Consider the following 72,089-nt stretch of genomic DNA (forward strand, 5'->3'; position numbering starts at 1 on the left):
AGAATAAACAAATGTTGTATTTTAATGACATATGGTGGCCTACATACATAATCTGCATTTCATTTTGAAGTACATATATTTTTCTTGGCAACGCACAAGACACCAATAAACAACATTACAAATATACATAATTAAATATCAATCTCTGCGTCCTCACGTGTCAGTGGAAATATTGATGGCTGACAGACAGTTGTCTTCTGTATGGAACTCGCCTCTGAATATGTATGTTTTTCTGTCAGGAGCGTGTTAAATTAAAACCTTTATTTACAATGTCATGAAATATGATAATATGTACACAGTACAGTATTTACAATATAATTATGCAATATACTACAATATTTACAATATAGCCTGATACAGTATCATTAAATGTTGAACAAAATGTAGAACCAAACGAAATTACATTTTCAATTAATGCTATGTTTTATTGATGAAACAATTATTCCTGCTGTGCCTTGTTATAATAAATTGTAAATATCATTTTCAAATTTTCAAAATACAACTTTACTCTGTTGCAAGGAAGGAAATTTTTTTAACATGGAAAAACTCCTCTCCACATCTGCAGAGACAATTGGAGAGTACTTGAAACAAGATACGTCAATTAAATTCACATGTTGAATGACGTCATTGGGACAAGTCCTTGTTAGTACATCTGAAATCCGACTAAGAATACCGTACCCATCATTTTTAACCAAACCTCTGTTCATTTTTTCACCAACACGTTTTCCTACTTCACCTTCTACTGCACTCAGTTTATTTACAATAGCCCTCATAATACTTATTTGTTCAACTAGTTCTACTCCTGAGTTTTCTAATTGAATAATGGCATCCGGTAAATATAACAAATTTTACTTAATATCCATGACTTCCTTTTCGATTGTTCTATCATTTAGCAGTTCCTGGCGTATTTGAATCGTATCCGCAACATCGGAATCGAAAGACTGGACCACTTTCTTCACAGATTGGAGGTGATGTGCGTAATAATTGCAAGCTTCTAACCATGATCCCCATCTCTTAAGAACTGGACATAGGGGAAGCAACAATTTAGGGAATTGTTTCCTGAATTTTGATACTCGATCTGGAGCTATATTCTTTCAATTTTGTATTGTTAGTTAGTTTCACTTTCGGCATTATACCTGCACTTCACTACTTTGAACTGCAAACCTGCATGTTGACGTTCTTATGCGACAACTGTCCTGTTCACCTGTTGTTGACGTGCAGAGATCTGCGAGTATGTCATGGAGAGGAGGACTTGGTATAAAGGGTTGTAAACAAATGGCTGTGTAGATGCCAATACTAGCTTTTACTGCTCCAAATTCCGTTCCCTAGTTATAATATAGCTATTATGAAAGTATGAATGGTTGTCTGCACATTAGTCCTATGATATGACTGAATTTCATTTTGGATTACGAAATAATAGTTTCCAGCGAAGTTGCATAACACAACAAGCTGGCATGGCTGTAGAAATGATTTCATATCACGTAGAAACTTACTTTGTTCAGATCTGTGCTTCAGTGGCTAGTCATGATATCTTTGAAAAATATTGGAGTGCAAGAGGTCAAATGACTTTATTGTCAAACGCGTGGCATTAGAAAACAACAACAACAACAACTTTGTTCAGATGATATAAATGAGTGAGTCAGTAAATCACCAAGTTTCTCCAAGAGACAGTCGAAAAATTTGTCTGTGGGTTTCATTATGGTCTCAAGCGTTGATCGGTCAGTCGTCATCCACTGCTTGTAGGTCACTGATTCACTGAAGTTTTATTCGAAACGTTTCTCTAAACGCTCTCTTATTTTGAATGGTTCAGGACATTCTGTACATTTCCTGAACAAGCAATTTATATGAGAAGGATTGCACACCATAGTAGCCAAGAAATGTTGATAATTTGGAAGGTAAAAACAAAAATTTTCTAGAAATCCACATAGACCTGAAACTTAAAAAAATTGCTTCCTGCATAAGTTTTACATTCTGATAAGGACACACTCACAGGCAGCATAGTTCCACTAACTCCAGCTAGAATACAATTTCTTGGTCTAAGAGCTGAAAACTTGGAGAATATTACCTTCATTTCAGGGTTAGAATTTTTAAACACTGCATATAATTTATTTCTGCTCATGTGATTTACTCCCTGATTCTTTAATCAAAACAAATATTTCTTACCAGGCATCATTCTGCTTATCTCGTCAGAACAACAGAATTCTTTAACTTTACCGGAAACAGCTGCGAGCAAGGGTTTTCCAAGTTTCGGTTTTGGTGAACACAAAATTCCCTTTCCCTTTGCCAGGACTTTGGCTTTCCGAATTATGTATTCGAAAGCTGAAAGAAACTCTTTTTTATATTATTTACGCTCCAGCTTTTAGGTAGTAGTGTTAAAATGGTGATTTTCTCACTTTTACCTGAATTTTGAAAAATTTCCTGCAACTGAGACAAAATTTCAGAATCAGAAAGATCCTGGTTCATCGGCGTCTTTAATATCGAAGACTTTATCTTTTACAATATTTTCAAATTTCTGTCTCTTATATTTCTCTTGTTGTAGCCTTTTTTGTTTAATAAGGAACACATCTTGGTCAAAAAGACTTGTATTTAATGACCTTACATTTGCTGTAGAATCGACGTATTCTTCATTACTAGAGTCATTCTGAGAATTCTGCGTAATAGCATCATATTATATTTTTATTTCTTTGCGACACATAGCGCACACCTTTTGTTCCTGTTTTAAATCAGGAAATACATTAAGCATCCACGATATAACACTTCTTAAATTTTTCCTCTTATTACAATGCCCTGATTTCTCGAAGGGATTGCAGCAAACATAGCCTATAACATAAAACGCGACTCCATTACATAGCACAAAACTACCATATACTACAAAAACTAACGACACTGCACTTGAAACAGATCACACATTTTGTATAAATTGAAGACTGTATAAACTGCCACTCATGACGGCCTGATAGATCGACAACGCAAATAATCAGACAAGTACGAACTCGCGCACATGCAGTGTTGGTGTAAGATGGGTTTAAGTACTACAAACCAATACATTGATATATTTTTTTACTGATATTCCTGAAATGTTTCCAAAATGAAACTTACACCAAGGGGAGAATACTCTTACCTCTATAACATACATTTTTCGCGAAATAATTTATGTCCCGCATTTATAGATATTCAATGTTAAAATGTGTTTCACATGACCATTCAATAAAGAATTCATTACTTTGATGCAAACCTATTTTTATTGAAACGTATGATCCCTTAGCTTTAAAATAAGCCCAAGTTTAAGATTCTACCTCGATTAGAAGAGATGTTATGAATTATTTTTGTTGACATAGTATGCGACATTCTTATATTTTTTCTCGTATTGACATAATTGCTGTATGGATATCGTGCATTATTGGGGGCTAAAATTTTACGTAATTAATTAACTTAAGGTTCTTTACCATCCCACCAAATTTAATGAAAATCTGAGGTGGTCGGGTTGAAAAGTCCACTTTTTTGTGTTGATTTGATATGGAATGGCCCCATAAGAAGTTGTATGTTAATGATTATGTATTATACTGTACATTAAACTGCAAGTTTATTTCAATTTAAGAACCTTCAATTAAATTTATAATACAATATGTCAGCTCCTTTTCTAACAATATCAGAATCATTTAGATTCTTCTAATCTGAGACACTTTGACAATGCTTTGAAATGAAGAGGATTCCTCATCTAGCTTAAAATATTTGTCATTTTTGGCCGTCTGGTTTTAAATAACAAGTACTTTAATATCTTTGTTTTCAACTTTGCCATTATATATAGCTAGTCAGTGCTGTTATGGTAATTTTTTCCTTGGCCATACGCCCCATCCCTTGTTTTTTTTTTCCTTGAAATATATTTTACTCTCCTCTCTTTATCTTTCCGACTGTCATTTAATGATTTTATTAGTATTAAAGAAGAAGTAAAGAAATTGTTTTGCTTTACATTTTAACTCTACAACAAGCTTGATTTAAAGAATACACCCTGTAGCACCACCGTAGATGCACACTTGTCTTGATGAATCTTGGAGTGTGTATTTGCAGCACTTCTTGTTTTTCGACCATTATTTTATATAATTCTGGATTCCTGTGCTGCAGAGGTGGACAATTTTTGTTTATGAACATCAAAATATATTAGGAACAGCAAGAGATGATCAAAGATCTGTACATGTACAGTTCTCCGCATACAAAGCTTAGGCACCCATATGCTGTATGTCTCTGTACAGACAAAATTTTCCTTTTCCCCATACAATTAATTAAAAAACAAAATTGTAGGTTCTCATATGATGTATGACCCCATATGACCTCCACCATGACACCACTGCATATAGTATGATATTTATGCTTTAGTCCCTTATCACTTGTCAATTCAACTTCAATAAACTTTCTAGGATTTAAATCTTCCAGATCCATGGGATGTTTTAGATTGTGTTGGCTGTGTTCTAGAGGAGACATATTTTCACATTCATCTGAAGACTTATATCTCTATCTATAGCGTCTGATTCTGAGTCATTTGCTGTAAGTGACGAATCAGAGTAAATCTCGTAATATAGGCTTCTTAGAGTGGTTAATGTGGTTAATTCTTTAATTATGCTGTGTCTACACATTCCTGAGCGGGCTGTTGTGGCAACAAGAACGCTTTCACAGTCATTGTAAAAAACAGTGACTTCGCTGAATTTTGGAAATCGCTGCTACTTTTTCCCATTGTTTATTCTTGAGCTCTTCATATAGACTATGAAACAAATCCAAATGTTCTACATAAAACACCAATAATCAACAATACAGCAACCTCGAGTTCTGTTTGAAATTGTCCCGTACAGAACCTTATTTCCTTCAAAAATACCTTATTAAAAACCTAATTAAAATTAGTGACGTTATGAGAGCGGTACTTACTTAACTTCTATAAAATATTGTGCCCCTATCTTCTTTCATTAACATGGGAAACAAACTTTTATATCTTTTCTAGTTCCGTTTGGGACAAGGAGATGGCTATCTTTATACATTGTCACAATAATTGCAGGAAATAACAAAACACAAAACCACACTGTTCACCATGTGCCTAATAGGTTCTACCAATAAGAAGTAGCAAGCATACCATCTTAAGGAAACTGATTTGGCTATATCAATAGTGAGAACAAAGGGATACAAATTTACATTTCAAGAACAAGATTACTACATTGTTTTGAGACCTTAAGAAATTAGAGTAAAAATACAAATAAATATATATATTTTTGGAATCTGGCAATTTACACTATTCAGAAGCTCTCTTCGTCAAAATAAATTTTATTATCACAAATTTAATTTTTACCACTTAGGCTCATTTATCTTGGAATGGCTGACTAATGAAACTTCTAAATCCTTCCATACCACCATGGGACTGTTATCTCATTTGCGTTGCATTAATTCATGATCAAATGAAAGTGAGGAATGTATTAATATTACAAAGGATAGCACTTTTTAGAAAGGAACTAAGTCAAAATTTGCTACATTTTAGGAGAGCAAAGAAACTTATTTTCATGAATATCCTAAATGCAAGTGTACCAGTGCCGTACCGGTACTATAAAATAATATCAACTTGATGTTAGAGATACAGGGGAAGGTTTGACTGATTAAGTTCCTTTCTTTGCAAATCAATACTTCATGGAATTATTAATCATTTCATCACAAAAAATGCAAATTTTGACTTAGTTCCTTCCTAAAACGTGCAATTCAAATATATATGTGGTATATATTAATTATAGGATAAGGTAGGCCTACACATATTTTATCACCTAACTATAAATTTGGGTTAGCCGCTGTAATGTCTACTTAAAATCAATTTGTTGCTCATGAAATACTACTTTTTACTAAATTTCATTATAATAATAATGAATTTAAATACTATTATAGTCACAATCATGCCATGGTATGAAAGAAAAATTTCACAACCTCGAGCGGGAATCGAACCTGCGACTTCCTGTTCTCCGGTGAGGCGCTCTACCACTGAGCTATCGAGTTCATCTCACGCCAAAGGCTTGGAATTATCCTTTCATACTGGCAACTCTGTTATAGAGTACTGTCCATAGCGTCTGATCTAGTCAGCACTGCTTATGGGTTGAAAGAAACTTTACAAATGTAATCTTCATCTTACGATGTTTGGTGACGTATACACGTCCGTTGATGTGACATATTAATGAATTTAAATACTATTATAGTCACAATCATGCCATGGTATGAAAGAAAAATTTCACAACCTCGAGCGGGAATCTAACCTGCGACTTAATAATAATAATAATAATAATAATAATAATAATAATAATAATAATTATTATTATTATTATTATTATTATTATATTAATATTTAATTACAAATGACTTTTAGAAAACCCAGTCGACCTTGTTGGCGAGTTGATATAGCGCTGGCCTTCTATGCCCAAGGTTGCGGGTTCGATCCTGGACCAGGTCGATGGCATTTAAGTGTGCTTAAATGCGACAGGCTCATGTCAATAGATTTACTGGCATGTAAAAGAAATCCTGCGGGACAAAATTCTGGCACATCCGGCGACGCTGATATAACCTCTGCAGTTGCGAGCGTTGCTAAATAAACCATAACATTTTTAGAGAACCCAGAGCTTCATTGCTGCCCTTACATCAGCCCGTATCGCATAGTGTGCGATTTTCTTAATCTAGCTGGACAAAATTAATAACTTCTCTCCTATTCAACTGATTTTCATGAAATTTTATGTAGAACTTTAAGGTAGCATATTTGATTTCAGTATAAACTCTGATTACGATTGTAAGGGGAACTACCTCTTTATATGGGATAAATTTAGGCAAAATTAATAACTTCATATCTAACATATTTTATGAGACTCTATGCAGAAATAAAAGGTACTGGTAGCTATTTGATCTGAGAACAAACTCTGATTACGTTTGTGTAAGGGAAACTACCCGTTTATAGGGAGTGAGTTTAAACAAAATTTATAATTTCTGTCCTACTTAATGTATTTTCATGAAACTTTATGCAGAACTTGAAGATAGCATATTCGATTTGTATACAAACTCTGATTACGTTTAAATAACAAAAACTATCTTTTTATAGAAGTGCATTTAGACAAAATTAGTACCTATCAAGAGAATTTAATTTATTAAAAATTTGACATAAAATATATTTCTTACCATTAAACATTACTTTCAATTAAAAAATGTTGAATTCATGGTAGCCTATATGTTGTGAACTGTTGAAGTGCATCCACATTTGCGTTAGATCCATATGATAATGTTTGCAGAATTGCTAGATGAGTTCATTTATTCTTGTTATGTTAGAGATTTGGGTGGTATTTAAAAAATTTCTTGCCATTTAATCGTCAACAGTGGTTCCTCATTCAGGTGTCATTCTATAAACCAAAAGACCCGTTTCACTTTGGAATTCTTCTCTAATTATTTTCTTCCTGGATTCGTACTTCGATTTGTCAATTTCTCCTCTGATCTGCCATAGCGCCTGTTCAGTCTGGTTAGCATTTTCATGTAACTTTAAAGGATCAGTCCTGGAAACGGAATGGGCTGTAAATTTTAACTATGCATTTCTTGCATACACAACAAATACAGAAAGGCGAGAGTATGATTACTCCAGTATTCATGTTAAACAGTGTAATGTATACAAATTTACAATATAAATAACACTGGGCAATTTTGCAAGCATAGCCTATGGAAAGTGTATGTGCGGTAGTTGTGTGTTGTGCTGACCAGCATGGAGACTTGCAATGTGTAGGCCTACCTGTTTTTAGTGTCAGTTCAAAGATAAGTGCACAGCACATAAAACAATCTTCACACGTGATTTCTCGTCCACGTCAAATGTGAGCCCTGCTAGACAAATTTTCACTCAGGCACAACAAGTAGCACAATCAAAATTACCCCATTCCTACCTGTGTGCTCCCCACTCCACACATCTTATATAAAAATTGAAGTTAAACTTTTTTTTTTTTCAGAATTCTATCATTTATATACCGGTAATTATTTCTTTAATAAATTATATTCAGTTCGCGATTTTTCCTTAGCATTTGTTTGACAACTTTTCTTATCACTGCATAAATTAATAATATGGAAGTGTTTGTTTACTTAAACTTGATAGAAGTTTAACTTCATCTTGTTCCTGTTTAGCATCTAGGTATTGTGCAAACTGAAAGTTAATTAATGGTATTTGTGAATTTAAAAATGGTGTCGTTCTAATAATCTTATGGGTCATTCATTGAAAATGCGACATTTTCACGAAAAAGAAAAATCTCACGAATCTCTGCTTGCTACATGTCATTTTTTTCGTTATGATCCGAATTTTTTGAATCTGACAGCACTGATTGTGTAACAACACTTATGTGGGAGAAAAAGCATAAAGAAATCTGTGGTTTAAGAGCGTGAAATTTTCTATTAGAAATCATATATTTGAATGCACATTTAAGACAAATAAATCTTCTGTATGTTAATTTCAATTAATAATGAAGTGCTGACTTTTGTTAATAATTATAATGCACAGAAACTGTAATACAATGATTATTTCGTGCTTGATTACAATTATTACAAAGAAAGGTGAGAGTTCGTGTGTCACGTTCAAATAGACATTTGTTTATATTTCTTCAAAACCATTTCATTTTTTATGTTTCATAAATGGAAAAGTGAGGCACATCACGTAACAATCAACTTTTTATATAGACAACATTTTGATTTATGTACAAATGCTACAAGAAAAACACGTGACACACGTAAGACAATGACTGTGACACACGAGCAAAAATGTTACGTTCGTGTGTTACTAAAGTTTATCCTCAAATCCAGTTGCAATTTTTGTTGTTGTTGGAAGTCTTTACGCCTAAACATAATTAGCAGTGGGATTTCAAATACTTATTGTTGATTTAGATATTTGTGTGTGTACACACAAGCACCTATGCGTTTTTAATGTACATATTAGAATTAGAATTAGCTACGAAATCCCATGAAGGGCAAGGGTCTCCTAACTATCCAGGGTGCTTGTCAAGTAGTTCCCGGTTAGACACTCCGGGAATGATGGTCACTTTTGTAATGTCATAGTTGAAGAGTCCACTGTTCACTAGTCACTGTTTGGGTTGGAAGTCACTTTGTGATGAGCTTCCATTGTTGTCGGTCTTTCGCTGTTCTTGACCATAGATGGCCGAATCTTGATATAAGTTCGTCCGCCCACCTTTTGTCTTCTGTCTTCCAGCATTCCGTTTGCCAATCCTTGTGTCCCATGTCGTAAGAATGTATGTCCACCCGTTGTCGTTGAGTCACATCATGTGTCCTGTCCATTTCTTCTTCAGCTTGTTGGCTGTTTCTGCCGCGTCTTTGAGATGTGTTTGGCTGCTTATGTCTTCGTTACGTTGTCCGTGTCTGAGTGTGATGTTCAGCATCTTACTCTCCATTTTTGTTGGCACTTTCTCAGCATGTCCCGCTCTCTTTCCGTTAGATACCATTCTGTGCTCCGTATAAGAGAACTGGAAGGATGCAGCTGTTCATGACTCCACTTCTTAATTTTAAATTGTAAGTCTTGTCTGTCAGAATGAACTGAGGCTCCAAAATCTCTTCCATGCGTTTCTGATTCTTCTTTGAATCTCGTTCTGTCGTCTGTTGTGAAAGGACAATGTACAGTAGTGACAAGAAAAAAACTGGCCCGACCCTTGTAGCTGATTTCAGAGCCTTGTTCACTCCAGAGCACAACAGACTGGTAACTAAGACTTTCGTGTTTCGAACCCTGCCTGGGAAGGAAACTCTTTTTTGTTCCTTATTCAAATTTATTCCCAATGCTTTTCGATTGCTGGTAAAATTCATTTCCTGGGAATAATAAATTAATTAAGTAGTAAAATATCGCTGCAATCGAAAAGTATTGGGAATAAATTTGAATAAGGAACAAAAAAAAGTTTCCTTCCCAGGCAGGGTTCGAAACACGAAAGTCTTAGTTACCAGTCTGTTGTGCTCTGGAGTGAACAAGGCTCTGAAATCAGCTACAAGGATCGGTCCTGTACATATACTGTAGGCTAAACATTCTTGAAAAATATGTGGTTCATAATTGTTCTTGGTATCACTTGTGAGGTTCAGACCTGTCTTCGGACAGTTGACTAATTTTCATTCCTTGAACTAAAGCTTGTAAAAATTGGTTATTTTATACTGGGTATAAAAAAAACAAGCTTATACATATTTATGGTAAGTAGGTAGATGCTAAACTAGGCCTATGTATAAATACATTAATTGGTGTATATATTTGCACATTAAGTAAATGGTGCTACATTTCTGATATGAATTTAAAATTATCTTATTTAATAATATTAATTAACTTACGCAAGGTATTATTAATTAGCCTTTTAAAATCTATGTTAGTTGTCCTATTGATATAATAAGTGTTTGTACATTTTGAACATTTTTTAGATATTATTTTCAAGAATTTAAGTGAGATCAATTTAGTTTCAGTTAGCACAAAAAATGAGGTAATATCAGTCCACTGGATCACTGACCCAACTTCTCCAGTTATCATAAATGCTGCAGTAGGCCTATCCTACTACAAAATCAAAAGGGCAACATGATGAACTATGTACTCAGTATTACGCAGTTACATGTAATGTTTTGAAACACAACATCTTAGGCAAAAATTTTGAACAAAGCAACACCTGATGATTTTTGCAGAGGTAGAACAATAAAGAAAGTAATTGCCTGGAAGGGATGGTGCAGCGGCACATTCTAAGAATAGGTGTATGATGGCAACCATGTCGAAAAATAACTATCCAGATGTCATCCATTATGATTAACGGAACTTCTTTGAATCTTATCATGGAAAAGGAGCACATGGTGGCAATGGAGCAACAATCAAGAGATAAAATTAAATTATGGTTTATTTAACGACGCCCGCAACTGCAGAGGTTATATCAGCATCGCTGGTGTGCCAGAATTTTGTCCTTCAGGAGTTCTTTTACATGCCAGTAAATCTACTGACATGAGCCTGACGCATTTAAGCGCATTTAAATTCCATCGACCTCGGCCGAGATCAAACCCGTAACCTCGAGCATAGAAGGCCAGCTCTATACCAACTACGCAACCGAGGGCGACATCAAGAGATACGTCTGGCAACATATCTTAAATGGAGGAAGTGTTGTGAACACCAAAAAGATTTTTTAATGTCATAAAAGAATTTAATATCAATGTGAAATATATTTTTTGTAGACAAAAATTACATTAATCTGCCCGAAGACAGAAAGTTCTTTCAAAAGATTGTACCTATTAATTTAATACAACATGCTCAATGCATTCACGAATTGAGGCATTTTGTGGTAGGTGTCTTTAGAAACACTAGAGATCATTCACCACAACATGTTTTATCACTTATTGAAACAAATCAGTCCACAGCAAGGGATTCAGTACATTGCAGTATCGCGAAAGGTCAATTGAAGGTAGGAGGAGATAGGTGTATTGTAACCTATGATGACATCAAATATGCCACTGGCGCAGCTCAGTTGGCTAACGCGCTTACCTGATGGATGGATGGATGGATAGATAAGAGATAGATTAGATAGATAAGATAGATAGATAGATTAGATAGATTAGATAGATTAGATAGATAGATAGATTAGATTAGATAGATAGATTAGATAGATTAGATTAGATAGATAGATTAGATAGATTAGATAGATAGATAGATAGATAGATAGATAGATAGATAGATAGATAGATAGATAGATAGATAGATAGATAGATAGATAGATAGATAGATAGATAGATAGATAGATAGTTAGATAGATAGATAGATAGATAGATAGATAGATAGATAGATAGATAGATAGATAGATAGATAGATAGATAGATAGATAGATAGATAGATAGATAGATAGATAGATAGATAGATAGATAGATAGATAGATAGATAGATAGATAGATAGATAGATAGATAGATAGATAGATAGATAGATAGATAGATAGATAGATAGATAGATAGATAGATAGATAGATAGATAGATAGATAGATAGATAGATAGATAGATAGATAGATAGATAGATAGATAGATAGATAGATAGATAGATAGATAGATAGATAGATAGATAGATAGATAGATAGATAGATAGATAGATAGATAGATAGATAGATAGATAGATAGATAGATAGATAGATAGATAGATAGATAGATAGATAGATAGATAGATAGATAGATAGATAGATAGATAGATAGATAGATAGATAGATAGATAGATAGATAGATAGATAGATAGATAGATAGATAGATAGATAGATAGATAGATAGATAGATAGATAGATAGATAGATAGATAGATAGATAGATAGATAGATAGATAGATAGATAGATAGATAGATAGATAGATAGATAGATAGATAGATAGATAGATAGATAGATAGATAGATAGATAGATAGATAGATAGATTAGATAGATAGATTAGATAGATAGATTAGATAGGATAGATTAGATAGGATAGATAGGATAGATAGGATAGATAGGATAGATTAGATTAGATAGATTAGATAGATAGATAGATAGATAGATAGATAGATAGATAGATAGATGGATGGATGGATGGATGGATGGATGGATGGATGGATGGATGGATGGATGGATGGATGGATGGATGGATGGATGGATGGATGGATGGATAGATAGATAGATAGATAGATAGATAGATAGATAGATAGATAGATAGATAGATAGATAGATAGATAGATAGATAGATAGATTAGATTAGATATTAGATTAGATAGATAGATAGATAGATTAGATTAGATTAGATAGATAGATTAGATAGATTAGATTAGATTAGATAGATAGATTAGATAGGATAGATAGATAGATAGATAGATAGATAGATAGATAGATAGATAGATAGATAGATAGGTAGGTAGGTAGGTAGGTAGGTAGGTAGGTAGGTAGGTAGATAGATAGATATTAGCCTTAGGAAATACAATGATTTCATGGCATCGTCAGAGTGAATACATAATAAATATGCGGTTACATACATGTTATTCCGACATACAAGATGTCTACAATAATATACAAATAATATACAATCAACACATTCAGTAATGAAGTCAATTCTCCACAGTTTTCTTCAGACCATTACTTGTACAAGGTTCTTGGTTTCCTTATCATCTTGGGCAGTCTCACCCCAGACATGAATCAGATAGAAAAGAAGAGCAGTAAACACAAAAGGAGATACTAACTACTGTAAGCTAAATTTGGAGTGCTAAACTAAGATACTCATTGGCAGTAAAAGGCATGTGGAAAAGTAAAATATGTTTCACTGACTTTTTAAATCTAGCATAGTTAAGGGCTTTAGTTTCAACAGGGAGTTTGTTGTAAAGTCTTATCCCTGTATGTGATAAGCTATTGAGACTTTTGGATAACCTATGATGATTAAAATGTAAATTATTGCATGTTCTTGTGCTGTAGTTGTGATAATCAGAGTTTATTTTAAAACTATCATAATTTTGGTGGATGAAACAGACTGTTTCAAGAATGTAAATACAAGGTAGGGGCAAAATATCAAACTCTTTGAATATTTTTTTACTATCCGAGTGAATAGGTACTTTCTTTATAATTTTCAATATTCTCTTTTGCAGTCTAAACACTTGTGCAAGTTTTGATGACGACCCCCAGATAATTATCCCATATGATAATACAGAGTGAACATAGCCAAAGTAAACCGCTCTAAGTAGTTCCTTGGGAGTTATATTGGTTAGGACACGGAAAGCATAACTCAAACGACTTAGTTTATCAGTTAAGAATTGAATATGACTTTCCCACGTGAGGTTGGAATCAATCCATATCCCTAAAAATTTTGTACAATTGACGTCCTTTATTCCAGTATTATTAAGTAGTATTTCAATGGAGTCATGTAGTTGTTTCTGACTGAAATACATACAAACAGTTTTACTGACATTCAGTTTTAGTCTGTTGCTAGCTAACCACTGTTCTAGTTGTCTTGAGGTTTCATTTATTTTCTCCTGTAAATTATTTTTATCAAGAGCATTGAAAACAATATTGGTGTCATCTGCAAAGAGAACGGTTTTAGCTTGTGTTATCCTTGAGGGAAGGTCGTTTATATACAGGAGAAATAGAATTGGGCCAAGTATGGAACCCTGGGGCACCCTGCTTTTCATGATAGTGGGATATGATTTCATTGAGCCTATTTCAACAAATTGTTGCCTTGCACTTAGGTAAGAAACAAACCAACTTTTAGCTAACCCCCTTATGCCAAACCATTGTAGTTTCTGGATCAGTATCATGTGGTCAACTGTGTCAAATGCTTTGCTCAGGTCCAGGAATAGCCCAACTGTTTGATTCTTGTTGTCTTTTGAATTTAGAATAAATTCCGTGAAAGTGAATATGGCGTTATTAATTCCTTTGCCTTTTTGAAATCCAAATTGAGCATTTGATAGTGCACCATTGCAATCTAAAAACCGAACTAATCTATTATACATAACTTTTTCAAGGATTTTGGAGAATGTAGATAATAGAGATATCGGCCTATAGTTGTTAATATTTTGTTTATCTCCCTTCTTAAATATAGGACATACTTTTGCGAGTTTGAATTGTTCGGGAAATTTACCACTAATTAAAGATGAATTGCAGATGTTTACTAGTGGAGCTACTAGTAGTACAGCACATTTCTTTACAATACCATCCGGAATGTCATCAGGTCCACAGGAAAGATTATTTTTTAGTTTTTTTATTATATCGAGAATTTCATCTGCAGTCACGGGAGATAGAAATATGGTGTTTACATTTCCTGTTCCATGTAAGGTTGTTTCCTGACTACCTGTTACCTGGTTATTAGGATTGTCTGCTACATTTGCAAAAAATTTATTAAAAATTTCAGCTATTTCGAAGGAATTTTGAATTGTTTGACCATTATGTATTATTGAAAAGTCTTGATTTGAGACTTTGGTATTTTTACAAGTTTCTTTCTTTACAACTTCCCATATAGCTTTACCTCTGTTCTGTGCTTTCATAATGAATTCTCCATTGAATTTCAGTTTAGCTGCATGTATAACTTTCTTTAATATGCTGGTATATCGTTTATAATGTAATTTAAGATCTAGGCTATTTGTAATTTGGCACAATTTATATAACTCCTTTTTCCTCCTACAAGAAGTTACAATCCCCTTCGTTATGCAATTTTTTTAATTGTTGAACTGCTTATTTGTAAGTGTACATTTTTTTAGTGGAAAAGCAACATCAAAATAATGAGTTATTGAGTTTATAAATTCGTTTGTTTTCGCATCCACATCTGTTAAGTTGGTTACTTCAATCCAATTTTCTTTGCTTAGCAAACGTTTAAAATATTCAACGTTTTCATCATTTAAAGACCTTTTATACCTAATTGGCTTAATGCTATTTGGTTTAGGGTTTTCAAATGCATAAATATTTAAGAATACAGCATTGTGGTCTGCGATACCCATATCAATATTTCCTACTGAGAATGGATAAGAATCATGGTCAATAATTATTTGGTCTAGGCATGTTTTAGAATTAGAGGCTATTCTAGTTGGAGTGCCTATTGTTTCTATCAGATTATATGATCGAATTAGCGATCTGAATTGTGTTATGGTAGCATCACTATTTAAAAAATCTATGTTGAAGTCACCGCACAAAATTAATTGTTTCTTTTTGCTTTTTAGGTGATTTAAAAGAAGTTCAAACTTTTCTAAAAAGGTTTTTATACAGCCATCTGGGCACCTATAGACACACACTACAGTTAAATTATAATCCTGACCGCTAATTTCAGTCACAGCATGTTCGAATACTTTGTCTTGGTTTAGATAATACGTATTCTTTTTTTCTATATGTGATAAATGTTGTCTCACAAAAATAGCTGTTCCTCCATTTTTGTAAGTGTCCCGACAGAAGTAACTTGAAAGGTTGAAATCTGGAATAAGACAGTATGTTATTTCCTTTGTGTTTAGCCAGTGCTCTGTACAGCATAAGATATCTAACTTCTTTAAATCATGGTTTATGATTATTTCTAATTGATACAGCTTATTTCTAATGCACTGAAAATTTTGATGCATTAATGTGACAGAGGCCATTTTGTTAGCATTATAAGAAGTCTTTTTATCAGCAAATGAGAAAGAGCTAAGTTTACATGCACTATTTAGGTCTGTGGTTCCAATCTCCGTGAGTGGCCCTGGTATAAAAAATCACGTAGATGGGCAGGCGTCTTCACAAGTCGAGCCGAGGATCTAGTTGCCGCTTCCGGGCTCTGAAGACTTTCTTGGAGGCATCGATTTTCTTCATTATCTACCATCGAGTCGGACTTCCATTGAAGAGGTAGTTCCAATTCCCCCAAATTCAAATCCAGTCCAGGTGAAGACAGCTTCTCCCCTGACAGACTCCTTTGTCTCTTCTTCCTGGATAAACTTGGACATAAAGAATCCTGAAGACGAGCAGGTGCTTTGCTAGATCGTGAAGAAGCTCTCGTGCAGGTCTCATCATTTGGCTGATCCAATCCCTGGGACTGATCGTCATTCCACTGAAGAGCAATGGGGGTACTCGGGAGTATTAACTTGCTATGTAATATCGCTGCTATTTTTCTCACTGCTGCCTCCTTTCCTTTACCGTTCAAATGTAAGCCATGTCTAGTGAAATTGTCTCTATTTAAGTCTATTTCATTTACCTTTACATGATTGTACACTTTTAGTCTCTTTTTCAGTTTCCTATTGAAATTTACAACCTCACTGTTGACACATGATGTTGTAGGAAGGTCATGTCTATGTAGAGCGTTCATTACTATGATATTGGTTTGGTCATTTCTTTCCACAAATTGTTGTAGATGACGTAGTCCATTGTCTGTGTTGTTCCTGGCTATATCATTGGAACCTCCCCAGATCACTACCGTGTCTTTTTTGGTCATTTTCTTCATCTCTTCTTTTGCAGAAGTTGTTATAACGTCCAGGCACATACCAGGCTTTACTAAACCACTCACTTCCGTATATTCATTCACATGTAACCTTAGCTCAGATGCACACCCTCTGGCATGACTATCACCTATTACCAGTATTTTATGTTTTTTACGTGTGCTAAAATTAGGCCTACTGGAACTGGTTTGCTTCACTGCTTTCGCTGCTATTGGCCTACTTCCTTCTCCATCAACTTTTTTCCCTTCTTCACTCATCTGATGCCGTTCTTCGTATTGTAGAGGAGTAAATCTATTACTTGTGGGTATATTTTCCACAAGGCTGGTGCGAATATTTCTACCTCTTTTTCGATCAGGTTGAGACCAAGTTTCAACAGTGGAAATATTATGCCTAGGCGCCATTGTGTGGGCTTGGTTGGTAGCTATTTGGTTTGCATTTTCTTGGAGAATCCGTATAATTTCCCACGCAGTCTTCAATTCAGCGGAAACTTTACACAATTCCAATTGTAAGAATGCACAAGACGTACACTGATGATCTTGATTACCTTCAATATTACGATTATTCCTGTAAGCACAAGTACACGCAATCTGACTGGCCGCCATTTATCCAAAGTTGCGCTGGTGTGCGGGTTCAATTCCAGCTTGGGCTGATTACCTTGTTGGGGTTTTCCGAGGTTATCCCCAACTGTAAGGCGAATGTCGGGTAATCTATGGCGAATCCTCGACCTTATCTCGCCAAACGCTATTTCTCTGTCACCGATCCCATTGACGCTAAATAACCTAGTAGTTGATACAGCGTCGTTAAATAATCAATTTAAAAAGAGACATCAAATAACCAGAGGAAGTTACCCAAAAGTTGTGGTGGCGAAGAATTTAAAGTGTCTGTGATGTTCAAGAAAGGGAAGTACTGTACTACAAATAGCAGAAAAAGTTGATAGCCTATATTGGTGTATTCGTCACATGACATTACACAGGAGATATGGTTGTAAACAATCGTGGATAATTTAAATCTGAAAGTGTATTTTAGTGTAATCAAGTGTTGTTTTGTATAATAAGAACTGTACGCATAGTGTGTAAGTTTTTACAGTGCATTTAAAATAATTAGTAATCAACTTGACAGAAATGTTCGTGTGTCACTACGTAGGGCCTAATTTGCAATATTTTGTTAGTGGCACTGTTATTCTTTTAAAGTTTGTTATGTAGCAGTTACATGTAGCTACTACACAAGTGTCTTAATTGCTTGGAGAACAACTGAATGCATTTATGTCATTTGACGCAAGAATATGAACATTTTCCATTTTGGTAATAAATCAAGTGGCAAGAAAATTACGTGTGTCACACCATATTATAATGTTTCATATCTTTTACATTATTAATTATTTCTTTTCATTAAACATTTGGAATGCTGATGTTAAAAGACAGTAATGTCTTTTTAATGAACTACTAAGCATTTAATTAAATATCCTACGAAAATCATAGTTACTTCGAAAATGTTATGTGTGTCACTATGGAATGACACATTATTGATGAGATAGAATTTCATGTCTATTTCTTAGAAATAATGTTAATTTTACATATCTATTATTTCAGTTATATAACTGTAATCTTAAAAATCCACACCTTTGGAGTAACGGTTAGCGCATCTGGCCGCGAAACCAGGTGATCCGGGTTCGATTCCCAGTCAGGGCAAGTTACCTCGTTGAGGTTTTCTCTTGGGTTTTCCCTCAACTCAGTATGAGCAAGTGCTGGATAACTTTCGGTGCTGGACCCCGGACTCATTTCACCGGTATTACCACCTTCAACTCAGTCAGACGCTAAATAACCTGAGATGTTGATAAAGCGTCGTAAAATAACCCACTAAAAAAATAATCTTAAATCATTCTTTAAGACTAACTTTCTTGGTGTCATGTTCGATAAGTATCTTATTTGGTCTTTTAACACTGATGATTTTTAGTCTCAATAAGGGGGGCAAAGGCTAATTGGGATTTCCCGGTTCTGATCGGGTCAAAAACCCTGATGGAACTGATATTTAACCCCTGTGGTGAATTTCGGTGAAGTCCGGAGGGCCTAGTTAGTCAAATCCACTCTCCTCACCTCCACGCTGGGGCCCCCTGGGATCTTTTAAGATGCGAAAGAGAGAGTGGTGTGCGGATAGCAATGGGAAGCTACCGCATTTATATATCCCAATAATCATTTGCAATTTTATCATGATGAGTTCATCCCTGGTAAAAAATTCCGGACGTAAACTCTCCCCCCAATCGGATGTCCGGGTGGGGGATACCAGGGAGGAGCACTTCATGGTGCAAAGAAATGAAGAGAAGAAAAGAAGATTGAAGAAAGCAACGCGGGATGTGAAGACTCCACAGCTGCCAGGTAAGTTAGAAAACATGAAGGAAGCAATGAGTGGATGTGATGGGAATGTCAGAAGTGATGTGGGAAAATTGTGCTGAGTTGGTGATTGATAATAGGGCTCGGAAGTTGATGACATCATATTTTTCTTAGAATCACAGACAATGCAGGATACTCTATATATATATATATATATATATATATATATATATATATATATACTCGTTTCACTTCAACACGAACCAATAAATGTAGCCTACTTTTATTTTGCGTTTATTTGCATTTTTTGGTCTTTTGTTGTTCACTAGTCATTTTTTAGGAAATGTTCAATTTTTTGTTGCTCTAGAAGATATGTCATCATCACCATCATCCTCATCATCGAAGAAAACGAGACCAAGACGAAAAACGATGGCAAGGTGGAGGAAATTATTTTGGCGCTTCTGTTGCTGTTGTTGCAGGTGTTTGAGAGGTAAGGAGTAGTAAATTTAAAGTATGTAGTGATGACTAGAGCTGGAACAATTATTCCCTCCTAAACAAGCTAGCAGGACAACCATGTCATTAAATTTGAAAATACGTGATGGTGCTTATTTATTCCATCTTAATAAAACTGCACGGCACGTCAGAAACGTAACTTCACTCACTAACTACCGAACTGTTCACTTAAGAAGACACTATAATACTGTTATTGAACTATACCTTGTTTACGAAAAAATTGTTCCATCTCTACTTATTAAATTAGAGGCGAAAATAGAGTTAAAATGACACACTATAGACCTAACTGTAGTTCAATGTAAACTGCAAAGTGTGATAGCTGGCATAGGTCCCACAGGGATCAGTTCTTGGCCCTCTATTAATTTCAATCTACATAAACGACATATCAGAATCTTTAAAGTACCGCCGACATCATCTCTATGCAGACGACCTTCAAGTATTACATAAAATTCCACACTGACAAAATAAATGATGCAATAACTAAAATTAATGACGATCTCGACTCAATTTGGACATAGACACGGAAATTCCGACTTAAACTAAATCCAGAAAAATCACAGTCAATAATTGTGGGTCATTCACGCTTGTTAAGTAGTATTACCTTACCAAATTAGTCTCTGATTAAAATATACGGCACTGAAATTCCATTCAGTGAATCAGTAGGCCTAAAGAACCTAGGTATTTATATGGATAAAAGTTTAAATTGGAACATTCAATGTGCAGAACAATGAATGAATGAATGAATAGGCCTATATATTTCTTTTTGTTTCGGTAAAAGACAGTAGTTCATGCAGAGGGAGCTATTGCATATCTGACGAGGACAAAGTGATTTTTCTGAAAGGAAAGAGCATGTTCTAGGCGTCATATGAGGAAACGGGGTGGTGACGACATTATGTAACTGTAAGGAATATTAGTGGCAATTTATACAGAGTGTTTTAAAAATGGACTGAAAGTAATCCCAATGTTAGGGAAATTTGTAGCTAAGAACAATTCATTTTTTAATTTTACTGTAACTTTTCCGGAAAATGTGTTATATGCAATCATACCTTGGGAATCACCAGTATCTTGCTCTGAAAACTGGCATCTGGTCCAGCAGATTAACATCCTAGGAAATAGTTAGAGAAGTTTAAGAGACGAAAAGTGGAAACATTAATAGCAAGTACGAGTAGACACAAATTAGCTTACATTGATCGGATTAGTTTTCGTTCGGAATAATGTTAAAATTTTGATTTTGGGAACATTTTTTCATAACCTTTTTTTTTATTTTGTTTGAAGAAGACAAACTATCTCCCAAGTAATGGTTCTTTTTTTGGGGGGGAGGGCAGGCTTCTCCGCATGACTCGCAAATGTCTAAGCTACTGAGATGACACGGAAGACTTCACTTCTGCGCGGCATGTCTGTATCCTCACCAAGCTCTAAATATACATAGGCAACCCAGTTCAAAAGGAAAACAACTCAAAATTTAAAGTTATGAGAAACCTGAATTTTAAAGATGATATTGCTATGAAAAATCCAATTAACACATTTTAATTATTTGAAACTTGTAGCATAGCTATATGAAACATTATTATCAGAATTCTGGAGTAATTTCATCGATCCTCTAGTTTCTCACAGCAACATAGCCTATTGCTTTAAAAATGCAGTTTTCTCAAAACTTTAAATTTTCAGTTGTTTCCTTTTGTACTGAGGTGTTTATGTCAATTATACAACAAATCCATTTTCTTAGTATTTTCTCAAGTGCATTTCAGAACGGTTTACGACAGACTCGAAATAGAACGAATTTCAATAACTCCCATAGCGATAGCTCTATGTCTCTGAGCATGCGCAGTTTCTTGTATCTGGAACTTCGAATATTTAAGGGCTCATTACTTTTCCCTGATAGTGTACATAATCACTGTTTCCTAAAAATGATTCACTTATTACTGATAGTTTGATGACGTACGTGTTGTCATTCTTATTTAATACGAGCGTATGCACTATTTATTCTGTTCATTAGCTAGCAATCAGTGTGAAAACGACGATTTCAACTGAGAATAATATTGCTTTTTAGCTGGACCCAGAACATCAAGGGCGCAGTCAGAGACGAGCGACCACGTCGATCCCGAAGTCGTCCAGGTAACAGAGGTGATAGAATCCACCTCTTCTGGAACATCAGCGACAAAGTCAGAGACAAGCGACCACGTCGAGCCCGAAGTCGTCCAGGTAACAGAGGTGATAGAATCCACCTCTTCTGGAACATCAGCGACACAGTCAGAGACAAGCGACCACGTTGAGCCCGAAGTCGTCCAGGTAACAGAGGTGATAGAATCCACCTCTTCTGGAACATCAGCGACACAGTCAGAGACACGCGACCACGTCGAGCCCGAAATCGTCCAGATAACAGAGGTGATAGAATCCACCTCTTCTGGAACATCAGTGACACAATCAGAGACGAGCGACCACATCGAGCCCGAAGTCGTCCAGATAACAGAGGTGATAGAATCCACCTCTTCTGGAACATCAGTGACACAATCAGAGACGAGCGACCACATCGAGCCCGAAGTCGTCCAGATAACAGAGGTGATAGAATCCACCTCTTCTGGAACATCAGTGACACAATCAGAGACGAGCGACCACGTTGAGCCCGAAGTCGTCCAGATAACAGAGGTGATAGAATCCTCCTCTTCTGGAACATCAGTGACACAATCAGAGACGAGTGACCACGTTGAGCCCGAAGTCGTCCAGATAACAGAGGTGATAGGATCCACCTCTTCTGGAACATCAGTGACACAATCAGAGACGAGTGACCACGTTGAGCCCGAAGTCGTCCAGATAACAGAGGTGATAGGATCCACCTCTTCTGGAACATCAGTGACACAATCAGAGACGAGCGACCACGTTGAGCCCGAAGTCGTCCAGGTAACAGAGGTGATAGGATCCACCTCTTCTGGAACATCAGTGACACAATCAGAGACGAGTGACCACGTTGAGCCCGAAGTCGTCCAGATAACAGAGGTGATAGGATCCACCTCTTCTGGAACATCAGTGACACAATCAGAGATGAGTGACCATGTTGAGCCCGAAGTCGTCCAGATAACAGAGGTGATAGGATCCACCTCTTCTGGAACATCAGTGACACAATCAGAGACGAGCGACCACGTTGAGCCCGAAGTCGTCCAGGTAACAGAGGTGATAGGATCCACCTCTTCTGGAACATCAGTGACACAATCAGAGACGAGCGACCACGTTGAGCCCGAAGTCGTCCAGATAACAGAGGTGATAGAATCCACCTCTTCTGGAACATCAGTGACACAATCAGAGACGAGTGACCACGTTGAGCCCGAAGTCGTCCAGATAACAGAGGTGATAGGATCCACCTCTTCTGGAACATCAGTGACACAATCAGAGATGAGTGACCACGTTGAGCCCGAAGTCGTCCAGATAACAGAGGTGATAGAATCCACCTCTTCTGGAACATCAGCGACACAGTCAGAGACAAGCGACCACGTCGAGCCCGAAGTTGTCGAGAGAACAAAGGCAATCGCATCCACCTCTTCTGGAGGTACAGTAATCGTTTACATCAGTGGCGTGTAGGCTAGTAATTTTTTAAAATAGGGAAGCAGTAACTAAATACAACCCATATAGAAGAAACTTTGGGACCCATTTAGCTGACATTATCACATTCATTTCATACAGAGTCTGTGATGCAGTGGATATCATTTTGATTAGGCCTACTTACACACAATTGCACAGATAAATTTTCATATATTTTAATACATCAATTTGTGTCACACCTTCAACATTAACCAACAGAAAGTACACAAATATTGCATTGACATTAATGATCCAAATGCTGTCTTTTTTAAAGTATCTATGTTACACAGTTATCAAACGAATTAGTTTTGTCCATTTTAAACTACTTAATTTGTTGCTGCTCAAATCTCTGAACATACCTCTGCCACCTATTAGCAGGGTTCATTCTTGTTGGGGAATAAGATTACCTAATCGTTCTGGTAAGCTTGGAAATATCCTTGTTTTAAGGGACATCTCTTTCAGGAGTATTCTTGCATATTTCCTTCTCTGTCTCTAGAAACATATACTAGATACAAATCGTTTACTTCATCATCATCATCATCATCATCATCATCATCATCATCATCATCATCATGTCCTTCACATGTTAGACCCTCGTGAATCCGTTAAGGTGTCATGCCAGCGTTTTCGTGGTCTTCCCAAATTTCCCCTTCCTCTTGGTACATAGGCAAGAATTTTTCTAGGCCATCTAGTGCGATTCATCCTTTCGACATGTTTCTTCCACTGAAGTCTATATTGTTGAACAAAATTAACTATAGGATCTATTTTTAGTTCTTTCAGTATGTTTGTACGGTGCTCGAGCAATGATCATCCCGCTGTCCGCCTTATAAACCTCATTTCAGCTACTGCTAGTCACTTCTCTTCAGCTTTTCTGATTGTCTATGCCTCACTGTCTTAAGTTATAACTGGTAGAGCTAGTGTTTTAAAGACTTTTAGCCTCGTATATTTTCGAACTTGGGAGGGTTTGAAGACGGTGTTGTTTACTCCAGTTGTTTGTATAAATTTAGATATTTTGCTTGATATACCTTCATCAATAACATAAGATAAATTATAGCCTAAATAGTTCAATGAATTGACACGTTCAATTAGTTTATTATTTATTATAATTTTACTTGGAATTGGCTCTTGTCCTATAAATGCTATGTTTTTTGTTTTTTCTGTTAAGACTTGCATATTGAAATCTGAAGCGATTATTTCTAGATTATAAACGGATTTTTGTAGAGCATCTTCTGTTCTAGCAATGAGAATCTGATAGTCGGCATACAGTAATGTACCTATCGAGAAGTGTGCTTCGATTAATTTGAATTCTGGCATGATGACTTTGCCTCCAAATGTAAAAAATATGGTTCATATTTATATGATAAATAGAAGAGGGGAAAGAATTCTGGCATGATGACTTTGCCTCCAAATGTAAAAAATATGGTTCATATTTATATGATAAATAGAAGAGGGGAAAGACCTCACCCCTGTCTAACATCTTGCTTGGTTTATTGAAGTCCAGCTAGTATTTCCCCGTCCAGTTCTTATGGCAATTTTATTTTGTTGATATAAATGATAAAAGGAAAAAATTATTGGATTTGATACATTATCATGGCATAACACCTCTAAAAGTTTCCCTGTTTCTGTTAACTTTATGGAATGCTTTTACGAAATCAATAAGTGCTAAATATTAAACTTTCTATGCTTTTCTATTAAACTCTTCATAGTAAAATCTCTTTCACAACATGATCTTCCTTTTCCGAATCCATTTTGTTCTTCAGTGATTATGTCTTCATAAAGATATGATAATTTATTAATCAGTCAATCTTTTAGTACTTTGATTTTTATTTTATTTTTAAATTTAATATTAGTTGTAATTATAATTGTAATTGTATTCTTAATATTGTAGTTGTAATCCCCTGGTAGAGGAGAAGAGAAGGCCTGATGGCCATATCTCTACCGGGTTAAATAAATAAATTTATTTTTGATTATGTTTGTATAGATTTTATAACCTGAATTGAGAAGGCTTATGTCTCTGTAACTTCCACATTGTTTTTTGTTTCCCTTCTTATAGATGGGTATTATAAATGCCTTTTGCCAACTTTCTGGGAGTTCTGATCCTGCCCAAATATTGTTAATTTTTTTTATTTTTGAAGTAGGTTATTTTACAACGCTGTATCAACATATTAGGTTATTTAGCGTTTGAATGAGATGAAGGTGATAATGCCGGTGAAATGACTCCAGGTTACCTAGCATTTGTTCAAATTGGGTTGAGGGAAAACCCCGGAAAAAACCTCAAACAGGTAACTTGCCCCGACCAGGATTCGAACCCGGGCCACCTGGTTTCGCGACCAGATGCGCTAACCGTTACTCCTCAGGTGTGGACAGTATTGTTTAAGAAATATAAAAATCTATCAGTAAATTCTTCTCCAGCGCATTTATAAAGCTCTATATTTAAACCATCTTCAGCTGGAGCTTATACGTTTTTTTGAACGTTTATATACTTCACTGAGTTCGTCATCAGTAATAACATCCGTTGTGCTATTTGGAGTTCGTTAATGTAAGAGGCACATTTTTCTGGAACCATATATTTTTAAAGTGATTAAGTAAAGATTCATTTGGGATAGGATTTATAACAACATTTTCTTTCATCTCTGAGTTTATTTTCTTAAAAAATTGTGAAAGTTTTGAGTCTTGGTAATGATATGTCTCCTTCTAATCCTGAAACAAAATAATTCCATTTCTCTCTGTGTTGCTTCCTTGTTTCCCGTTTTCCAATTGTCCACTTTCTTTATATTCTATTTCATCTTCAAGTTTTCTTCATTGTAAAAATCGGAGATATGCTTCCCATTTATCATTTATTACCTTTTTGATATCCTTATCCCATTTTTGTACACTTCTTTTTCTCCCCTGTCTAGAATTTTTTAGGTCAATACTCTTTTCTTCTATGTTATTTGAAATTTTGATTTTATGAAGGTGTTCCTTTATTCTACGTTCATAAAGCCATTGAATACTACTATCTCTCAATAAATCTACTTTAAAAATAACCCTATTATTTTCTTGCTTAGAATATTTATTGTTTTTTATGTCATGGTGATAGAATTCTAATAGGGGATACAACTAAATAATGATTCGTCTCTAAGTCATTTACCTCAACACACAACTGAATGTTTTGTTGCCGTGAAGGCATTTCGTGGTATACGAGTAGCTTCTAGCCACATAACATATCCTTTTCAGTTGGAAATTTGAGAATTACTTATAACATAACACTCTCACTTAAAGCATTCTGGTAATTGCTGGTACACACAAGCACACAACATTTAGGAATCATCTGTAACTAAAAGAAAATGGATAAATTAATTCAATTTTTTTGATTAAGTCTAAACTTCCTTCATTTCAGTTCCCTGAATTTATTTTTCTTTGAGGTTACACATATATTAGAAATAACCGTTATTACATGTTTCATCTTTTGATTTCTTTTCAGACTTTACTTTTATAATTCACTTCTTGTTAACAGTTTGGTGACGTACATGCTGTCATGCTACAGTCCATCCGAGTGGTTAAGTCACATGGTCGTCAAAACGGGGAAATCACATGAAGTTACTTACTTAAGGGGGCCTTTTTCTTTAAAGTATTTTAAACAGTTGTATAATATTACGTAAACTTTTAATTCAGTACAGAAAATATTTGCAGAGAAGAGCCTAGCAACTCAGCCACTAGCCCTTACAGACACGACAGGAGAAACGAGTGTGGCAAACCGGGATGCGACATAACCATTCAGCCACACAGTACCTATTTATCCTTTTCATAGATAGTAATAAATGTATTGCAGGCGAACTGACAACGACGATGATGCTAGAAGATGCCCGTGCCCATGCCCATATCGTGAGGACCCACAGCGAGGCCAACGAACCCATCTTGAACGACCACATGTTCAACACCCCCTACTGGCTGAGGTTGCGGAATGAGGTGGAGATGGAGAATCGTCTTACAGCCCTCCAATTGTGTGAAAGACTTGGATGGAAAGGTACCGTAACTGTTTATATCATAAGTAGTGGCGCTTTCAGCTATGCAAAAGTACAGGAAATTTGAATTATTACAGTGTCACAACACGAGGAGGTTTTACTCACCCGGTTGAGGATTGGTCATTGTCGTCTGACACATGGCCATCTCTTACGTGGCGAACCTCAGCCAGAGTGTGATAAATCTGTGGTGTTTGGGTAAAGGGAGATAAGTCATAAAAATATGTTCGGAGATAAATGAAAATTAAACTTGGATCCCTTATTACAAATAATTTTCTACACAAATAAAACACACCAACTGCTAGTTTTCTTTGATTTTTGCACACCCACTTGTATAATTTAACTTTTGTGTTCATTTGGGGAACAAAATTCCACCTGGACAAAAAAATGACTTATACCCCTTTACCCGAACACCACAGATGCCATGTTCCACTTACGGTGGAACTTTTTTATTGCGTTGTAGAAAATATGACTGTGTCCGCCGGCAATATGGAATTCAGCCAACACTACGTGATGCTCTTGGAAATGATTTTAATTGTACAAATGCAGTTCTGAGATTTTTATCGAATACAGGTTTGGGTAAGGTGATTTAGTTTTTTATTGATCCATTTTACTTATCCTCCGGACCCTTTACATCTGGAGGATATATTTGTTGTTTTATATTTGATTTTACATTGTTGACATTTCGGACTTTATACATCCGAATCTTTTATTAAATTTTATTGTTTTTAAAATATGATACACAATTTATCTCTGATGGCCTTAGTTTTATTGTTTTATTTGTTCGTTCTGAATACCACCAAGGGTGGTAGAATTGCTCACTTTTATGATTGTGTAGAAATCACCTTATGTATACTGCATTTGTGTGCCTCATTTTACCGTGATGACGCTTTTTAGTTCTTTAGCACTCTGATTATTATATTATTTATGTCTTTGTTATATTAAGAATTTTAGATAAGGGCGCAAATAGCCATAGTAGCTGACTCACCCTTTTTAATTATTATATTATTTATGTCTTTGTTATATTAAGAATTTTAGATAAGGGCGCAAATAGCCATAGTAGCTGACGCGCCCTTTTTAAACCCTACTACTACTACTACTACTTGAATTATTACTGGTACAAGTAATAATAATAATAATAATAATAATAATAATAATACAGTATAACCTCTATTATCCGTGGTAATGAAGGGGTTGGTCTGAACGGTTAATCGAAAAAATCGGATAATCAGTACCATAGAAGACTTTCATAAATTAAGTGTTGCATAATACAGTTTCGTAATTTTCTCCTTGGTCATGTGTTTTAACACATTAGGTAGTGGATCAGAAGTTTTAAGTATAGGCCTAATAGCTCTGTTGGAAAGAGTGGGTGAAAAAAGAGTAATGCTGAAACTGATCAGAAAGAGAAAAAGGAATTGAATGGGTCACTGACTGAGAAGAAACTGGCTACTGAAGGAATCACTGGAAGGAATGGTGAACGGAAAAAGATTTCAGGGCAGAAGAAGATATCAAATAATTGAAGACATTCTGATATATGGATCATATGCGGAGACTAAGAGAAAGGCAGAAAACAGGAAAGATTGGCGTATGCTGGGCTTGCAGTGACAGCACTATGAATGAATGAATGTCAATGACGGGTTTCTAAGGGTCAAGGGAACTTCTATGATGGATTTCCCTGGAAAGATAGAAAACGTATAGATCTCATCTTATAGATTTAAGTAATTAATATACTTTATCTTTTTTTTATGAAATCTCGCACAGTTTGACTGCAATCTCGTATTCTGATGTGAGATGAACAACAGTTCCTCTTTTCCAAAACCATTCAATTATATGCACTTCTCTTCGATACTTAGCACAATATGTATTCTTTTGGCACTTCTGGAAGACATTATGGAGAGAAATTAAACATGTCACTCGAACAGTAGACCATAATATGTAAGAGCAAAGGTTTGTAATATCACTCTCTATAAAAAATACGTAAGTTACTAATGTATTGTTCAGTACTCAATACGTTTCCTCCACAATAAAGACGGATAATCCAACAATCGGTTAATAGGATGATGGATAATCAGGGTGCTACTGTAGTTTTATTTTCCCTGGCAGAGTTAAGGCCATCAGGCCTTCTCTTCCACTCAACCAGGATCAAATCACATACAGAAAAATACATACCGGTATACAAATATTAACTTAAAAATAATAATAAACATAATTAAGTAAAAAAGAGAGATTGAATACATATACACAATCACTATTAACTTTAAAATAACAACAATAAAAATATATATAATAAAAAAGAGACTGAATATATAATCACAAACAGGAAAATACATTCTAGTATACAATATTAACTTAAAAAAAGAATTAATACATATGAATATAATCTCACAACTAAAGGAATAGTAGAATTAGTATGATCAGCACAGCACATGTTACATTGAGACAATGACAATTACCTAGATATAAGTGTTAATGGAAAGATAAAGTAATGACTGTGTAAAATAATAATAATAATAATAATAATAATAATAATAATAATAATAATAATAATAAATAAAAATTATACCTAGAAAACTAATTCTTTGCATTTAAAATATTTCTAAACAACCTAATTTTAAACAACTGAGGACTAAGACTACCCCTGATTTCCAGCGGCAGCGAATTCCATGAGCGGGCCATGGCTATTGAGAAAGAACTTGAGTACAGAGATGTCTGATGACGTGGTATTGATAGCAACAGATTGTGCTGTGAACGTGTATTACGATTATGATGTGAAGCTAGGAGAGTAAACCGAGAGGCAAGGTAGTTGGGTGTGGAATCATGTATAATTTGATTAGCAATGTACTAAACGTCGATCTTGCAAGCGGAGCCAGGAGAGTCATAGAAAATATTCCGATATATGATCATGTCGGCGGATATTGAAAATAAATCGGACGCAGACATTATGTACACGTTGAAGTTTTTGAGAAAGTTCAGCACTTAGGTCGCTATATAAAACATCACAATAGTCAAAGTGAGGCATTACAAGAGTCTGTACTAGAATTAGTTTGAGTTTAATAGGAAGGAAAATTTTCAGGCGTTTCAAAGAATGCATGATAGAGAAAACTTTTCTTCAAATATATCTGATTTGTGTATTCCAGTTCATATTAGAGTCGAAATAGATGCAGACGTTTTTTACAGTAGCACCGAAAGGAATTATTTTGTTGTTGAGAGAGACAGGCTGAAGGGTGTTCATATTAATGGAGGATAAAAGCCTTTGCTGCCTCGGTAATTAGAAAATAAGAGATTAGAAACGTTTGGGAACCTTAAAAAAAAATGGAAAGGTAGAGATTGCCAAAGAGAATATTATATTTAAAAGTGACAGAAAGACGACCAATGCGAAGACCATGGGAAATATGGACAGATCAAATTCAGAAGAACTTACAAGAACGGGGATATAAGTGGGATGAAGTAAAGAGGAAAAAAGCTTGGGAAGGCAGAGATGAATAGAGGCATATTTGGAATCGACTTTCCGAAAGGAGGACACGATGATGACTGGTAGCGAACAGGATATTTATCCAGTGGTGTCATTCAGCCAGTTCTCACCAGTCGTAATATTCACTTGTTAAATTTGTCACAGTTCACAGAACCTGTTCTTAAATGTTCGAAGTTAAACATATTAGGTTCTTGACAGAAAGAAAGAACATTAATTTAACATTTTTAACATAAAATTCTCTAGCTTTTTAATAAGACAGTGACAGTAAACATAATCATATCATAGTATTAAATAGTTTCTTATCAAAGTGTGCAGACAGTCAAAACAGGAATATAATATCGACAGCCCATTTTGAGTTATTTTAACTTAAAATTTGAAGTTTTGAGAAACCTGCATTTTTAAGCTTTATGTTCTGAAAAATGAAGGATCGTTCAACTAAGGGGGGTACGCAAGGGGGGGTCAGAGGGCTTGAATCCCCTCTGAAATTTTTGAAAAAAAAAAAAAGACATTTATATTTGAGTATATTTTATCCGCAATCTCTTCTCATCTCTAATTTTTCACTGTCAGAGTAACAAAATCTACATCGACATGAGGCATAGTCTTCCTAGTCCTCCTTCAATATAATCCCTGCCCCAGGTGCTGCGGCACATTCGAATTGTAACAATGCTATATTTTTTATAGAGCAAGACCTACGCCTCGTACCAACCTTATAATAAAATGAAGCTGACACAATATGAAATTAAAAGGGTTGTTTTGACAGTTATGCAGTGCAAATGTTAAATGTTGTACACTGTCAATTTTAAATTCAATTTAAGAGTGGTATTCTCCAGTTCGTTGGAGTTATGACTTAATTGTGAAACATTCATTTGACATTTTATGAATGTGACAGTTCATATTTTTAATGTAAACTTCACATTATCGTTCTTGGTTCTTTGATATATCTAAGTAACCGCGAAGCTCAATTTTATAATTTTTTTTTTAATAAAAAAGCCGCGTTTTGATTCTCGCGAGGACAGTGGAAATTTCACATTATCAAATATTCCTTTTTCAACCGCAGCGTAACGATGTTGTCGCTGACGTTCTTCCTGGAATTAGTTTCACATCCCTCTGTGGAAAATCAATTGTTCATGATGATGATGATAATAATAATAATACTTCGGGTAAATTAGGGTCTGTTGGACAGTTGGGCATGTTGGACACTTTGTACTTTAACATGTTACCTCGCCGCTTGTGGGCACCACATTCTGCTAGAAGTCAATGACGGAAGTAGCCCCACTCGCGGCAAATTCCGTCATTGACTAATAGCAGAATGTGGTGCCCACAAGTGGCGAGGTAACATGTTAAAGTACAAAGTGTCCAACATACCCGACTGTCCAACAGATCCTAATTTACCCTATAAATGGCTTTTAAGCAACCCGGAGATTCATTGTCGCCCTCACATAAGCCCACCATCGGTCCCTATTCTGTGCAAGATTAATCCAGTCTCTATCATCATATCCCACCTCCCTCAAATCCATTTTAATATTATCCTCCCATCTACATCTCGGCCTCCGCAAAGGTCTTTTTCCCTCCGGTCTCCCAACTAACACTCTATATGCATTTCTGGGTTCGCTCATACGTGCTACATGCCCTGCCCATCTCACACGCCTGGATTTTATGTTCCTAATTATGTCAGGTAAAGAATATAATGCATGCAGTTCTGCGTTGTGTAACATTCTCCATTCTCCTGTAACTTCATTCCTCTTAGCACCAAATATTTTCCTAAGAACCTTATTCTCAAATACCCTTAATCTCTGCTCCTCTCTCAAAGTGAGAGTCCAAGTTTCACAACCATAAAGAACAACCGGTAATATAACTGTTTTATAAATTCTAACTTTCAGCTTTTTTGACAGCAGACTAGATAGCAAAAGCTTCTCAACCGAATAATAACAGGCATTTCCCATATTTATTCTGTGTTTAATTTCCTCCTGAGTATCATTTATATCTGTTACTATTGCTCCAAGATATTTGAATTTTTCGACCTCTTCGAAAGATAAATCTCCAATTTTTATGTTTCCATTTCGTACAACATTCTGGTCACGAGACATAATCACATACTTTGTCTTTTCGGGATTTACTTCCAAACCTATCGCTTTACTTCTTCAAGTAAAAGTTCCGTGTTTTCCCTAATCGTTTGTGGATTTTCTCCTAACATTTTCACGTCATCCGCATAGACAAGAAGCTGATGTAACCCATAATAATAATAATAATAATAATAATAATAATAATAATAATAATAATAATAATTATAATACACAAAGTTTTAGATACCGATAATATAAATTGTAAACAATTTTAATAATGACTCCCCCATTTCAAAAAATTCTCTGTATGCCATTGGTTGAACTTAATCCAAATTCATATCATGATTTAGATATGCTAAGTTTCAATTGTTGTGTCTTAATAGATTCTTTGAGCAACTTGAAGCTTTGAATTTCAGCTTTCTCAAAACTTTACATTTTGAGTTGGTTCCCTTTCGAACTGGCCCGTGGATATTATGCTTGCAGGCTTGAAACCCATCTGAAGTTACTTTGGCAGTCGTCTACCATTATCCCTTTCCCTTTGAATGCTAATACCGCATACACTACAATGAACCATAGCTTATTATTCAAAAATACAATTTAAAGAAATGAATAGACTTTAAACTACAGAATATAGCTATGAAGAACATTACTAAGATACTTCGTTTTCCTCTTTTAATAGGGTACTCCTCCCTCAATTTTTTATTCCACTTGAATGAAATAGATTATTGTTTTCACTAAAAGTGAGGACATTAACAAAATTTGTTTAATGGTATCGAGAGATTCATTATCCATTTTACACAATCACTTGTATAATACTACGTAATATTTTTTTTTACTTCATTTCATTACTCTTCAATGTACTTTCATCTCATGTTTCTCCGAAATCAAATTGTACTTTATTTTTAAATTTATCATTGTTCCGTATTCTCTCCACAATCATATTTTATTTTTAATTTAACTTCTGCTTTGTATTCTGGAGCCTAGTGGTCAGCCGTAGATGTCGGCCAGATGTCCCAAATTGTGGAATTTGTTGTTGGTGCAATTCAGAATGGTTTATGGTCATTGGGTCGGTGGCAGTAGCGACTCATGCCTGAAGCACAAAATTGTTGCGAGGTTTTCAAAGCCCATGTAGGCTAGTTGCATTGATAATTCGGGGGGGGGGGAGATCTATGTAACTAAAGTAATTCCCTCCCATAAATTTCCATGATATTCAATCGTGGAAAGTGATTTCATTGTATTCATTTCTGCCAGCTATCAGTGCACTTACCGGTACATTTAAATTAAGATATGCTTATTGCTTACCTATGTTTCGTACACTAAGTTGATCCTCCATTCCTTCATGGCTGCGAACCTGCCAATAACGTTCTCATGGAAGAGCTGTGATTTCATCATCTTGTCCAGCATATCTTTTTGGAGCGAAATATTCCCTAATTCTGACAGCCTCTTCTGTGACATTGAATTACTCTGTTTTGTTTTTATTCGTTTTAAACACGAGAAGCTCCTTTCCACTGATACGCTAGTAGATGGTAGTATTAAAATGAGGGAATATAACTTGTACACTTCTCCAAATACATCTTTGTTGACATCGTTGCCACGAAGAAGTCTAGCAATTTCTTAAATGGTATATTCCTATATTCACTGTTCTGGTACAAAAGTTCAAGTTCAGTTTTTAGAATCTGCGTCTTTTTTAATATGCTGCAATGAAGAAAGCGGATCATGTGGGAAGTTTTTACTATAAGTGTTAAATTTGGAAATACAGTATCAGCAAGGCTGACGAAACGAAGTTTTTCTAAATCCCAATCTTTTATCGATCTGCATGATGATATTGTCAATGATCTCAAAGAACAATATCTTGTAATTACGATTATGTTCTACATCACTTCTTCCATTGTAGCAGCAGTCTGTACTTTCTCCCTTAGAATTCACTTCTACTTTTCGCTACGTTCAAAATTCTAGCATAGTGCTGTAGCTGAAATTTCCATGGTTAAGCCGAAGAAGTGCTTTCGTCATGGCCCCGAAATGATAATCCCTGCTTGCTTAAATAAAAAGCAGCGTCGATGACTGACCGCATAACATGTCTGTTTAAACGGACCTGAATTAACAACCATCAGGAACTTTCTATCGTTCGAACCCTTTTAACTCCTACCGAATTTCGTTACGCCAACTTTTCTAGCCTACACCCGTACCGGCAGACTGAATTATAAAACAGAGAGCTGGGAGTCCTACAGATTTGAAATAAAGTATCGTAACTTGACCAGTTTGTGAGCATGTTTGTTGCATTATTAAATTTAATTCGTTGGCATAACAGTGCAAGAAATGAGCTGTGGGACACAATACAAATTCTCCGTGTTTCCCTCTCATTACGTTAGGCCCGCCATTAACCAGCACAATTAATTTATGTGGTTCAGTTATGACTGAATTAAGTCTATATTCCATTAAGATAGCTTTCACCAAACTTTCAGCATTATGTTTTGGTGGCCGTGAAGAGAAATTTCCAATAATTTTATTGCTATCCAGCAATTAAATTTGAATTATTTTCGTAGTTCCTTTGAATTGTGACGAGCCCTATAAATGATAGGCTATTTGAAATATTAATCTAAATGTGGAGTAAAATCAGTCAAACCCCGAAATAAACCACGGTTTGTTGAATTTTCTGATTCGACAAGTCCTCACATCACTAATTAAAATGTGGCACAGAATTTCACACAGCTACTTATTTTAGATAGACCATATCTATTTTTAGAAACATTTTCATCTTGTTTCTGAATGTTAATCCAATAGCTACGCAGAATCAAGCTGTGTTAGAATATTTTATTATCTCTAACAGTGACAAATCTGTTTGACTTGAAATAGGTTTTCGAATTTTCATTCTTTTCTAGTTTTTTAAGTCAAATTAACTAAATCCTTCACTCCGGTCTTTGTCCATGTATTTTCTTTTCCAAACAGAAGGACGGGTGGGGGAGAAAGCGTTTTTATGAGCGCAGCAAAAAACCAATGGTTTCCATTACACATCTCGGTATTAAAATGACTAGTAGGCTACAGGATTTCCTCGACTTTTTCTAGAAATTTCAATATTTAAATTTAGTGTAGGACGTCCTAATTTCTTAAGTTAACGTGCAATTTCTCTTTTAATTTCGAAAAGGCTTGGTCGATTAGGTTTTCATTTCATTCATTTTTATATAAAATATTTTTTTAGACACACTGACTAATCACATCACACCACCCACAGTACTATAACACACTGGAACTGTAATGATATACAGTAGTCCAGAAGCCTATGTGTTCTAACGCAGGTCATAAAGAGATGAGGGTGTTGGCGGTTCTTTTGTATATTCGGAGAGAGCTGCTTCGGTTGCAGCTCTAATCCAGTCTTATGGGACGGTGAAGAAAACCAGTTTTCTGCTGCCGACTACCCTATGTTGAGCTCCAGGAATTGCCGATCACAGATCCGAAAAGTACACTACAGCTAAAATTCTCGAGCAGTTCAAGGATCCAACAGACAGTAAAATCTCGAATCGGAGGAGAGTGAATTAGAAAAATAAATGCAACAATGAACTAGATTACATAAAAGCACGTTTTACATTTTTAATTTCACGGGTCCATTTAAATGGCGGTTCTGCAGCTCTGCAGTTCTTATTGCAGAGCCGCCCCTGAAGAAAAGTAAAATCGGTTCCATTGGCTGATGTTTCGAAGAAGTTAAATTGGTAAATGTTTAGTACATCACCCCTACTTGTTAGTAAAGACATAGGCCCCTACTGTTTTTTTGGTCCACGAAAAATACTCGTCTTTTACGGAAAGACTCACTCCTGCCACTTTCTGCAATGACGTATTGTATTCTCCCTGGACCAAAGATACAATACGGCGTTGCTAGAAGTAACGGTGACATGCTGAACATGTTTAATTAACTAGATGCAACAATATGTGGCATAAGTGTGCGCAGATGGATCTTCGGATAGTACAGTATTTCGTTTAGCTCCTTATGTGTAGCACAGGCCTACAGCAAATTGTCCTATTCCTGGCTAGGAAGTTTTGGGATAATTCAATAATTCAAACTATATATCGGTGTGTGTTGATATTCAAAGCTAGTCAGCTGGTGTTGTTCTATGAACTTTTCACAAACAGCATGATATACAATATGAAACCATAAACGCAACGACGAAGTAATAGAAGAACTCGATCTGGAACCAGTACTCCAATTCATACTCGGAACTGGATGAGCCATTTGCGATTTGTGAGATCCCACAGAATCCCAAAAGCCATGCTTCACTATTAACTCAATGGGAAGAGATCTCTGGTATAATCCAAAAAGAGTTGGAGAGAAAATTTATCTTTATTACGACATTGTAATAGGCTAAATGGCATAATGATGTGTGGATAAGCTTCAAGGCTTCTACCACGTTGTCTTGGTGTTATTGGCTGACGTTTCGACCGCTGTGTTGTGGCCATCTTCAGAGCAGTTGTTGGATAAGGAAATAGTCTGCCAGCTCTTATATATATAGTAGTCTCGATGGGGGGGGGGGAGTACTTGCTATGATAGGTCGTAGGTTCTCCTTCTGGCATCAGATTGGTCCTACATTGTCCAATCTGTTTGAGGTCTGTATGAAGGGGAGTATTCATATTAAATACTGGCCCTCATAAGGTCCGAAAGAGTGACCTTGATACCGTGCCCGATGTCCGGATGAAGGGGGGGGGCGCCGCGTACATGTGGAGACCTGGTTTCTCGTTCCTAAGTTTAGGTCGTAGGTTCTCCTTCTGGTATCTGCTTGGTCCTACGTGGTGCGGTTGGAGTCTGTGTGAAGGGGAGTATTCATATTAAATACTGGCCCTCATAAGGTCCGAAAGAGTGACCTTGATATCAATCCGGTTGGAGTCTGTGTGAAGGGGGGTATTCATATTATATACTGGCCCTCATAAGGTCCGAAAGAGTGACCTTGATACCGTGCCCGATGTGCGGATGAAGGTGGGTGCCGCGTACATGTGGAGACCTGGCTTCTCGTTCCTAAGTATGATCTTGGAATAGACTTCCCCATGAGTTGCTGAGTTGTAACCCCTCGTCCTTGTTGATGTTGTTGGGATGTTGTTTGATGTGGAAGGCTTCTTTAACCAGTCTTCTGTATAAGTTGTCTTCTTCATCTATTATCTTGATATTGTCGAATTCGATGGCGTGGCCTGAATCTGCTGAGTGTAAGGATATTGCTGATTTTTCGTATGGTCCGTATTTGCAGAGTCGGATGTGTTCCTTCCTTCTATCGTCCACCGTACGTCCAGTTTGGCCTATGTATTTTAGACTGCAGGAGCAAGGGATCATGTATATTCCGGCTGATTGGAATATACATAATACTTGGAATATGGCATAATACTTGTATGAATAATGATGAGGAAGTCACGTTGGTGAGGTGTTTCGGAATTCTTCTTTTTGTGCAGTAGCACAATGGAATAAAAGCATAGTGTGGTTGTTTTGGTTTTTCCACATCCACACTGCATATGCAAGGAATTTCCATCCATCGAAGACAAAAATATTATGTGCTGACAAACATTTCAAAGTATTACTGTTTTACAAAATATGCTAATTTTGGGCTTTATGCCACAAAATCCTGTAAATATGATACATTGCATGTTTGATAGTGTACTATATACAGGAACATCTAATATAGGCCTATGCAAAAATATATACAATTAGTTTTGAATATTCGTCATTACAGTCGTTCAAAACATGTATAAAACCATTTTGCATGACTAGCAAAAGGACAGTAAAAAGATGCAGTTGCATACGAATTCTCGTCCTATTAATATTCCATTCACTGAAAGCGTGTCAATGCAATGCACATGCTTAACGATCAAGTTTATTTTGTTTCTTCCAGAGTACCTTCCAGACTATCGAGCGAGGGAAATTCCCTCGCCAGAAACAATACCGGCTCCCTCGCCAGACACAATACCGGCTCCCTCGCCAGATACCATGCCAGGACCTATTTCAGATTCCATTCCGCCTCCCATGGTAGTTCCCATGTCAGCTACCATGATAGATCACGAACCAGCATCCATGGTAGTTCCAGTGATACACCCCTTGCCTGATCCCATGCCACCGCTATATATCGAGGACTTATTGGCAGAAGAAGAAGAAGAAGAAGAAGAAGAAGAAGATGATGATGATGAGGACAGACGAACACACAATGGCTGCTGGACCTTTTTCAGATATCTATTTTTAAGACTTCGTCATCTTTTTAGACGTAATCAGGGTAAGAATAAGGATAAGGATGAAGAAGATGAGGATGAGGATAAAGATGATAAGGATGAGAATAACAAGGATGAAGATAAGGTTAAAGATGATAAGTATGATGATGAGGATAAAGATAAAGTTTATAAGGATGAGGATGAGGGTAACGATAAAGAATATGATGATGAGGACAGACGAACACACAATGGCTGCTGGACCTTTTTCAGATATCTATTTTTAAGACTTCGTCGTCTTTTTAGACGTAATCAGGGTAAGGATAAGGATAAGGATGAGGAAGCTGAGGATGAGGATAAAGATGATAAGGATGAGAATAACAAGGATGAAGATAAGGTTAAAGATGATAAGAATGATGATGAGGATAAAGATAAAGTTGATAAGAATGAGGATAACAATAAAGATGATGAGGATAAGGATAAAGATGATGAGGATGAGGATAAAGATGTTATGGATGAGGATGGGAATAAAGATGTTAAGGATGAGCATAAAGATGATAAGGATGAGGTCGAGGATAAAGACGAGGCTGAAGATGATAAGGATGAGGACGAGGATAAAGATGATAAGGATAAAGATGATGAGGATGAGGATAAAGACGATGAGGATGAGGATAAAGACGATGAGGATGAGGATAAAGATGATAAGGCTGAGGATGAGGATAAAGACGATGAGGATGAGGATAAAGATGATAAGGATGACGATAAAGATGGTGAGGATGAGGATAAAGGTGATAAGGATGAGGATGAGAATAAAGATCATAAAGATGAGAATGAGGATGAGGATAAAGATGATAAGGATGAGGATGAGGATAAAGGTGATAAGGATGAGCATGAGGATAAAGACGACGAGGATGAGGATAAAGATGATAAGGATGAGGATGAGGATAAAGTTGATGAGGATGAGGACAAAGATGATAAGGATGAGGATGAGGATAAAGACGATAAGGATGAGGATAAAGGTGATAAGGATGAGGATAAAGATGATGAGGATGAGGATAAAGATGATAAGTATGAGGATGAGAATAAAGACGATAAGGATGAGGATAAAGATGATGAGGATGAGGATAGAGACGATAAGGATGAGGATGAGGATAAAGATAAGGATGAGGACGAGGATAAAGGTGATAAGGATGAGAATGAGGATAAAGATAAAGATGATAAAGATGAGGATGGACATAAGAATAAAGATGATAAGGAAGAGAATGAGGATAAAGATGTTAAGGTTGAGGATGAGGATAAAAATGTTAGGGGTGAGGATGAGGATAAAGATGAGGATAAAGACGATGAGGATGAGAATAAAGAAGAGAATGAGAATAAAGATGATGAGGATGAGGATAAAGACGAGGATAAAGATGAGGATAAAGATGATGAGGATGACGATAAAGAATATAAGGATGAGGATGAGAATAAAGATGATGAGGATGATGAGGATAAAGGTAATAAGGATGAGGATGAGGATAAAGACTATAAGGATGAGGATGAGGATAAAGATGATAAGGATGGTGATAAAAGTGATAAGGATGAGGATGAGCATAAAGATGATGAGGATGAGAATAAAGATGAGTATGAGGATAAAGCTGATAAGGATGAGAATGAGGATAAACACGAGGCTAAAGATGATGAGGTTGAGGAAAAAGACGATGAGGATAAAGATGATAAGGATGTGGATAAAGATGATAAGGATGACGATAAAGGTGATGAGGATGAGGATAAAGACGATGAGGATGAGGATAAAGATGATAAGACTGAGGATGAGGATAAAGACGATGAGGATGAAGATATAGATGATGAGGATGAGGATAAAGACGATAAGGATGAGGATGAGGATGAGGATAAAAGTGATAAGAATGGGGATGAGGATAAACACGATGAGGATGAGGATAAAGATGATGAGGATGAGGACACAGTTGATGAGGATGAGGACAAGGACGATAAGGATGAGAATAAAAATGAGAATGAGGATGATGACAAAGAAGATAAGGATGAGGGTGAGCATAAAGACGAGGATAAAGATAATGAGCATGAGGATAAAGGTGATAAGGATGAGGATGAGGATAAAGACGATGAGAATGAGGATAAAGATGACAAGGATGAGGATAAAGATCATGAGGATCAGGATAAAGATGATGGGGATGAGGATAAAGACGATGAGGATGAGGATAAAAATGATAAGGATGAGGATAAAGGTGATAAGGTTAATGATGATAAACACGATGAGGATGAGGATAAAGACGATCAAGATGAGAATGAAGATGAGAATGAGGATGAGGATAAAGATGATCAGGATGAGGATGGGAATAAAGATGATAAGGATGAGGACAAAGGTCATAACAATGAGGATGAGGATAAAGACGATGAGGATGACGATAAAGACGATAAGGATGATCATAAGGATAAGGATGATAAGGCCAATTATGAGGATAAAGACGATGAGGATAAGGATGATAAGAATGAGGATGAGGATATAGACAATGAGGATGAGGATAAAGATGATGAGGATGAGGATAACGACGATAAGGACGAGTATAAAGGTGATAAGGATGAGAATGAGGATAGCGATAAAGATGATAAGGATGAGGATAAGAATAAAGATGTTAAGGATGAGGATAAAGACGATGAGGATGAGGATAAAGATGATAAGGATGAGGATAAAGATGATAAGGATGAGGATGAAGACGATGAGGATGAGGATAAAGATGATAAGGATGAGGATAAAGGTGATAGGGATGAGGATGAGGATAAAGACGATGAGGATGAAGATAAAGACCATAAGGATGAGGATAAATATCATGAGGATGAGGATAAAAGTGACAAGGATGAGGATGAGGATAAAGACGATGACGAAGAGGATAAAGATGATGAGGATGAGGACAAAGACGATAATGATGAGGATGAGAATAAAGACAATGAGAATGACAATAAAGATGAGAATGTGGATAATGATAAAGATGATAAGGATGAGGATGAGCATAAAGACAAGGATAAAGGTAATAAAGATGAGGATGAGGATGAGGATAAAGATAATAAGGATGAAAATGAGGATAAAGGTGATAAGAATGAGGATGAGGATAAAGACGATGAGGATAAAGATGATAAAGATGAGGATAAAGATGATGAGGATGAGGATAAAGATGATAAGGATGAGGAAAAAGATGATAAGGATGAGGATGAGGATAAAGATGATGGCGATGAGGATAAAGACAAAAAGGATGAGGATAAAAATGATAAGGATGAGGATAAAGGTGATAATGATGAGGATAAAGATGATAAGGATGAGGATGAGGATAAAAGTGATAAGGATGAGGATGAGGATAAAGACGATGACGATGAGGATAAAGATGATGTTGAGGACAAAGACGATAAGTATGAGCATAAAGACGATGAGGATGAGAATAAAGATGAGAATGAGGGTGATGATAAAGATGATAAGGATGAGCATAAAGACAAGCATAAGGATAATAAAGATGAGGATGAGGATAAAGATGATGAGGATGAGGATAAAGATAATAAGGATGAAGATGAGGATAAAGGTGATAAGAATGAGGATGAGGATAAAGACGATGAGGATGAGGATAAAAATGATAAGGATGAGGATAAAGGTTATAATGATGAGGATAAAGATGGTGAGGATAAGGATGAGGATAAAGAGGATGAGGATAAAAACGATAAGGATGAGAATGAGGATAAAGATGATAAGGATGAGGATGAAGGTGATAAGGATGAGAACGAGGATAACGATAAAGATGGTAAGGGTGAGGATGAGAATAAGGATATAGATGATAAGGAGGAGGAGAAGGATAAAGATGTTAAGGATGACGATGAGGATAGAAATGTTAAGGATGAGGATGGGGATAAAGATGATAAAGATGAGGATGAGAAAGATGATAAAAATGGGAATGAGGATAAAGGTGATCAGGATGAGGATAAAAATGATAAGGATGAGGATAAAGATGATGAGGATGAGGATAAAGATGATATGGTTGAGGATGAGGATGAAGATAATGAGGATGAAGATAAAGATGATGAAGATAAAGATGAGGATGAAGACAATAAGGATGAGGATAAATATGATGAGGATGAGTATAATTGTTATAAGGATGAGGATAAAGACGATGAGGATGAGGATAAAGACGATAAGGATGAGGATGTGGATAAAGATGATATGGATGAGGATAAAGATAAAGAGGATGATAATAAAGATGATAAGGATGAGGGTAAAGATGATGAGGATAAACACGATAAGGATGAGGATAAATATGATGAGGATGAGGATAAAGACGATGACGAAGAGGATAAAGATGATAAGGATGAGGACAAAGACGATAAGGGTGAAGATGAGAATAAAGAAAATGAGTGTGAGAATGAGGATGATAATAAAGATGATAAGGAAGAGGATAAAGATAATAAGGCTGAAAATGAGGATAAAGGTGATAAGAATGAGGATGAGGATAAAGACGATGAGGATAAAGATGAGGATATAGATGATGAAGATGAGGATAAAGATGATGAGGATGAGGATAAAGATGATAAAGATGAGGAAGAGGATAAAGATGATGGGGATGAGGATAAACACGATAAGGGTGAGGATAAAAATGATAAGGATGAGGATAAAGGTGATAATGATGGGGATAAAGATGAGGATAAGGATGAGGATAAAGATGATGAGGATAAAAACAAAAGGATGAGGATAAAGAGGATAAGTATGAGGATGATGATAAAGATGATAAGGATGAGAACGAGAATAACGATAAAGATTATAAGGATGAGGATGACAATAAGGATGTGGATGATAAGGAGGAGGATGAGGATAGAGATGTTAAGGACGAGGATAAAAATGTTAAGGATGAGGATGAGGATAAAGGTGATAAAGATGAGGATGAGGATAAAGACGACGAGGATGAGAATAAACATGATAAAGATGAGAATGAGGATAAAGATGATAAGGATGAGGATAAAGATGATAAGGATGAGAATGAGGATAAAGATGATGAGGATAAAGACGATGAGGATGAGGATAAAGATGATGAAGATGAGGATAAGGACGATGACGATGATAAAAATGATGATGAGGACAAAGACGATAAGGATGAGCATAAAGGCGATGAGGATGAGAATAAAGATGAGAATGAGGGTGATGATAAAAATGATAAGGATGAGGATGAGCATAAACACAAGAATAAAGATAATAAAGATGAGGATGAGGATAAAAATAAGGATGAAGATGAGGATAAAGGTGATAAGATTGAGGATGAGGAAAAAGACGTTGAGGATGAAGATAAAGATGATGAGGATGAGGATAAAGCCGATGAGGATGAAGAGGTTAAAGATGATAAGGATGAGGATAAAGATGATAATGATGAGGATGAGGATAAAGACGATAAGGATGAGCATAAAGGCGATGAGTATGAGACTAAAGATGAGAATGAGGGTAATGATAAAGATGATAAGGATGAGGATTAGCATTAATACAAGGATAAAGATAATAAAGGTGAGGATGAAGATAAAGATAATAAGGATGAGGATAAAGATAATAAGGATGAAGATGAGAATAAAGGTGATAAGATTGAGGATGAGGAAAAAGACGATGAGGATGAGGATAAAGATGATGAGGATGAGGATGAAGACGATGAGGATGAAGAAGAGGTTAAAGATGATAAGGAAGAGTATAAAAATGATAACGATGAGGATAAAAATGATAACGATGAGGATGAGGATAAAGAGGATGAGGATAAAAGCGATAAGGATGAGAATGAGGATAAAGATGATAAGGATGAGGATGAGGATAAAGATGATGAGGATAAATACGATCAGAATGAGGATAAATGTGATGAGGATGAGGATAAAGGTGATAAGGATGAGTATGAGGATAAAGACAATGAGGATGAGAATAAAGACGATAATGAGGATGTGGATAAATATGATGAGGATGAGGATAAAAGTGATAAGGATGAGGATAAGGACGATGAGGATGAGGATAAAGACGATAAGGATGAGGATGTGGATAAAGATGATACGGATGAGGATAGAGGTGATAAGGGTGAGGATAAAGACGAAGAGGATGAGGATAAAAATGATAAGGGTGAGGATGAGGATAATGGTGATAAGTATCATGATGAGGATAATGACGATGAGGATGAGCATAGAGATGATAAGGATGAGGATAAAGATGACAAGGGTGAGGATAAGGAGGATGAGGATAAAGACGATGAGGATGAGGATAAAGATGATGAGGATGAGGATAAAGATGATGAGGATGAGGATAAAGATGATGAGGTTGAGGTTAAAGATGATAAGGATGAGGATAAAGACGATAAAGAAGAGGGTGAGGGTAAAGATGATAAGGATGAGGCCAAGGATAAAGGTGATAAGGATGAGAATGAGGATAACGAGAAAGATGATAATGATGAGGTTGGGCATAAGAATAAAGGTCATAAGAATGAGGATGAGGATAAAGATATTAAGGATGACGATAGAAATGTTAACAATGAGGATAAAGATGAGGATGAGGATAAAGACAAGGATAAAGTTAATAAGGATGAGAATGAGGATGAGGATAAAAATGATGAGGATGAGAATAAAGGTGATAAGGAAGAGGATGAGGATAAAGACGATGAGGAAGAGGATAAAGACGATAAGGATGAGGATGAGTATAAAGATGATAAAGTTGAGGATAAAGGGGATAAGGACGAGGATAAAGATGATGAGGATGAGGATACAGACGATAAGGATGAGGATGAGGATAAAGATGATGATGAGGATAAAGATGATAAGGATGAGAATGGGGAAGAAGATAGGGATGAGGATGAGGATAAAGACGATGAGAATGAAGATGATAATAAAGATGATAAGGATGACGATGAGGATAAAGATGATAGGGATGAATATGAGGATAAGTATGAAGATGATAAGAATGAGAATAAGGATAAAGATGATTAAGATGAGGATGAGAATAAGGATGAAGATGATAAGGATGAGGGTGAGGATAAAGATGATAAGGATGAAAATGGGGATAAAGATGATAAGGATGAGAATAAGGATAAAGATAATGAGGATGAGGATAAATATATAAGGATGACGATAAGGTTAACAATAACGACGATAAGGATGAGGATAAGGATAAAGATGATATTGAGGATAGGGTGAAGATAAGGATGAGTTTGGGAATAAGGATAAATATGATAAGGATGTGGATGAGGTTGATGATTATAAGGATGAGGATAAAGATGATAAGGATGAAGTTGATAAAGCTGTATAGGATGAGAATGCGGATTAAGATGATAAGGTTGAGAATGAGGATAATGATGATGACGATGAGGATAAAGATACGAATAAGTATGAGGATGAGGTTGAAGATGATAAGGATGAGGATAAAGATGATAAGGATGAGGATGTGGATAAAGATGATAATGATGAGGATGAGGTTAAAGATGATGAGGATGAGAGTAAAGACGATAAGGATGAGGGTAAAGATGATATGGACGAGGATAAAGGTGATAAGGATGAGGACTAAGACGTTGAGGATGACGATAAAGATGATGAGGATAAGGATAAAGATGATGAATATAAGAATGAGGATAAATATGATAAGGAAGAGAATGGGGATAAAGATGATAAGGATGAGGATAAAGGTGATAAGGATTAGGATAAAGACGATGAGGATGAGGATAAAGAAGATAAGGATAGGATAAAGATGATGAGGATAAGGATGAGGATAAAGATGATAAGGATGAGGATGTGGATAAAGATGATGCGGTTGAGTATGAGGATAAAGATGATAAGGATGATGATTAGGATAAGGATAATGAGGATGACGATAAAGATGATAAAAATGAGAACGAGGATAAAGATGATAAGGATGAGTATGAGCATAAAGATGATGAGGATGAGGACGCGGATAAAGATGATAAGGATAAGGATAAAGTTCTTAAGAATGAGGATAAAGATGATAAGGATGAAGAGAAAGATGATAAGGATGAGGATAAAGACGATGAGGACGAGGATAAATATGATAAGGATGAGGACAGAGATGATGAGGATGAGGGTAAAGATGATGAGGATGGCAATGAAGATGATAAGAATGAGGATGAGGTTAATTATGATAAGGATAATGATTAGTATGGGGATAAATATGATAATGATGTGGATAAAATGATAAGGGTGATTATTAGGATAAGGATAAAAATGATAAGGATGAGGAATGAGGATAAAAATGAGGATGAGGATAAAGATAATAAGAATGAGGATGAGGATAAAGGTCATAAGGATGAGGATAAAAATGATAAGAATAATTATGAGGTTGAGGTTGAAGATGGTAAGGATGAGGATGAGCATGAAGATGATAAGAATGAGGATGAGGATATAGATATTAAGGATGCGGATGAGGATAAACATAATGATGATGAGGATAAAGGTGATAAGTATGAGGATGAGGATAAAGATGATAAGGATGAGGATGAAAGTGATAAGGATGAGGATAAAAACGATGAGGATGATGATGAGGATAAATATGATAAGAATGAGGATGAGGATAATGATGATGGGGATGAGGATAAAGATGATTAGAATGAGGATACAGATGATGAGAATAAAGATAAGAATGAGGATGAGGACAAAGATGATGTGGATGAGGAAAAATTGACGAGGATGAAGATAAAGATGATATGGATGAGGATGAGGATAAAGACGATAAGGATGAGGATGAGAATAAATATGATAAGGATGAGGATGAGGATAAAGATGATAACGATGAAGATGAGGATAAAAGTGATAAGTATCAGGATGAGGATAAAGATGATTAGGATGAGGATTAAAATGATAAGGGTGAGGATTAAGATATAGATGATGAGGATGAGAATAAAGATGATAAGAATGAAGATAAGGATAATGATTATTATGAGGATAAAGATGATGAGGATAGAATTGATAAGGATGAGTATGAGAATACGGACAAAGATGGTAAGAATGGGGATGACTGAGGATCAAGGTGATGAGGATGAGGATGAATATGATAAGGATGAATATGAGGATAAGGATTATAAGGATGAGGATGATGGTGATAAGGATGAGAATGAATATAAAGTCGATGAGTATGAGGATAAAGTTGATAAGAATGAGGATAAGGATGAAGATGATAAGAATGAGGATCAGGATAGGAGTGAGGATAAAGATTATAAGAATGAGGATAAAGATGATGAGGATGAGGATGAAGATAAAGATGAGGATGAGGATAAAGATAATGAGAATGAGGATGAGAATAAAAATGATAAGAATAAGTATGAGGATGAGGTTTAAGATGATAAGGTTGAGGATGGGGATAAGAATGAGGATATAGATGTTAAGGATGAGGATGAGGATAAACATGATGAGGATGGGGATAAAGACGATAAGGATTAGGATGAGAATAAAGATGATAAGGATGAAGATGAGGATAAAAACGATGAGGATGATGATGAGGATAAAGATGATAAGAATGATGATGAGGATAAAGATGATAAGGATTAGGATAAAGATGATGTGGATGAGGATGAGAAGAAATACGATAAGTATGAGGATGGGGATAAAGATGATGAGGATGAGGCTAAAGACGATAAGGATGAGGATGAGGATAAAAATGATAAGGATGAGGACGAGGATAAAGATGATAAGGATGAGGATAAGGATGATAAAGATGAGGATAAAAATGATAATGAGCATAAAGATGATGATGAGGATAAAGATAAGGATTAGGTCGAGGATAAAGACGAGGATAAAAATGATAATGATGAGAATGCGGGTGAGGATAAAAATGATGATGAGAATAAAGATGATAAGGACGTTGATAAAGGTGATAAGGATGAGGATGAGAATATAGACATTGTGGATGAGGGTAAAGATAATAAGGATGAGGATAAAGATGATGAGGATGAGGATAAAGTTGACATCATCATCATCATCTGTGGTCATACAGCCCTTTTAGTTTAGCCTTGACCTCCTTAAGAATTGCCGCCCAATCTTCCCTCTCTAGGGCTCTCTGTCTCCATCTCTTAATTCCTGCTTTAACTAGATCATCCTGAACATCATCCAACCATCGTAGTTTAGGTCTTCCTGCTCTTCTTTTACCACTTAGCGTGGCATCTAGTAATCTTTTAGGAATATTATTATTGTCCATTCTGATAATGTGGCCCAGCCACTCCAGCCGTCTAATTTTTATATCAGTGACAATACTTGAATCTTTATATAGTTTTTGTAGTTCAGAATTGGTCCTAATTCTCCACTCTCCCTTATCATAAATAGGGCCATAAATTTTTCTTAAAATTTTCCTTTCCCACGTATTTAAGATGGTTATTGCTCGTTCAGGTTTCGCTTCCAAAAGTCACTGTAGGTTTAATAACTGTTTTATAAATCCTCACCTTCATTTTTTTGGAGATATATCTGGTTCTTATAATTTTATCTAATGCTCTGAGGCTTCGATTGCCAATGGCTATTTTATCCTTGATCTCAGTTAATATGTTGTTATCCTCGGTGACTATCGAGCCGAGATATCGGAACCTTGACACTTTCTCAAAAGTAACCTCATTTAAGACAACAGTTTTTACAGTATTGTCTCTCGTGGTTATGTTATTCATATACTTTGTCTTTGTTCTGTTAATATTTAAATTTGAAGCATTTGTCTCATTATGTATCTGTTTGAGGACATCATCTAAGGATGACACATTCCGTGCAAATACAGCTACATCATCAGCAAAAGCAAAGCATTGAAACATTCTATTAAATATGGTTCCCCCTGGATTAATGGCAATCTTTCTAATAACTCGCTCTAGACCAATATTAAATAAGAGTGTTGATAAGGAGTCACCCTGTCTAATTCCATTATGAGTTATGAACTTTTCTGATAATTTATTCTGTATTTTAACTTTATTTTGTGTATTCATTAAGGTCATCTTGGTTAAGGCAATTAACTTTCTAGGGATTCCAAATTCTGCCATTGCATAAAATATATAATTCCTATTTATTGTATCAAATGCTTGTTTAAAATCAATATACAACTGGTGTAACAGTAAGTTAAATTCATAAAATTTCTCTAAAATCATACGTAAGGAAAAAACCTGATCAGTCGTGGATCTTCCTTTACGAAAGTCACATTGGTAATAGCCAAGAGCTGATTCAGCGTATGGTTCAATATATTTAGATAAAATATTGGTAAAAATTTTATAGGTGACATTTAAAAGTGAGATTCCTCTATAGTTATTACATTCCAATTTACTGCCTTTTTTGTGTATAGGACATATAATGGCTACATTCCAATCATTAGCCATTTGTTCAAGCTGCCAAATATCAAGAATCAAATTATAGATATTTTTCCATAAAGCTCTGCCACTATGTTTTATTAATTCCATGTTAATAGAATCTTCTCCTGGGGCTCGGTTATTCTTCATCCTTCTAATTACATCATTTACCATGAAGATAGTTGGAGGGGGAACAAGAGGATCAGGTCCAAAATAGATCAAATTTGATGTGGGTTTATCTTCCCTGGCCTCGTTTAACAAATCATTAAAATGTTCTACCCATAATTTTAGTATTTCTTGTTCTCCGGCAACAAGGGTTCCTTCTTTATTTTTACACATAGTAGTTCTTGGTTGGAAACCTGTTTTAATGTTTCGAACACTTTCAAAAAATTTTCTACTCTCGTTCCTCCCAAAGTTTTCATCTAATTCATAAAGTATACTTTCCTCTAGCTCTTTCTTTTTTTTTTTACATATATTCTTTGTGGCTCTCCGTGCAGTTTTATATTCTTCTTCTGCTGCTCTAGTTCGCTTTTGCATCATTTTAAGTCTATAAGCATTTCTTGACTTAATTGCTTCTTGGCATTCCTTGTCAAACCATTGGATTCTATTTTGTTTTTGAACTGTTGAAAGTACTTCGGTTGCTGTATTACATATCGTTTGCTTCATAAAAACCCATTTCTGTTCTATGTCCATGTCTTCCATTGTTTGTTCGCCCATTTTATTTTCAATGGATCTTCGATAATCATCTGCTATTACTTTGTCCTTTAGTCGTCCGATGTCAAATTTAATGCATCTCTTATTAGGGCGCGAGGTTAATAGACACATTCTCTGTCTATACTTGACTCTTATCAAAAAGTGATCAGAATCACAGTCTGCTCCTCTTAATGATCGAACATCCAATATATCTGATGCGTGTCTTTTACTGACCAACACATGGTCAATTTGATTAGTTGTATTACCATCAGGTGACGTCCATGTTTGCAGATGTATGTTCTTATGTGGAAACATGGTACTGGATACTACAAAGTCTCTAGTTATCGCAAAATCACATAATCTTTCACCATTATCATTTGTAATATCATGAAGGGTATGTTTACCAATGTTAGCAGCCTTATAATCTTTGCCAATTTTAGCATTTAAATCTCCCATGATAATAACAACGTCATATTTAGGGATTTGCTGACATACTCTATCTAGTTGGTCATAAAAGTTATTCTTGCTTGTCTCATCATTATCTTCGGTAGGTGCATGTACAGAAACTATTGTAGTATTGAAGAACCTTCCTTTCAATCTTATAGAGCACATCCGCTCATTAATAGGGTCAAAGTTGAGTAAGTTACTTTTAAATTTCTTGTGAATGAAAAACCCTGTTCCAAAATTATTTCTATTTCCGCTTCCACTATATAATACAGTATAATTTTCAGAATCAAAAATTTCAGAGCCCCGCCATCGTATCTCCTGAATAGCTGCTATTGATATATTATATTTATTTAGCTCTTGTATAAGGTTTCTTAATGCTCCAGTTCGGTATAAACTTCTTACATTCCATGTAGCCAAATTCATGTCCATTTTACGTTTGTCAGGTCGTTTCCGTAAATCCATCCGGCTGCATTCTTTAGGTTTCTCAACGGTAAATTTTTTTTACAAAAGTGAGGTTGTCAGCCTCACGTTTCAACCCCCAACCTGGAGGACCAGGTCATTTGATTTTGGGGTTTCCGTCCCCTAGACTGGTTGCCTTCACTACGGCTATAGAGTCCAGTCTACCCCTGATTTGATTTTGGGGTATCCTCCCCTAGATGAGCTGGTTTCTCTGCACCTTTGAGCCTCATCTGCCCATTCCCAAGTAGGTACCACTCAATCTGAGAACAGACATACCATCTTGGATTGCCTCTTCCGCCAGGTCCGCTGTACCGATGATCTTCATCTCCACCTTCGCTGTCGTTGAGGTCTTCACCTTAACCCTGGCTAGGGGCCTCCATATTTATATCCCCTGGAGACAGGGTGGCCCAGATATACCCCCAGGCATTGGGTTGGCTGACTGCGGCCGTAACCGGGTGATGGGGTCGCCACATCCCTACGCCGTCATAAAGTTGACAAGGATGAGGATAAAGACGATAAGGATGAGGATGAGGATAAAGATGATAAGGATGAGGATTAAAAGTGATATGGTTGAGGATGGGGATAAACACGATGAGGATAAAGATGATAAGCATGAGGATGAGGATAAAGATGATGATGATGATGATGATGATAAAGATGATAAGGATGAGGATGAGGATAAAGATGATGAGAATGAGTATTAGGGTGATAAGGATGAGGATAAAGACCATGAGGATGAGGGTAAAGGTGATAAGGATGAGGATAAGTGTGATAAGTATGAGGATAAAGACGATGAGGATAAGGATAAAGATGATAATGATAAGGATGAGGATAAAGATTATAAGGATGAGGATAAAGGTGATAATGATGAGGATGAGAATGAGGATTAATGTGATAAGGATGAGGTGAAAGATTACAAGGATGAGGATAAAGACAATGAGGTTTATTATAAATATGATAAGGATGAATATGAGGACAGAGATGATAAGGATGAGGATAAAGAGGATGAGGATAAAGAATGTGAGGATAAGGATAAAGACGATAAGAATGAGGATGAGTATAAAGATAATAAGGAAGAGGATGATGGTGATAAGGATGAGGATGAATATATAGACGATGAGGATGAGGATAAAGATGGTAAGCATGAGGATAAAACCGATGAGAATGAGGATAAAATGATAAGGATGAGGATGACGATAAAGACGATATTGATGAAGATGGGGATAAAATTAATGATAAGGATGAGGACGAAGATAAAGATGATGATTAGGGTAAATGTGATAAGGTTGGGGGTGAGGATGAGGATAATGATGATAAGGATGAGAATAAAGATGATAAGGATGAGGATAAAGATGATGATGATGAGGTTAAAGATGACAATGATGAGGTTGAGGATAAAGATGATAAAGCTGAGGATGTTGATAAAGACGATGAGGTTGAGGATAAAGATGATGATGTTGAGGATAAAGATGATAAAGATGATGATAAAAATGACGAGGATGAGGATAAAAACGATAAGGATGAGGATGAGGATAAAGATGATAAGGATGAGGACGAGGATAAATGTGATAAGGATGAGATTGAAGATAACGGTAAAGATGATAAGCATGACGATAAGGATAAAGATGATAAGGATGAGGATGAGGATAAAGATCATGAGGATGAGGATAAAGATCATGAGGATGAGGATAAAAATGTTAAGGATGAGGATGAGGATAAAGATGATAAGGATGAGGATGAGGATAAAGACGATGAGGTTAAGAATAAAGATGAGAATAAGGATGGGGATAAATGTGATAGGGATGAGGATGAGGATAATGACGATGAGGAAGAGGATAAAGATAATAATGATGAGGATGAGGATAAAGCTTTTTGGGATGAGAATAAAAATAATAAGGGTGAGGATCAGGATAAAGATAATGAGGATGAGGATAAAGATGGTAAGGTTGAGGATGAGGATAAAGATGTTGAAGATGAGGTTAAAGATGATGAGGATGAGGAAAAAGATAAGGATGAGGACGAGGATAAAGATGATAAGGATGAGGATGAATGTGAGAATGAGGTTGAGTATGAGGTTAAAGATGATAAGGATGAGGATAAAGATGATAAGGAATAGGATGAGAAGAAAGATGATGATGAGGATAAAAATGATAAGGATGAGGATAAGGATAAAAGTGATAAAGATGAGGATAATGATAAGACAATGAGGATGAGTAGAAAGGTAATGAGGATGAGGATAAAGGTGTTAAGAATGAGGATAGTGAGGATGAGGATAAAGACGATAAGGATGAGGATAACAATAAAGATGATAATAATGAGGTTAAGGTTAAAGATGATAAGGATTAGGATGAGGATAAAAATGTTAAGGGTGAGGATGAAGACAAACATGTTAAGGGTATGGATGAGGATAAATATGATTAGGATGAGGATTAAAATAATAAGAGTGAGGATTATAATAAGGATGATGAGGATGAGGATAAAGATGATAAGGATGAGGATGAGGATAAAGATGATAAGGATGAGGATGAGGATAAAGATGATAAGGATGAGGATGAGGATAAAGATGATAGGATGAGGACTAGGATAAAGGTGATAAGGATGAGGATAAATGTGATAAGGATGGGGGTGAGGCTTAGGATAAAGAAGATAAGGATGAGGATGAGGATATAGATGACAAGCATGAGGATAATGATGATGATGAGGATAAAGATCATGATGAGGATAAAGATGACAAGGATGAGGTTGAGGATAAATTTGATAAAGCTGAGGATGATAATAATGAGGATGAGGATAAAGATGATAAGGATGAGGATAAAATGATGAGGATGAAGATAAAGACGATAAGGATGAGGATAAACATGATACAGATGAGGACGAGGATAAATGTGATAATGATGAGATTGAGGATAACGGTAGAGATAATGATGAGGATAAGGATAAACATGATAAGGATGAGGATGAGGATAAAGATCTCAAGGATGAGGATAAAAATGTTAAGGATGAGGATGAGGATAAAGATAAGAATGAGGATGAGGATATAGACGATGATGATAAGAATAAAGATGAGAATGAAGATGAGAATAAAGGTGATAGGGATGAGGATGAGGATAATGACGATGAGGATGTGGATAAGGATGATACTATGAGGATGAGGATAAAGATGATTGGGATGAGGAAAAAATGATAAGGGTGAGGATTAGGATTATGATGATGAGGATGAGGATAAAGATAAGGTTGAGGATGAGGATAAAGATGTTGAGGATGAGATTAAAGACGATAAGGAAGAGGATGAGGATAAAGTTGATAATGATGAGGCCGAGGATAAAGATGATAAGGATGAGGATGAGGATGAGGATGAGGATAAATTTGAGAATGAGGTTGAGGATGAGGTTAAAGATGATGAGGATGAGGATAAAGATGATAAGGTTGAGGATGAGGAGAAAGATGATGATGAGGATAAAAATGATAGGGATGAGGATGAGGATAAGAGTGATAAAGATGAGGATAATGATAACGACGATGAGGATGAGGATGAAGATAATGAGGATGAGGATAAAGATGATAAGGATGAGGATGAGGATAAAGATGATAAGGATGAGGACGAGGATAAATGTGATAAGGATGAGATTGAAGATAACGGTAAAGATGATAAGGATAAAGATGATAAGGATGAGAATGAGGATAAAGATCTTAAGAATGAGGATGAGGATAAAAATGTTAAGGATGAGGATAAAGATGATAAGGATGAGGATGAGGATAAAGACGATGACGATAAGAATAAAGATGAGAATGAGGATGAGGATAAAGGTGATAGGGATGAGGATGACGATGACGATGAGGCAGGGGATAAAGATGATAATGTTGAGGATGAGGATAAAGATGATTGGGATGAGGATGAAAATGATAAGGTTGAGGATCAGGATAAAGATGATGAGGATGGCGATAAAGATGATAAGGTTGAGGGTGAGGATAAAGATGTTGAGGATGAGGTTAAAGACGATAACGATGAGGATGAGGATAAAGATGATAAGGATGAGGACGAGGATAAATATGATAAGAATGAGGATGAGGATAAATATGGGAATGAGGTTCAGGATGAGGTTAAAGATGATAAGTATGAGGATGAGGATAAAAATGATGAGGATGAGGATAAATATGATAAGGATGAGGATGTGGATAAAAGTGATAAAGATATGGAGAATGGTTATAAAGACAATGAGGATGAGGATAAAGATAATAAGAATGAGGATGACGACAAAGACGATGAGGATAAAGATTATAGGAATGAGGAAAGCAATAGTGATGATAAGGATGATGATGAGGATATAGTTGATAAGGATTAGGATGAGGATAAAGATGTTAAAGATGAGGATGAGGAAAAAATGTTAAGCATGAGGATGAGGATAATGATGATAAGAATGAGGATGAGGATAAAGACCCTGAGGATAAGAAGAAAGATGCGAATGAGGATGAGGATTAAGATATTAAGAATGAGGATAGAAATGTTAAGGCTGAGGATAAAGATGATAAGGATGAGCATAAAGACGATCAGAATGAGAATCGAGATGAGCATGAGGATAAAGGTGATAAGGATGAGATTGAGGATAAAGATATTAAGGATGAGGATAGTAATGTTAAGGATGAGGATAAAGATGATAAGTTTGAGGATAAATATGGTAAGGATGGGGATGAGAATAAAGACGATTAGGATGATGATGATAAAGATGATAAGGAAGAGGACGAGGGTGAAGATGATAAGAATGAGGATGGGGATAAATGTGATAAGGATGAGGGTTAGGATGAGGATACAGATGATGAGGATGAGGATAAAGATGATGAGGATGAGGATAAAGGTGATAAGGATGAGGATAAATATGATAATGAGGATAAAATGATGATGAGGGTAAAAATGATAAGGATGAAGTTGAGGATAAAGACGAGGATAAAAATGATTAGGATGAGAATAAAGATGATAAGGATGTTGATAAATGTGATAAGGGTGAGGATGAGCATATAGACTTTGAGGATGAGGATAAAGATAATAAGGATGAGGATGAGGATAAAGATGATAAGGATGAGGATGAGGTTAAAAATGATAAGGTGAAGATGAAGATTATAAGGATGAAGATGAGGATGAGGATAGAGACGAGGATAAAGATGATAAGAATGAGGATGAGAATGAAAATAATGAGGATGAGGATAAAGATGATAAGGATGAGGTTAATGAAAATAAGGATAATGATGATAAAGATGATAAGGATGAGGATAAAGATGATAAGGATGAGTATGAGGATAAGGATAAAGTTGATAAGGATGAGGATACGGATAAAGATAAGGATGAGGATGAGAATAAGGATGAAGATGATGAGGTTGAGGATAAAGATGATATGAATGAGGATGGTGATAAAGATGATAAGGATGAGAATGAGGATAAAAATGGTGAGGATGAGGATAAATATAAGGATGACAATGAGTATAAGAATAAAAACGATAAGGATGGGGATGAGGATAAGGGTAAAGATGATGAGAATGAGGATACGGATGAAGATAAGGATGGGAATGGGGATAAGGATAAAGATGATAAGGATGCGGATAAGTTTAAAAATGATAAGTATGAGGATAAGGATTTGAATGAAGATTATAACGATAAGGATAAAGATGATAAGGATGAGGATGAGGATAAAGATGGTTATAATGAGGATGAGGATAAAGAAGATAAGGATAAGTTTGAGGATGAGGTTGAAGATGATAAGGATGAGGACAAAGAAGATGAGGATGAGGATAAATATGATAAGGTTGAGGGTGAGGATAAAGATGATAATGAGGATGAAGATGATAAGGATGAGGATGAAGATAAATATGATAAAGATGAGGATGAGGATGAAGATAAAGATAAAGAGGGTGAGGATGAAGATAAAGATGAAGGGGATGAGGATAAAGATGATAAGGATGAGGATGAAGATAAAAATAGGATAAATTTGAAAAGGATGAGGATGAGGATAAAGGTGCTAAGAATGAGGATGAGGTTAATGATGATAAGGATAATGATAAGTATGAGGATGAAGATGATAAAGATGAGGTTGAGGATAAAGAGGATAAGGATGAGGATGAGGATAAAGAGAAAGAAGATAAGGATGAGGGTAAGGATAAATATGATAAGGATGAGGATGAGTATAAGAATGAAGATGATAATGATGAGGAAGAGGATAAAGATGATAAGGATGAGGATACAGATTATAAGGATGAGGATGAGGATAAAAATGATAAGAATGAGGATGAGAATGAGGATAAAAGTGATAAGGATGAGGATAAGGATAAAGATCATAAGGATGGTATTGATGAGGATAAACATGATAAAAGGATGAGGATCAGGATATTAAGATGGGAATGAAGATAAAGATAAGGATGAGGATAAGGAAAAAGATTTTGAGGATGAGGATAAGGATTTAAATGATAAGGAATGGATGAGGATAATGATGATAAGGAATAGAATATGGGTAAGGATAAAGCTGATAAGGATAAGGATCAATGTACGGAATACTTTAATTTATTTCAAAAAGTGTTTGATCTTTATTTCTTCTTAGCTAGTAATGGCCGCATAATTTCATTTCAAGTGTGTTGTTTCATATGAGATTATTGTTAGCCAGTATTGATTATGTGATTTCTTTTGAAAAATACTTTTTTTTTTTTCAAATCAGTTTATTTTTAATAAGTACTGATAATGTGAATTTATTTCAAAATATGTTTGGTCTTTATAACAGTTTAAGTACTGTACAGTAGTTATGGGCATGTAATTTGTTTTCAAGAGGGCTTGCTTCATATCAGGCTATTTGTTAGCAAATAATGAATATGTGAACTGTTTTGAAAAAAACTTGTTTTAAGATCAATTAATTTGTTAACAAGTAGGCCTACTGAATATGAGAATTTATTTCAAAATGTGTTTCCTTTCATAGCAGTTCAACTAGTAATGGATATATATTTTGTTTTCAAGGGAATTTGCTTCATATCGGATTATTAGTTAGCAAGTATTGAATATGTGAATTATTTAAAAAAAACTTGTTTTCAGATCAATGAATGTGTAATCATGTACTGACTATATGTGGACTTATTTAAAAAATGTTTGCTGTCTCTATCATTTTCACAAGTAACGGCTATGCAATTCTTTTTCAAAAGTGTTTGCTTGATATCAGATTAATTATTATCAAATGTTCAGTGGAGAAGCTTCAGGGTAGGCAGGATAAGCAGAGCTTTTCCAAACATTTTCGAAGAAGGGACAAGATCAATTTAGAATTTTGTTACAAGGAGGAGCGTTTCCGCATTTCATTTACTTTTTAGTGACGTTAATCACGGTATGTAAAATGGACTGATCACTACGTCCATTCGTATAAATTGTGGTGAATGGAGAAAGTGAGGAGAATGGGTAGCTGGGTATGCGTGCGCAGGTTAAGCTGACAAAATTCAACCACCATTTAGCCACAGAGCGCTCCTTGATTGTCTTGGGGTGGGGGGAGAAAAGGACGCATTATATTCATATTGCTCCACTAAGCCGGCTTATTCGAGCTTAAGCTCAATGTTTGACTAGAGCAAACGCATTTCCATCTTAATAAGGAATGCAGTTTTTTTTATTTTATTGTTTTAGTGTTTACATTTAACTGTGATATAATTTGTCTTATATTGACAATGTTATTTGAACCTTTAGTGCAGTGTACTTAGCAAACAGAAATGGAAGGCGCTGTAGATATTAACCACGACTCGTTCGATTCATTTGGCTTTTTGTTAAATAATTCTCTAAATAATTTAACTTTTGAACAAAAAGTGGATCTAAAAGGAAAAATAGCCACACCAAAATTAGATATTTCACAGAAGAATGGTAAATATATCAGAAGGTTCCAAGAAAATTAGTACTTGAAATATAGCCTAGGTGGCTGGCAGGAAATAAAACAAAGAGGACGTATCACTGTTATTATTGCCTAATATTCGGTGGAGAAGATTCATGGTGTAAAGGAGGTCAGACAGCACTGAAAAACTTTGAATTTAAGGCTTCTAAGCATGCCACAAGCAAGCAGGATATAAAAAATTCTGTGGTGTTGATATGTTAGGAAGATATAGAATCAATCATTGCATTTCAGAAAGTGCCAGTCTTGAAGCTGATAGACACAACAAAACGTTTTGCGTAATCAAAAAATTATAGGCCGCCTCATTGATATGATGTGTCATTTAGGAAAGCAAGAACAAGCTTTCAGGGGACACGATGAGAGCGTAGATTGTCTCAATGAAGGGAATTATTTAGAAACTCTACATCTGCTGGCTATGGAGGAGGGATTAATGAAAGACCATTTGGAAAGTAGCACAGTATTTAGGGGTACATCTTCAGATATTCAGAACGATTTAATCGAATCAGTCACTATAGCCATCAATGAGAACATTCAGAAGGAAATTAATGATGCAACTTTTGTGTCAATTCAGGCTGATGAGACAACTGACGTTTGTAAAAGCACAATTCAGTATATTGCCAGATATGTTCATGATAGAAGTATCAGAGAATATATTTTGGGATTTTATGATGTTTCAGCTGATAAAACTGCCGAAGGGTTGTCAAAAAAATTATCACCATTCCATAAAAGTACAATATGGAGAAAAGCTTCTTTGCCAGATACACGACTGTGCTTCAGTTATGTCAGGACGTCATGCTGGGGTGCAAGCCATTATACGCCGAAAGTACTCCAGAGCCATTTTCGTACATGGTTATGCTGAATTTGGTTCTATTACACAGTGTCAAAACAATTAAAGAAGTTAAACTTTTCATATGCAACCTCACAGAATTTCATTCCTTCTTCAGTAGATAATCTTCCCATGCATAACTGCTTCGACAACTTGGGTTTCAGCTACCTCATCCAGCACAAACACGTTGGAGTTACAATTCACGAGCTTTGTCCACCATCAAGCGCCATTACCAAGAGTTGAGAAATTCGGTGAACTATGTAACTGAGTCTGATGACTGATATCCTGAATCTGTAAATAGGCCTAATGCAATAGGACTTCTGAGAATTTTGGATTCTTTAATGTTCACATTTATCTTATGTCTTTTCAATAAGATTGTTATTTTTGTACCACCTCTGACACCAATATTTTATTGTACCACATCTGACACCAATATTTTGTCGTGCCACTTACCACGACAAGGGCGGATAGCTTATCTTTGAGATAATCGCGAGTTATAATCTACTATCATATCATGTTCCTTCAACCTGAATGTTCCATGGTGCAAACCATCCATGTACTCTGAACCTCGACACAGCCTTTCATCTTCTGAGTGGATATACGAGTAAGTTGCCTGTACTATACTGATGTTGAATGTCAGGTTTTTATTCTCGATATCTTTACATCTTTTCTTGAAATACTGTGGTCTCTTTGCTTGATATGGAAGGTTGAGTCTCCTGGCAATTCGAATGATGTCATTATACTCATTTGAAGAGTAAATCCAATCTAATCTTTGAACTTGTCGTTTAATGACTGAAAATGTTCTGTCACATGACAGAAAACTGTGACCTCGGATTTATGCCAATGCAATATTGGGTAGAAAAAAGATAACATTCCTGGAATATTATCCTTCTTCCACTCAAGTAAAGCTCCAATGCTGGTTTTAATAATGATATAAGACTAGAATATTCCCGTTTTTACACTCATTGGATAGCTTAAGCAAAAATCTATAAAATGGCCATTTCAGTGTAATTTATCAATTTTTTGGAATGTTATCCTTTTTCCACTCACCCGTTCAATTGTTTTCTAAGATTGGTTGCGGCAGCTCATGTTACTGCATATAGTGCTCTCCAAGAATTTGTACCTGTTCACTTCCTCTACTGCCACATTTAGTATTCACACGTTTGCCTTCTTGATTTTTTCCGACAACCATGGTCTTCGTTTCGTTTACATTTATCTAAAGGCCTCCCCACACCGACGCGAAACATTCGCAGCAGTGGTGAATGTTTCGCTTCGCAAAGTTGCCACTGTCTCAGTGTACATTGCGGTATATGAGTGTGCCCACACCGACGCGAAAGTATCGCCGGATGTCTGCGAATCTGCAGCGTTGAAATTTAGATTTGCCGCCTGCGTGGTTTTTTTTGCAGCCACCGTGAATTTTATGTTGGCGTTCTAAGAAATTGTAAGGAAACATCCAGTATTATACGATTTATTCTAGAGGATTACAAGTAAGTAAGGAAAAAGGGCAATATGAGATGCAATCCAATTGGAATTTAATGAAAGTGGTAAGTTATTCACATCTTTAACATATCTTAAGAGAAAAATTCTAGCCTATATACGGCATGTCTATAAGGAATAATTTAATATTCGCATCTTTGTTGACTTTCATCAGTCCTTCAGAATATCATAGCATTGCTTAGTACAGAAATATATTTCTAGAGAACCTACCTATATGAACTTTGCGTCATTTAACATCTTACTAAGGTTTAATAGTTCAAAGTTAATAATTTTCTTGGTTTAAGAAAGGTTTCATTCTTAAAAGCAAACATATAAGCCTATATTTAATAGCAAATTTTTGTCAAAACTAATCTCATTCATATTTTATTCCTATGAAATACTCTAGGAATTTTTATATTAGCTAGTATAGAAGAGTTATTTCAATAAACATAAATAGGCCTATTAATTGTTTTCATTAAACCTTACGGATACGTACTGTATCTCCTAACATTAGTACTCGCGTTTGGTGTCACTACAGCTCAATCAATAATAATAATAATAATCAATGTTTTGGACTTAGGCTAATATTTTTATTTTAGTATGCGATATTTGTCTACATAATGTTAAAATAACCGACTTGCAATTAATTTTTAAATATTAAATATAATATTATAGGATTGTTGTTTAGTCAATTTTCTGAAGACAAGTCTGAACCTCACAAATGATACCAAGAAGGCACTACTTATGAGGCAACTAGGCCAGGAGATAATGGAGTAGGGTGGCCAGTTCTTTTCCCCTTCCATTGCATATATCGCCGAAAAAATTAGCAAAATCTACACCTAGCAGATACTGCTTCATACTTAGGGGAGAGTCGGGTAGTATCGGACATCGGGTAATATTGGACAGTGAGTTTCTTTCATTCACCACACGATGATAGTACCACAGTCTACTATATACAGTCACGAAGCTCAATATGTAGTAAAAATGCAAACATGGGTAGTTGCCCACCACTAGGATGGCTACTATCGCCTCATGATCGCAGATCACTCTCCTAGCAGCCGACAAAATATGTTACACTTTCGTTGTCGTGTTCTTTTGGAAAAATTAACACCTTCCTTTCCGTTATTGAAATATTAAATGCATAAAGTTAATTTATTATTTTAATGCAGTATATTAAATTCCACCATAAACTCGAAGATACCTGCAAGAAATAAGTTAATATAATTTTTGTTTGTGCAAAACGAACTGAAATTTACTATAATAGCTTCACTCATTCAAGATTATAGCGATAATTAACTATGAAACCGATAAATATTAATTTACATTTCTCTTTACAACAATAATAATGGAAATATGAATTAATGGAGTAACTTACGTGTACCGGTACTTGTAGTGTAGGCTTACGTAGTTAACAAAGTGGGATGAGGTTAAGCAATAATAATCACACCAGAATTGGAAATAAATCGTGATCAATAAATTTTATTGTAACAGACTTTTTCTACGTCTCTAGTAAAGCAACAAATAAAAATAACAACAAAATTAACAGCTATAATTCAAAACATATCCTTTGAAGAAAAAAGTAGGCCTAAGCAATAATAATCACACCAGAATTGAAAATAAAACGTGATCAATAAATTTCATTAAAACAAACTTAATTTTTCTACGTCTTTAGTAAAATAACACATAAAAATAATAACAAAATTAATAGCTACAATTAAAAATATATCCTCTGAAAAAAAAAGTAGACCTAACCTTTATTTCTCTGGAAATTTAGCAGCCTAAGTAACAGAACTTTAACCGGTATCTAATGTCCTTTCGGTTAGATTGAAACATTTCATTGTGAAATTTAAGGATATAATGTATTCTAACAGTCACAAAGAACTTCAAAATTAAGAGTTTTGTTTCTGCACAGCATTCTTGTGGAAACCCAGGAACCTTTCTGAATCTTTCGGAAATCGGAAAAAGGATAACTCTGGCCTCTTTCTCTTACTGTTGCTACAATTTATAGCACTACAAACGTCTCCTCCTTGTCCCATATTATTATTCCAATTATATTTTAGCCATTAACATTTTCATTACAACCAATAACGAACATTTCACAAGCATCAATGTGAAATACGCAACGAGTTAACACTCGATAGAAATACGACACAGTCCAAAGTCGACCATGGATAGTCTATTGTTTCTAGTTGCTAACCGCTTGGAGCGCTTTATCACGAGATTTGCAAAAAAACACCTCAAGCTTCGCGACTGTATATAGTAGACTGTGATAGTACCTGATTGACATGGTTACGTTTCTGTGATGTCGCATAGAGAAACGTAACCATGTCATTCAGGTATTACCATATGGTGGTAGATGAAAGAAACACACTGTCCGATACTACCCGATTCTCCCCTACACTTTCACATAAACAGGGTAATTTTATTAATTATACGCGAATATCACTATTTGTCCCAGATTTTAGACTTGGCATCATCTCTTGTCTTCCTTCTCTTGAAGGACGCATTATAACAGAATCAAAGAAAAGTTAGAAAAGATGAGACGAAGTAGAGTCTTCAGTTTTCGAGATTTTGTTACACACTTAACACACGTGTATTGTATACTATTTTTGCACCATCATATATTTAGAACTGCAAATACTGTATGAATTTTATGATACTTTCTGCGTTGAAAGCACATTTTAGTGAATGTAGCCATTATACATTCAAGGGAGTATTAGTTTGCTAAAAAGTTTAATAAAAGTCAGTATGGTTTTCTTTTTGTATCTAATGACGAAAAAAAAAAACATGAAAAATATGTTATTGAGGGGGTTTAGACGTATTATATATAATAGAAGTGCGGACAATTAAAGTATAATAATTGTTTCCAAATGTGAATGTATTGATTTCACGGCACTAAAATGATTTATTTCGTGTTAGGAGTTTCTTGAACGTACTCTCATCAATTCCTAGAAAATTGCTAAATGACCGAGAATCTTCCAATGTCATCTCTCTGAGTAGGAATATAAAATATATTACCAATAAAGGATCTTTTATTTCATTTCACTATTTTCAATTGTTTATATGTGGTGGGATGGTAATTCATGTTATGAGGAATTCTCTGAATATTCGTTTCATAGGTAATTTATCTTTTCAGATATCTTTAAATTCTTGATTCTGATGCACTTTTGTATTTTTCTACGTGGACTTCACTTTCTCATCCACACTTCTTTCTTATTTTCTACAGTATGTGTTCTCTCCTCTAGAGCTTTAAGTTCTTTGACAACGTTTGCAACCGCAAGCACAACATCTAAGGCCATTTTGATTCTTTTCTTTCAATAATTTAATTAAATGTATTCTAATATTTCAGTTACATTTATTTTAATATTGTAACTACATTTACTTTAGTATTGTGATTACATTTATTTTTAATTGCTTTATTTATATTTTAATTACGGTACGTTTATTTTAATATTTGTTACTACATTTCATTTAAAGCGATGGAAGTATTTTGTAAGCGGATTTGAAATCACAGCAAAGATTTCTGTATTAACAGACAAGAGGTTGTCTTGAGTTCTTCGCCAAGTAAAAATACTTTTCTTTAACTCGCCATAACTTAAAAACCAGTAAAGATTTTGAATAGCGGCAACTTTTAAAAGTAATTTCCATTCTTTCTCAACATTTCATTCGCTTTAACCCCCATGTAACGTGAAAAATAAAAAAGTTTACCGCTAACCACTTCTGAAGGTCTAAATGTCTATTTTGAACAGATCACTTCCAAATTAGTATCTTTTTTCCCCCCGCGTTTTGAAAACAATTTTGATTTCAAAATTTGTTCCATGCTTTCCTCAGACATTGACCTGCCAATCATAAAAATAACAGTGCGATTGATTGACTATCATAGGAGGTACGACATGATATTCCTCTGCATACGCGAAATTTGGTCTCCGTCAGCGCTGCGAATATTTCGCGTCGGTGTGGGGTAACGTGAGAATTTCGTTGCCGCTGTATACGCGGAATATTCGTCGCCGCCACTGCTGCGAATATTTCGCGTTGGTGTGGGGAGGCCTTTTATATCGTCTCTTCTTCTGCTAACAACGTCATATCATCAGCAAACTGTAGACTATACATTTTATTCTTCTTCCTCCTTTTTTTTTTTTTAATTATGGTTTATTTAACGACGCTTGTAACTGCCGAGGTTATATCATGGTCGCCGATGTGCTGGAATTTTGTCCCGCAGATGTTCTTTTACATGCCAGTAAATCTACTGATATACCTGTCGCATTTAAGTACACTTAAATGCCATCGACCTGGGTCGGGATCGAACCCGCAACTTCGAACACAGAAGGCCAGCGCTATACTCACTGCGCTACTGAGTAGACTTCTTCCTCCTATTATCACCATTCCCATGTTCTGAAAACAGTTCTTCACTAAATCCTCCAAGTAGATATTGAATATGGTGTGTGATAAAGGGCTTCCTTCTCGTACTCCTCTCCCTATTCCTCTTCCTTCAGACATTTCTTGTGATCCTGGGTGACTCGTTTCATATAATGACTACTTAAGAGCCTTCACTCTTTCCAATCCACATTTATTTTCATAAGGTTTTCCATCAGTTTGTATCAAGGATTATTCCTTCTAAATATTTAAATGATTTAATACTAGATTCTTACCAAATAAGGAAACTCGTGATCATTTCCTAAATTTCTTTTGTTCGTAAACAAAACCATTTCGGATTTAATAGGATTTACACCTAATTTCCTCCTCATGCACCAAGCTCGCATCTGCTCAAAGCCTCCATTTGAATCCCAAAAATCATGCTGACATGACACTCAGAGATAATATAACTAAATCATCCATCCTATTGAGATCATCTATCACTGGACACCACAGTAAAGATGATAAGATTCACCTCTGTGGGCACTCTTTTGTGATATAGTCATTAAGACATGATTTAACACTTCCCTGAGAATAAGGTGTTTTGATGCCTCTTCTCTCTGTAGCCTGACATACGGAGTCAAAAAATGTATTATCAAATGCTCCTTAGATATCCAGGATAACCACCAAAGTACTGTGGCCCTGGTTTACTGCTCCTTCATTCCTTGAAACTAGGTGGTGAAAAGCACTATCAGTGAATTGCATAGGCTGAAAGACATACTGTCTATGTTAGAGTGGCTGCGCTTTCAACGCACTTCTTCTTTTGTATCTGTAGACCAACTTTTTACACTGGCATCAATATAAAATGTGATAGGCTAATTGATCGATAACTTTTATCTTAGGCAAAGTAACTTTTCTCTGGCTTTGATATGAATAAGACTCTCACATTCCTCCAGAATTTTGGAATGATTTGGAAGGATTTAAATATTCTTAAAATCGGTTTGGTGATAATATGCAGTCCTTGTTGTAGAAAGTCCGGGTGTATACCATTCTTCCCTAGTGAAATCTGCGAATAGCCCATTTAACCCTTCATACGATACAACTTTAGAAGCTGTTATGAATTCCACGTGACGTGTTTCTCTTCTCTGTGTTTGATATATTTTGCTGAATATCATGATCAGAGAAATGCTCTTTTATCAGGTGCTTCAACGTATCTTCAGGTGTGATGGTAAACTTACCATTCCGAAAGGACACTTACTTTACTTTACTTTTAACGACATTTCACATTCAGCGATGGAAAAGGTTCGATGGAAAAGGGTTAGGTCCTAGTCTAATAGACGGATCCTTGGAAGGAAATTTGAGAATCCTGCTACTGGTCTGTGCGGAAAGAATGCACAACAAACTGCCAGTTTCTTCACAGAATCTACATAGAGGAGATTAGTTCAAACAGCCACTATATCTCGGCTACAAACATTGGCTAACAAAATTGCATTGATTCTCCTTATATATACACTACGAAAAACTGAATCAGATATACAACAGTATACTGCACCACCTGAATTTCCTATATATTTGACTTGTCCCTTATACACCCAGCGTTACTGTATTAGGGCCACTTTAATATTAAACTATTGGAATCTTTTACACTGTAATTCTGTAGATAAAGCCGTGTTACAGAATGGCGTGCGAAAATTTAATCGTCAATTTACATTATAATTCTTTTCCACTTCTGACATCCGCTGTCCTACGGAGACTCCTCCACAGGTTCCACTGATTGAGTGCAACCATTGAGTCTCTCCTTCCCAGACCATATTTTCTTCACAATTTCCAATTCAAATATTATTTATGTAGACATTTCAAGAGTAGAAAAAGAAAACTTCAATACATATAAAAAAGAAGAGACCAAATGGAAGAAAGAGAGAAAACCATAAGATAGAGAAACAAGTAACAAAAGTTACTAAATTCATGTGAAAAAATATTATCCATCGTACTGAAAGTTATCTTACACATTTTGCTATCATCTCTGTATACATCTATATGCAAGGTCCTACAAAAGAAAACAATGTATAGTCTACGACAAACAAAAAGAATGACATCAAGCATTTCTTCATATTTTCGTTGCACTGGCATGCAGTGATTGATTACATTGTACTGGAGTATCTTAATAATGTGACTTTTATAAATTGAGAAAAAAAAAAGATATAAAATGGAAACCTAAATATTGATTCAAGTCGAAGAGCATCAACATTAATTGAAAATGACAATGAATAACGGAATGCACTTGCCCACATGGAAGGGAGGTTGGGATGGGCAGGGCGGAACTCGACATGCAGCCACCTCCACGTGGTGAGTTCTGGGTTGTTTCAGTTCATACAGAATGAAACAAGCAAAGAGCTGCATCTCAACTGTGAATGATGGTACGAAAATTGTACTGGGTGTTCAATAACTGTAACTTCACACACTAAATCCTTGAGATAAAGAAACAGAATATTCCTTCGCCATTTATTCTTTTTATTTAATAAGAAATCGATTTTATTTCTAGAAAAAATTGATACATCGCAGTGAATTCAGTAGCACTTGCCAACAGACGGAAACACTCTTCCTTGCAGCACAGATGGCAGTCACTAGGAGACTGCCCTTACACCCTGTCCCCGCTCTAAGGTGAGTATGCATCTTGTAACAGCATTACAAAATAGCTAATATTTAAACTGATTTACTATTAATAAAAGTATTTAAATACACTGGTCAAAAAAGTTAAGCATAATTAGGCATATAACGGTTTTTATTAATTAAAATAAAATAGATAAATTATAATTGGGTTTCTTGGTTCCACAGAATAAACTTAAAAGTAGAAATACACTATTTGTTAACAATGGACTCAATATGAAATGAAAAAGTTGCATTGTTTGGAAACAACGGAAAAGATAAGGAAAGTTGAAATTCGTACATCATCAAAGAAAAGGAAATGGTGCTTTCAGTACCCTGTTTAATAACGTGTTGGTCCTCCACGAATCCTGAGGCACTCTCGTATGCGACAGGGCATACTTAGTACCAACGCATCTAAGCTCTCCTGAGGCAAATTGTCCCATTCTTCCAAGGCAGCATTCCTGAGTTCTTGAATCGTTAATGGGTGATGTGGACGATTGGAAATGGCTCTCCTGAGAAAGCTCCATGCATGCTCTATGCAGTTCATATCCGGTGAACATGCTGGCCAATCCATTCTTCGGATCCCATGTTCTACCAGATACCGCTGCACACTATGAGCACGATGAGGCCGAGCATTATCATCCTGTAGAGTGAACCCTTCTCCTACAGTCTCTGCAAAACCACTTACTATGGGTTGGAGGATGTTGTTCTCATACACGGCAGCAGTCATGTTTCCCTCTATTGAAACCAGTGGTGTGCGGCGGCCAAACATGACACCTGTCCAAAACAAGATTGAACCAGCAAACTGTTGGTGACGTTCCACGATCATTGAGGGATGATTTCGTTCCCCTGTTCGTCTCCATACGCGGATAGAGTTGTTGTCAGGGTGTAGGCCCATTCTCACTTCGTCTGAGAATAAAGTTCTGGTCCATTGGTCTCGTGTCCAATTCTCATGTGCTCTAGCCCATCTTGCACGAGCACCCCTGTGATATGGACGGAGTGCTGGAGTCTTGAGTGGTCTTCGAGCATACAACCCTATGTCATGAAGTCTATTGCGCACAGTTTGGCTACTTACAACAACACCAGTGGCTTTGCGCAGGTCATGGCGCAGAGTTGTAGCTGAGGCTATAGGGTTCCTACGTGCAGATAACCTTACATACCGGTCCTGACCTGGTGTTGTTTTGCGTGGACGTCCCTCGCGAGGTCGATCTGCTATTGGCTGGGTTTCCTGGAACTTTCTCCACAGTCTGGAGACAATACTCTGATTCACATGAAGGATGTTAGCAACATCAACTTGTCTCATGTTTTGTTCCATCAAAGTGATGATTTTGATCCGGTCTGCCATTGTAAGGGTGTTCCGAGCCATTGTACTGCACTATGAAGCACTATGAAGAAAAACGACACTGATTGAACTTTGCTCGAATTACAGACTTTGTTTACTGCACTATGAAGCACTGTGAAGCAATTTGGACGTTACCTAGTGATGCAGAATAAAACAAATTAAAGAGTTTGAATTGGTAAACATAATACGTGCCACATAAAACCAAAAAAAACATAAATATCAGGTATTATTGGGTAAACTGGAAATATGCTTAACTTTTTTTGACCAGTGTAGTTACTCTTAAATCGTAAATGTAACTAAAACATTATGCAAATTATTTATTGCCACTGAAAAGTGTAATGTAGATATTTTTACAAAATGTATATTTGTAAATGTGTTTAAAAGGTACCTGAAGGATAGGTGAACAATACAGCAAGTGCTTAAAACGCTAGTTTTGCACGTGTTTCATACAAGATTTTATAGACAGTCGCTCAAGAATCCCTAATGTATTTATATTTTAAAGAGACTAAAATTGTTGATTGGTTCTCTCGCAATGGCGAACTTCTGATGTTAAAGAAGAAAGAGTATTCCATTTGTATGGAAGGAGAGAGATTTCACGGCCTTCGGGTATGTACTCGTAGTAGACCATTGTGATTGTTTTGCTGGTTGTTAGGAAGTTGTTTTCTGCTTGTCATGTAATTTGGAATATACAATTATTACAACGAAAGTGATAAAAATTACGAAAATGAGTGATTCTAAAGTGTATAATATAGGTATCAAATCTCCAAATGTTGTAATTTCCAATTTAAATAATTGTGTTGTGAATGTTTTTATAATGTATAAATTGTTGAAATTTATGTTTTCAGTAATTCTAATTAGCGTCTTTAAAAGTACTTTCAGGCACGGAAATTTACTTTTAAGCACGCTAATTTATGAACGCGGAAATCAATGACTTTCGATACTAAAATGAGGATCGAAAATTCGTCATTATGAAGTAGCGAAGCGTGACACAGTTTTTGGGTAAGCTAGGGTTCGGAAATAGTGATCTGGGCCGTGCTTTACATCGCTAAAAGGTAAATGAAACGCGGAAACGTCCTGTTTTTAATTACCTAAATTCTAAATTGATCTTGTCCCTTCTTCGAAAATGTTTGGGAAAGCTTAGCTTATCCTGCCTACCCTGACGCTACGATGACTGTCTAAAATTAATTATTTTTGAGAAATGTTAGCCCAAAGGAATGATATGGTGGAGAACTTTTCCAGTTACACTGTGCTCAGGATTTGTCTCTCAAACGATTATCACCGAAATCCTTCCACTCTATATAAACTATATAAACGTCACTCATTTTTACAGTCAGATAAAATCTCAGGAGTAGTTTTCAATTTAGTGTTTAAACTTCACAGAATGTAACAAGAATAAAATAAGCAGAAACACACACTAAATAGCAGACTCCATTAAAACAAGAGAATAAAAGTGTTACAGTTTCTTCAGAAACAATTACATTGTGGTATGATTAGGGTAACTCAACAAGATAAAAAAAAACCTTCACAATTGCTCATTGGCTCCACAGGATAGCAAGTCAGCATACCAACAGTATATATTTTACATATAAA

At 35.8% G+C, this 72,089-nt stretch overlaps 2 protein-coding genes across 2 annotated transcripts; both read left to right on the plus strand.

The window, feature by feature from the left end:
* Positions 1-18,899: 18,899 nt before the first annotated feature.
* Positions 18,900-46,167, plus strand: LOC138713017 (titin homolog). The gene is made up of 5 exons (XM_069844700.1): positions 18,900-19,293; positions 19,616-19,738; positions 21,812-23,302; positions 27,146-27,340; positions 38,732-46,167. The coding sequence occupies exons 1-5, from the start codon at positions 19,047-19,049 to the stop codon at positions 46,165-46,167; spliced, it is 9,492 nt and encodes a 3,163-aa protein (XP_069700801.1). The 5' UTR covers positions 18,900-19,046.
* Positions 46,168-53,077: 6,910 nt separating this feature from the next.
* Positions 53,078-55,165, plus strand: LOC138713018 (protein starmaker-like). Its single transcript, XM_069844701.1, has 2 exons — positions 53,078-53,098; positions 53,232-55,165. The coding sequence occupies exons 1-2, from the start codon at positions 53,078-53,080 to the stop codon at positions 54,075-54,077; spliced, it is 867 nt and encodes a 288-aa protein (XP_069700802.1). The 3' UTR covers positions 54,078-55,165.
* Positions 55,166-72,089: the final 16,924 nt, after the last annotated feature.

This window comes from Periplaneta americana, chromosome 14 (genome assembly GCF_040183065.1).
Source record: "Periplaneta americana isolate PAMFEO1 chromosome 14, P.americana_PAMFEO1_priV1, whole genome shotgun sequence".
Lineage (NCBI taxonomy): Eukaryota > Metazoa > Arthropoda > Insecta > Blattodea > Blattidae > Periplaneta > Periplaneta americana.

Coding starts and splice junctions, on each gene's coding strand:
- LOC138713018 (XM_069844701.1), top strand. CDS start 53,078: ATGAGGATGAGGATAAAGATG. Junction 53,099..53,231: donor TGAGGATGAGGATAAAGATG/GTAAGCATGAGG, acceptor GATGATGATTAG/GGTAAATGTGATAAGGTTGG.
- LOC138713017 (XM_069844700.1), top strand. CDS start 19,047: ATGCGAAAGAGAGAGTGGTGTGCGGATAGCAATGGGAAGCTACCGCAT. Junction 23,303..27,145: donor CGCATCCACCTCTTCTGGAG/GTACAGTAATCG, acceptor AATGTATTGCAG/GCGAACTGACAACGACGATG. Junction 27,341..38,731: donor TGAAAGACTTGGATGGAAAG/GTACCGTAACTG, acceptor TGTTTCTTCCAG/AGTACCTTCCAGACTATCGA.